Source organism: Falco rusticolus, chromosome 9 (assembly GCF_015220075.1).
Source record: "Falco rusticolus isolate bFalRus1 chromosome 9, bFalRus1.pri, whole genome shotgun sequence".
Taxonomy (NCBI): domain Eukaryota; kingdom Metazoa; phylum Chordata; class Aves; order Falconiformes; family Falconidae; genus Falco; species Falco rusticolus.
Window position 1 is genome coordinate 47,631,026 of NC_051195.1, and position 60,948 is coordinate 47,691,973.

The 60,948-nt window shown below is 50.1% G+C and overlaps 1 protein-coding gene across 2 annotated transcripts; it reads right to left on the reverse strand.

Annotated features, from left to right (window-relative positions):
- Positions 1 to 25,547: 25,547 nt before the first annotated feature.
- Positions 25,548 to 60,649, reverse strand: OLFM1 (olfactomedin 1). 2 transcript variants are annotated; one of them, XM_037400727.1, is made up of 6 exons: positions 60,169 to 60,649; positions 46,330 to 46,479; positions 40,760 to 40,915; positions 38,046 to 38,265; positions 30,541 to 30,647; positions 25,548 to 27,316 (listed from the first exon to the last, which is right to left on the reverse strand). In XM_037400727.1, the coding sequence occupies exons 1-6, from the start codon at positions 60,232 to 60,234 to the stop codon at positions 26,642 to 26,644; spliced, it is 1,374 nt and encodes a 457-aa protein (XP_037256624.1). In that variant the 5' UTR covers positions 60,235 to 60,649; the 3' UTR covers positions 25,548 to 26,641. The 2 variants fall into 2 exon arrangements, with proteins under 2 accessions (XP_037256624.1, XP_037256623.1); XM_037400726.1 differs by lacking the exon at positions 60,169 to 60,649 and adding an exon at positions 48,439 to 48,946.
- Positions 60,650 to 60,948: the final 299 nt, after the last annotated feature.

Consider the following 60,948-nt stretch of genomic DNA (forward strand, 5'->3'; position numbering starts at 1 on the left):
CCATCCCTCCCACCCTGCCCATTTTGTTGTCTCTGAAAGGCTCCCATGTCCCTTCACTGCCCTGGCCCTTCCACCCCACACTTTTCATACTTGTCCCAGCACAGAGAAAATGAAATCCACCATGATCAATGAAATGGCTCTTTGCTGTCCTCCTCCAGCTGGCTCCCCATGTCTGGCCAGCACCAGTACTCACGAATGATGACTTGGAGCTTTCACCTAAGCCCTCCCTGTCTGCACACACCATTTGATCCCTCAGCACTGCAGCGTACCAGGCACGTTTTCAGATGTGCCTCTTCTCCATTGCACCAAGATGATTCACTACCCTGGTCTTTATTTAGGAGCCAGTTATGGCAGTGACTGTATTATATATTTCCCCCCTGCTTCCAGAGGGCTATACCTCTGCTGCCTTCCCTGACAGGGCTATAGCCTTTACTTTCATGAAATAAAGCAGCCTGCTTTCCTGCTCTGAGAAAATGATATTGATGGCACAAGGAAAAGGTGTCAGTAGATCACATCAATCCACAATACGTAGCACTACTTGATATGCCTCTACTTCAAGTTAGAGAAAGTAAACCCAGGAGGTAGCTTACAAAGGGAACCCAATCAGCAAGTTACATTCGCAAATATAAGTTCAGATCTACTAATTCAGCAATTACATTTTCAAATCAGGCAACAGCAGGAGGTAGTGGTTGCATGGGACAAGTGGGTGGGATGGGTCTGTGGGATCTCAGGGAAGTCTTGTAAAAAACCACAGACAACTCCAAACTGAAGCACTGCACTGCTCCACCACAGATCAGAATTGACCCACAAATGCAACGAGCACAGGACAGCGATTGCTGCTGCTATGGCCAGCACAGCGGGGCTGCCTCACCACTCTTCAAAGCATCAGCTTCTGCAGCTGGCAAGACCATAGCACAGGACCAGTATCTATAGCTCAGTAGCTTGCAGGGGAAATATCAGCAAGTGATGAGTTCTGCTCTAGGGTAACCCCATAGCTGGGAGTGCAAGGGGCCGGCCTGACATTACTATGAAATGTCCAGGAAAGTAACACAACTACGAGAACAAATTATGCAAGCCAGGAGAGAGGGGCTGGGAGAAAAATGTGCAGCGAACAGTCTATTAATACCTGCCTGTACTGCCAATGCCTTTAATCAGCACTAATAATCCCTCACTGTCACGAGCATCTCCATTCACCCTCTAATTTTAAGTAATTATTATAATAAGGTTTCTAGTACAAAATGTGAGAAACAACATCCTTGTCACTAAAACCATACCTAGTAATGGGAAAACAAGCAGGCAGAGGATCTATTAACCACACACACAAAAGAAAAAGAGCATTAACTACCATGCTGCAAAGCCCTTTACTTGTCATAATATATTAGGTGTTTCATTACACATCCTGCCGGAGCTGCAAACACATAGTAACCCAGCCAGCGTGTGGGAAGGGGAGACCTAAAGGGCCAACATCTAGGGAAATAAGGTTTGTGTCAGTCTTGTCCTGCTCAAATGAAACAGCTGCCAGAAGGACTAACCTCACCTCCTGCTTGGAAACTTGAGGGTCATTTTTTTGAGGTGTCTGGGATACCACCCACTGAAATGCACGCAGCTTGCAAGGTGCTAAATCCTTGATGCACATCAGCACCATCCGTACCAGAGTTAATTTTGTGCGTGGGTGTCTTTCTCATTACATTAAATCCATCTTATGGAGGGAACTAGAACGTCCTTTTCCTTTGAAGCCATCACCGCTGTGATGCGGCTCTAAAATCCATGGTGCTGGGAACTTTGTGCCAGGACCAGAGTAGCAGTGCAAGTCTAATTAAGACATAGAAGAAGAAAGGCAGTTATCCCCCTGGTCAATTCAAGTAGACAGCACACCGATGGGTGGGCAGTGAGCTGGGGAGTTGGGCAGCCCAGGGGGATGGAGCATGAGCTCAAGACCTGTTTGTTGAGCGAGTTGATCACCCATCCAGCACCAAGCCAGAGCCAGGCACCCAGCAGACCCGGTTTCCCCCAGCTGCCTCACGCAGCCACCACTTCCCCAATGAGCATCTTACGGATGTTTTCCAGCTACTCAGTGGTAATGCAAAGAAAATGAGCACGCAAACAAAGCCTTTCTAGTTGGAGTAGGGGGGAAGAAAGGGCTGGGAGCCCTTCACCATGCCCATCTGAACCCCTGTACCACCTTCCCTCACCCCACCACTGCTCCACTGTTTGATTCTCAGGGCAGGTGCTCCACAGGGATGCTGGCTTATTTGGGAAAGGAAATATTTTAAGATTCTAAAACAGGTAGAGCTGATGTGGAAGGTGTGGTTTGTCTCTACTCCAAACCCCTCCCTGAGAAGCTCAGATAGAAAATGAAAACAATTAATTATGTAAAAACAACACCCCAACAAAATGTAATTATTTAAAAACTGTAAAAATATCAGAGAATAGAGCAGTGGCTGTAAAAGCTGGTCTCTACAGAACAACAAAAATTTGTCATTAAAAAAACCTGCAGGGTCAAATTTTTCACAAGTCCTAAGCCTTGAAGTACTTCTCCACCTAGCACAACAACATTACAACATGGAGAAAGAACATCCTTCTCCTTTCATTCTGGATGGCCGTGAAGCCCAGAGAAGATAACAATTCGCTTCAAAAGAGAAAGAATCTGCAGAAGAACCCAGAAGTCCCAGCTCAGTTTCTCTTTAGCTTTTCCACAGGTTCAGCTCTGTTTCTAAAGAGCTGCCATTTATGTGCCACCAGCTGCTTCTCCTTCGTGTTTTACTGTCCTTGAAAGTGGAGACTCCTTGCTTTGGTTTAAATTTATTATTGATAATAAAATAAATAAGCAATCATTGCAAAAAGCCCTAAAACACTTTCATGCTTAATTTAAATTCACCAGTACAACATTTGGAATAGTCTCATGAATAGATGCAGGAACTAAGATCACGTAAAATAACATCAACAAATTATCTAGTTTCCAATGCAACTTTCTGATAATAAAAGTCAGCTCAGGACAATTTACCATTGTTTAACCTAATTTATTTATCTGCACATAATCGTAGTACAGCCCTAGGGGAAAAACAGAGGGGGAAATAATTGCAGTTGATTTATTTGTATTTGTGTGCTGTAAATTGGAAGAAAAAATAAAAGTGGGCAATGTTTTACAGAAAATCATTCCAGAAAAATTAAATCTCTTTTGAGGGAGCCAGTTTTCAGCTGCAGGTTGCCCACCTGGCTGGTTCTTCTGCAGGCAGAATGCAAAGTGGACAGCAGCCATCCCAGTAGGCACCGGGAAGCTGTCGTTCCCATTCCCCCCAATGGAAAGATCCATTCTTTTCTTCAATAAATCCATTTTTGCTGCTGAGAATTATAATTTTTATGGAAAGGCTATTTTTCTGTTAAAATGCCAAACCGATGTGGAAATAACAGAGCAGGCCCTGCTAGTGAGGAGTTTGAAAAGGTTAAAGAAAGTGTAAAAGCTATTTGGGAACCACGTGGCCTCTTCTGTGGGAAAGAAAATGCATCATTTCAGAGGTGAAACGAGAACACCTGGACTCCACAGCCTGCCAGACTTGTTTTTGGAGGCAAGCAGAGAAAATGCATCCCTTCACCTGTGGCAGGCTCAACAGGAAAACAAAAGGTTTGGGGAGAAGAACGGGAAAGCTCGTAACATATCAAAGATTTGATGCATCCTAGACACCTGCCTGAAAGGGAGGCAGAGAAAAAGCACCTTTGATGTGGGAGCATTCAGCAAAGCCAGTGCAACACAGAGCTTTCCCAGGGAAGGAGAGGACTGTATGCAGGATTTGGCCTTGGTTTAAAGCTTTGTTGTCCCTCACTACCCCCAGATGTTTGCAGGGTGGAAGGTTCCAGATGCGGCAGCTGCCAGCACCAACTCAGCAAGTCACGCACTACAGAGATTCCTGGATCCTAGGAAGTTGCATTTGAACTTGCATTATGTCCTAGGAAGTTGCATTATGGCATTTGAACTGATTTTCCTGGGGAGAGTGCAAGAAAGGATACCCCAAACTGATCAGTTCAGGCTGTACTTGCTTCTAGACTCATACTAACTTTAGACAGAGAAAGGCTGGGACTGTGCAGGAGTCCCAGCAAAGCAGAAGGCAATGCTCCTAATTGCCCAGCTGAAAATGAGGTGACAAAATCAGAAGAATAAAATATGACTTGCAGTTTTGGATTATAACTTCTACTGAGCTCCTTTCTGCAGAAACCTGCCATATGAAAATATTGCATTGCACCTGAGCTGGAAGAGATGCTGCCAAGACCATCACCAGAACCAACAGGAGGATCAGTGCAGGAGAGTGGCTGTCACCTCTCTGGGGACAATTGAGCTCTCCCAAGCCCTCATGGCTCCTGAATTTGATTCCACTGCCACAGTAAAAACTGCATGTGCATAACAAAATAGGACTTCAGGAGAAGCACTTTGCTTTCTACATAGAAATAAGCCATCCTATAAAAAAAATAAAATATTCACACTTGAAAACCTGATGATTTTGCTAAAGCCTTGCCTTACTGCTCCTGTGGAGAAGATTTAAACCCAGAAGCAAGTTTCCTTACTTAATTCGCATGTCACTGCCCATCTCTGCCCCCATCCCAGCAGAGTTGGCTGAGAACCAGAGGGGGTTTGCTCCAGGGGTCCCCACTGATTGCCCCATCCCCTCCCACAGCATGCAGCTTCACCGGAGCTTCACCGATGCTGCTCAGCCCTGCATTTAAGACCTCTGAGCTGCAAATGCTTTCAACGGTGTGTTTGTTGTTTTCCTGCCTTTGTTTGCCATTTAACATCTTTATACATCAAAGCAGCCTATTTATAGTTGCCTTCTCCTGGAGGATCTGAGCAGCCACTTTGGCTGTAGCAGGATCTCTTAGCCACAGGCCACATCAAGCAAACACACAAACTGAAAGAGATCTGCCTTTGTGTTGCAAACAGGCCTGCTCTTTGAACTCTGTCTACAGCTAAAGCTGAGCAGGAACAAGAGCCCAGTTCTCCCAGGGATTCTCCACCTCACATGTGTAAACTGAGAGTGCCTTGCATTTTGCTGGCGCTACACTCGGCTTTTAGTTCTTTCTTTGGTGAGAATGGGAGGAAACATCTCACTGCCAGGCTGCCAAAGCTGAGATTGCAATTAATGGCTTAATTTGTGTATGGCTTCTCAGATTGCTTGGGCCTAATTATTCCACTAGATGGACCCAATAGCATTCCGTGTCATGTGCCCTATGCATGGATGGCTGATGGAGCCTCCCCTGGGAAAGGTCTAGCTGAGCAGAAGGCACCAGTTACACAGCACAGCCCTGAGCAGTCCTGGCACGCAGGATTAGAGCATCCCAAAACGTAAAGCCTTGTTACAACATCGTCTTTCGTCCCACGCTAACATCCAATCTACAGGGAAACAGTTTCCTTTGGTTCTTTAATTGAACATGTGCAACATCAAACTATTTAAGTAAAGTTATAGCAAGAGAACAGAGTCCTGCTCCATGGCAGGCCATGCCAGTATGCTGTCACGGTGGGATATTCCCAGGGCTGCCTCTCACTTGCACAGTATTGAATGTGGTAGTCACAACTACCAGGAAAAAAACGGGATGCAGATCTCTAGCAAACTCTGCCGTCTGTCATCCTGGGCATCAAATGTGTACTTTTCCTGGGAACATCTCCTGTGCTGTAGCGAGGGTGTCCATCCAAGCAGGACAGCAGTCTTTCCTGCTCTTGGCATGTAGGTAAGCTGCCCAGTTGGTATTTCTGTTCTCTGGTCCATCCGGGAGTTACAGATGGCATGCCTCTTCAATATTTTATTAACCTCTGCCACCATCTAAAATCCCCAAGCAGTTTAATTTCTGCTTTCCTAAATCTACTGAAATGGAAAGTTTACTCGGAGTGATTTTCAGCCAAGATGACTCAAGACAGAGTCCTCGACTGAACTCACTTCACTCTCCAATGGTAAAGCCACTCTGAGCTCTTTTTACTTGCAAGTAGAGATGAAACAGAAGGACTGCACTCTCAGACGGTTCAGCTGAGCACATTTGATCACTACCAGCGGGGTGCCCGGCCCCAGCCACGGAGACTGCTGAAGCTTTGTCAAATATTACTACGTGCAAGCATACACCTGGGACTTGTGACATCCCATGGCCCAGCAGAAGAAACCAGTGGTCCAGGGAGGATGTGCAACCTCACTTGCAAGTAAACTTGAAACTGCTTTTGAGTCTTTTAGAGAATCACTGGAAAAATAACAACCTTCTCCCTGAGACGCTTGGAGAAAACAATCCACTCCAGCTAACACCTAATACTATATCCTGGGCAAGAGTTAAAATATTTATATTTAGCCACATTACAATTAAGAGCAGGTTTAATAGCCATGCTTAGCTGAATGCTGCCAAGGGAAGCTGGGTTGGTTTAACACAGGCTGTCACACGTGGGCTCGAAGTGTGGCACTGCCAGGCACAACCTTGCCTTGCTGCTCACATCGCTGGCACTGCTCAGCACTTGGTGGGTTCCTCCTCTAACCACACCAGCGACCATGGCACACCCAAACCCGAGAGAAACCAGCCCACTTTCTCCACTGAAGAGGTGACATTTACCTCTTCCCTTGTCACATTGTCACCAAAAGTAGATGGAAGGACAGGTGACAGAGGCAGCTTCAAAGAGGTCCAGTTTATTCCCTGCAACATCCTCCACAAGCAAACCCTGAACTCAGGCTCCAGAGAGCAGGCGCTGGCCAGGCTGGGCCCTTCAGCCAAGGGTCTCTCCTGTCTCTGAAGCGGGGGCTGCCCAGCCTCCTGCATGGGTGCTCAGAGCTGCTTCAGGGAAACTGAGGAAGGAAAGCAAAGCCACACAGCCAACGTCAGACAGACAGCAAGGATGCTCTGTACTCACTGGGATACAGGGCTCCTCTGGCTGGCTACCAGACAGCAAACACTGCCCTCAGCTTGGTCCCAGGCACAGCTCTAGCTCTCTGGTCAAGGTCAGGCTGTCACCCCAGGGAGCCGTGCTCCTTCAGCTTCGGGGGACTTCATGGCTGTGGGCAGCTGGAAGCTAATTAGCCTTCTTTCTCACCAATTTCATTTTCACCTGTTCAGTTTGCTAATCCCTTGGCCATTCAGCTGGTTCAATTAGCACCCTCTCTGCAGTGGGCAAGAGGGGCAACCCTTGCCAGCAGAGACTTAACCCTTCCCAAGCCAGAAAAGATGGTGTGAGACTGCAGCGAGGGCAATGCTCTTCTCTCCCCATGTCCTCTAACAGTGGTTTTGGCACCAGGTGTACCTCCTTGCTCACGGTGATGGCTTCCTCAGCGACAGAGCGGTCTGAGTAGCTGCACTTTCCCAACTGGCATTTGCTGCTCAAGGCAACCTCATTTTCCTACAGATTCACTCCCCTGTTTAGCTGACAAGAACAATTACCTGCTTTGTCGGGTTTGTATTACAGCAAACAGAAGATTTGATCTAGAAGGAGCTGGGGAATTGCTCGATCACTCAGACCTTCCTGAGGTGACTGGGCAAAGAAAGGAATTGTTTTCTTTCATTTATTTTGTCCCAAACAGATGAAGATTCTGCATAGTGGCTGCTGCTAAGTGGTAATTCATTAAGCCCCCGTAACTCCTGCAACCATCTATCCGTATCTTGAGCACTGCTAACAGGATGAAAGGTTGTCTGTGCAACCATGGTGATTCACAGGAATGCTTTAGGGCACCCCGAACCATCTAATCTTTAGAAGTAATTTATATACACAATTATACATATACCTATAGATAGTATCTTTGTCTCTTCAGCTGGATGTTAAATTGGCATAAACAGAGCACCTAGAATGCAAAGCAGCAGAATTCCCTGGTTCCTCTTGACAGCTTTTGGGTATTGCTGTTTATTGGTATATCTGCAGTGACTCCTGTCTTCAAATTTCCACTGGTTCACAAACGGGTAGATCACAAGGCCACTAATTGGGATTCCCTGTGCAGCACAGCACAACACTCTGACAGGGTGTGCTGAGCCCTTGTGCAAGCACAGCACTCTGCATCAGTATTTCAGAGCAGCTCCACTCATCAAATTTTCCCTGGAATAATTATCTAGAATCTAGAACTGATCAATGAGTGGGTGACATGGCCCAAGAAATCTACACAGTTGGAAAAGTACCAGTATGTCTGATTTCTTCAACTCGCATTATAATCCTACATCTTACTTTATAATGACTACCCCTCCGGCTGTGTTTTCACTCCTGAAATATATTAACATCAGCTGCTTTGCCTGGTTCCAGGCATTAAAAGCACTGCTGGATTTGAACAGTAATCCTTGATGCAGAAGTGTAATCCAAGCAGGACTAGTACATGTGAGTATAACTGGCCAAACCACCAGATTAAAGGAGCAGCATCTGCCTCAAAACAAGCCTTTGGAATTCCTGTGCTGTTCAGTGCAAGGAAATGAAATGACTCACAGGTTTAATTTTCATTTCAAACTAACCCAAATCCCCATTTCTCCTCTTCTCCCTGAAGTTTGAAGGGAATTGCAGGGAACCTTTTGGACATGCTCTCCCTCCCCAGCACACAGATACCCCCACACCTGGGCTTGCTCTGCAGCAGTGGGGCAGGCAGGTTCCCACGCACCCCAGGGACACAAGTCCCCTTCCCCAGCCCTGCTCTCGTGGAGGGTGCCATGCAAGGCACCGAAAATGAGGGGCTGTTTGTTTGGCACTTCACCATTCCTCCCAGGTTTTGGGTTGGCAGGAGGAGGGATGCATGAGAGGCGCCTGGAGTTTGGGGAGGCTGCAGGACCGAGTGGAACAGCTTTCAGTTATCACGAGCCTCAGACACGGTAATGAAAATAGCATCCTGCCGAGCTGCAGCCACTACCAGCAAGGACAGCTTCCTAATGCATGCAGCAGCCTGCGGTTTCTCTCCTCCGTGGCTGTGTCCTGCCTACACCCAAGCCACATTGGGCTGCAAAAAAAACAGATCGGAAAGCCGATAAACTCCTTGAAGCAGAGGGAACGAGATTAATTTGCAGCCGTTGAGGGTCTGGCTGCTGGGCGTCGTCATGCTCTTGCTGGATCTGGACATTGGTGGCTGTTGCCTGGACTTTTAGGACCAGATGCCACCCCACGCTGGAGGCATTCACACACAGCTTGGAAAGCTCGCCTCGGGAAGTGACAGGCATTGCTGCTTCTGCTCCAGGTTTTACTTCTCCCAGCTTGGAGATGGTAAACAGGAGCTAAGCTGCTTGGATGTCTGAGCACACTGTCCCAAACACCGTTCCCTGCCAGAAGGTAGTGGGAGATGGACCCTTTTGCACATTCTTATCATAATCACTTGTCTTCTTGCCTACACTCCTCCCAGTACCCTCATTTGCAATTTTCTCATGTTTCTGCTCTGTCTCCCTGGACCATAAATCATATACCTGAGAAAGGCAAGCTGGGCTGACAGAAGACATCAGCAATAAACCAGACAAGACAAGAGATACCGTGGCAGCAGAAAACAGGGCAGTGTTTTAATAATAGCATCTATTTTATTTATCATGCCATCTAAAAGTTCTCACTGTCTGTGTCTCAATACTCTGTGCCAGGGGACAGAAGGGACAGCTGGAATGTAATAAGAGCTGACCTGAGTTGCTGTGAAGAGCTTAAACAAAAGCCAACTAGAAAAGAACCCGAACATTAAAAAATAGTCTCAATAATCTAGTTCTTCTGTTATTGCCTTGTATTTCTCAACTCTTTCATGGATGACAAACACTGATCCAACACCACTGCTGGATCTGTCTCCCCTTTTGGGATTAACACCTGGGATGGGGTTATGGGGGAGATGACGACCACCTGAAGTGCCATGTGATGACAACCAGACTCCTCAGGCTTATAAACCTTCCTGGAAGGACACACCTAAATGTACTCATCTGAAGTGTTGTCCTTCCTCAAGCTGCACTGCTGCCTAGCACACAGCAAAGTGGAACAGGACCTTCTAAATATGGAGGTTTTTTAATGGTTGCAAGAGGTGAAAATATCCTGGATCCATTTATCTTTGCAAGGGAGCACCATGGGGATTTCATAATTAAACTGTGCACATCCAGTTGCTATGGAGCTTTTACCAATCCCTGTATCCATCATCCAGAGGAAAATGGGTCAGTTGTAGTTTCTGCAGTCACCGGTTCCCAAATCTGGTTCCCCCTTGCAGACCAGCAGTTGTGCTGGTGGAGGTGGCCATGGTTTGCACCAGCAGCCAGGCTCGCTGCTGAGCAGGGACCTCACAGTGGGGATCAGCAGCATTTTCTGCCTCCTGGCCTCACATCTCTAACACAGCCAAGCCCATAGAATTCTCCACTGTGTCACAGCAACATGGTTGCTCTGAACTCAGGCCTTGCAAGGACCCATTAGAAAATCTGGCTTAAGTTTTCCTATTTTCAGCAGTGTTGGTCCCAACTTTCAAAAAAAAAAAAGTAGAAGAAAACTCAGCCTTGCTGAAGGCCACAGAGCAGGCTGGTTGTTGTTTCTTTCCTTTGTTTTCTGGCCATAAAATTCTGATTCCAGTTTTAGAAAGGGATGTTTTTCCTGGAGGTAGCTTTTCTCTACTTATCTTAATTTTCTGTGAAAAGCAGTCAAGAGCCGGGCTGTCCTGTGAGTGATTCTTTGAGAGGGTTGGTATGACAAATAAAACACATCCCGGACACTTCCTTTGAACTGCTTTAGGAAGTGTATATGTGTTTCTTGATCACCTTTAACTAGGTTTACGTGAAAGGTCAGAGCAGCTGTGTCCTCCCTGGATCCAGAAAAGGAAAAGCCAAAATAGACAGCCGAGCAGCTGTCCTCAAGGTGGTTTTGACCTTATCAGATGTAGGCAACGTAGGAAAGCACATTAAAAAAATACTGCTGGTGCAATTAGGCAGATGCCTCTGAGACTGGGACAGTGAAAACTCCTGCACAGCCAGCATGGGCTGGTGACGTGGGCTGGAGCAGCATCACCTCCAAGAAGTGTCACGCAATGGAAAGCAGTGGGGTACATGCATAGATTATGGCTTTAATTACAATCTCCCAGCCCCCTGTTTGGAGCAGTCAGAGGGATATGTTATTATTACACACATTCAATGCAAGAACTTTCAGATCTTCCCTTTTTTAATCAGGCAAACCACTGGAGATAATAAATGCTTTCCGATCCCAAACCCATGGTTCTCGGCAGGGAAAGTCATCCCAGAAGCCAGCTGCACGAGCTTGCTGCCTCTAGCAAGGGACAGTTACCTCCTCCTGGGCACAGCCATGCACATCACAAAGACCAGCTTCTCCAGGGCACCAGGCTGGGAGTAATGTGGTCCCTCTGCAGGAGGGCAGGGGTGGGCAGGGACTCTTTCCATGATTTTACTGCTGGCTGGCATTAGCCTCCGGACACAGGTGGTACTGTAAAAGCCCTAATGAGCACTGTGTGCAGAGAGATGCCAAGGGATTTCTTTTCTCACAAACACCCAAAGCTCCTGCCCAAGGTGGTAATTTATCAACCTCGTTATGCCATCAAAACAAATTGGCTGGATGCTTCAGAGCACTAGAGCTCAACATGCAACAAAAACCTCTTTTGAGATGTTAACAGCAAGAGCTTGAAGAGGAAAAGGACCATAAAAGTAATGATCGATGGTTTTATGGTAAGGAGAGACTTCCACAGGGAAGAGGTGATGCTTGTGCACATCCAGCAACCAAGGAGACTCAACCCACTCTCAGCTGCCTGCTCAGGCTGGAAAAACAAGGTCAATAAACCGTGAGCGGTTTCAAAGCCTGGGAAGGTGCTAGGGAACAGGGCTGAGGGATGTGCATGGGGGAGCCCCCACAGCCCCATCCCAAAACTGTGGCATTTCAGAAAAAAGGCCAAATAATTCCCAACCCCAAATCTGGGCTCCCATTAGCACACTCCTCACTCCTGCTGCAGGACTAAGCTGGGATCTGACCACTTTCTGAGCAAAATGTAAAGTCCACTTAATGAGGCTTAATTAAAACAGAGACTGGTGCCATGTCCTGCAGCTGTAGGCACATCAGCTTTACCATTAGTACCAGAGGGTGCTGGCAATTAAAGCAGCACTGGCAATTACTTGTTTACTGGTTTTGTTGGACTTGCTGTTGTTTTTCACTCTCTCTGAAGAGGGATGCAGACCCCACGCACCCTTTGATAGAGCTGGAAACTGGGCTCCGCTCCGACTTAGATTTGGAGGGTTATCAAAGACTTGGTGTATCTGAGACACAGCTGAACTGCAGGCAAAGAGAAAATTACCTAATTTTAATGTAAAAACTAATACTGCAAGAGAAAAGGAAAAAAAAAAATCCCATTCTTTGATATTTTCTAAACAAAGGGGTAGTCCCAGAGGTGAGCTCCAGCCCTGCCAGAGAGGAGGAAAAGCATATTGTGCATTTCTGAGATTTTTCCAATGCTGTTCTGTGCTGCTGAGGTTATACCTTGTACATTTATTTATACTCGAGTGACTTAATTAGATGTTCTTTTGTCTCAAGTGGCAGCAAGATGAATCAGCACTCTGTACATGTGCAAGGTCTCTGCTCAGGAGTGGCTCCCCAGCACCTCACATCCCCATCCTTCCAAAATGCCATGGCAGGGGAAGATGGGGCTGCACTCGCCCTGGTCCAGGACCGTGACCCAAAGCCTCCAGTGCTGCATTTTCTCAATATGCCTTTGACAGCACTGCCACAAGCAGTTGAAAGCAAGGGCATCCCCATGCTATCAGTTGCGCCTCAGGCTGAAGAAGCCCAAGCCCCAACGTGTGTCTTTGGGCATGATGGGCTCATTCAGTGGCAGAGGGTGGGGGTACGTGTGGAGCTGGTCCTGCCTCTCCCTCCCCTCTCAGATGAGGGACTCACCATAGATCAGCTGGAGCTTATATTGCTATAACTTGTCAGGCAAAAAAGCTAGAGAAAGCAAATGAAAAGGCTTCTTGTGATTAATTTTTATTTTTATTTTTTTTTTTTTTTTTACTCCTTTCTTTCTCCTACCTTTGCTGGTTATCCCAGAAGAGTGCAGTCCCCCTGGTCCTGCATGCTACCCCAACTCCTGATCCCTCCAGGACCTAGGAGATTGCTCTCACCCTTCAGCACAAGCAACATGTCTTCTGAGGCAGCTGCAGAGAATTCACTCTTTGCAGAGCTGAAGTAATTTATCCCATACCCTTAACAAACCCAGACAAGCACCTGCAGATGCAGTGGGATGGTGGAGAGTATCAACACCTTGCTCAGCCCAGCCCAACCCAACCCTACCCTAGCCTCTCCTACCCTACCCAACCCAACCCAACCCAACCTGGCAGGTCACAGCCTGCAAAGCCACCCTAAGGACCTAGGTGACATGGGGACAGGGGACATTTGGGCCCTCAGAGGTGCTGAAGTGCTTTAGGAGCATGGGTGGATGCCCCGTCTCCTCCAGCAGGACGCCAAGGGTGGCTCATCACCCTGTGGTGGGTGGGCGGAGCCCCCCAGCATGTGTTGGTGCAGCTGCTGCAAAGGGACCCTGACCTCTACACTGATTTTTGCTAAACGGATTTTTTTCCAGCAGAAGAACTGGTCTCTTGCTGTTTTATAAGGTGAACCCACATGGTCATGTTCAAAGCCATGCAAGTCTGAATTACAAAGTTTTACACATTTCCCCCAGTATCTGGCTTTGTTTTTCATCAATGTTTTCATATAACATTGCCAATATCATATTATAAAGAAAATGCATGACTCTGCCAGCCAGATGTCTGCACTCCAGCATGTTCATTTGCAACCAGCAGTCCCTCCTGGCTCAGGAGAGACGCTGCCCACCCAATTCCTGCGCTGAGGATGCGATGGGTGTGAAATAAGAAGCAGGTACCAATGCCCAGGATACATTGCAGGATGCAGCGATTCTTCCCAGCTCTCTCTTGCTTTCACTTGGGCAGGATTTTTCACTAGCAGATGGGAGTGGGTTGCAGCATTATTTGATTGCTATCTATTTATGGCAGTCTCACAATATTCTGTTCCACCAGGGCAAGAAGCCATTTGCAGGGGGTTGGACATGTGAGTGGGAAGTCGTTATGAGTCGCTTTTCTTCAGCCCAGTGATTATGCAAGAGAAGATGGGAGTGTCCAACCTGCAGCATTTGGCTGGAGCTCTGTCCTGCAGAGACAGGTCTGTTAGAGGGGCAGGGAGAGCTGTGCCATCCCCCAGCAGTGTCTGGTGGGACGTGCGGTCCTGCCCGAGGACGGAGGCGACAAACCACCCTGCTCCCAGCCAGGTGCCTACATTGCTCCGCGCTTCATGGGAGCTGTAGTCCACTCCCGTCTCCTTGTCAAGCTCAGCTTGCTGTCGGATTTAGCTCCTCCAAATGCAAATTGGGATTAGGGCTTGGAGAAAGCCTTTTTGCATCTGTATTTTCAGTGAGAAATTGTGTTTTAGCAAGTAAAACCATAGAGGAAGAAAAGCCTGGCTAACCTTGCATTGCACGTGCTGCCTGCTGAATTCCCCTTACAAACCAGCCTTCCTCAAGCAAACCACCCCATTACAAAGAGTTAAATCACTCCCCAGGGTAAAACCTCTTAAAATAATAAGAGTTCCCACTCTGGCACAAGAGTGGGAACGGGGCTTCCTGTGGCTTCGCATGGCTCTGGATGTCCCCTGCATGCCCAGCCCAGGGACTGAGCCCCACTGCCCACGAGAGCAGCTCCAGCCCTGCCTGGAGGCAGGTGGAAGGATCTAGCAGGGACTCGCCTGGCTCACAGCCACGACGCCTCGGGAGCGGGTGTCAGAGCAAACGTCTCCTTGTACCTGGGGTTGCTGGCATTATTACTTCCGCGGCAGAGACAATATGATTTATTGGAGCTTTTTTTATTTCCCAGTGGTTCATCCAGTGCTGTATGTGTAAGGAAGATAAACTGTCTCATTATTGCCCTGATCTCTAATCATGTCACATTTTCAGTGGCTCTGCGGTGATGGTGACATGTTGACGTTTTGGTCTGCTCTGATGCAAAGATAAAAACAAAAAGAAGAGAAAGAGGAAGGGGAACAAATGCAAGTGTGATGCTAACGCCAAAATAACATTGTCCTGGCCTTTCCTTCGAGACCAGCACACACATACAGATTCTGCTCAGGTCTGCAGTGTCACTGGAGGCAACGTGATGCAGTGTGTGATGTTATCTGCATACATGTAGGAAATATGGGTGTTTCCAAATGGCACAGGCACCCTCCCAGCTCTGCCTGCCAGGGGCTGTGTGCCCAGAGCCAAGGGAGATTGCTTACACACAACAGAGACCACCTTCTCTCACCCCAGGAGGTCCTGAGCAGGGGCAGTGCAGGCTTGTAAAGGCTCTAGGAATCCCATTTTTCCAGTTTGCAGAGGAAAAATGGGATTTTTTTTTATCCCCCTGCGCAGCAAGGTGACATACAGAAACCAGGGAAACCCCCCTGAAACCAGCTGTCCACCTTGAAGCTAGAAGGGTGCTTGCAGAGAGGTCTTTTATCTGTTCCAGCAATGAATTCCCGCATCTCTCCGTGCACTAACGGCATGCTGCCGTAACACCTCTGTACCTCCCAGCCCCGGCAGGATTCTCCCTTCTGACAGCAGCATCTCCTGCTTGGGCTGGACGCGCTGCGGGGTGCAGCGAGGGGTGCGAGACAGACCACATGCAGCCCCCCACCTCGTGCACAGCCCCAGCGTGCAGGGGCACGGGCGGAGCACCGCTGCAGGCTGCCAGCCTCTGGTTACAGGGCCTCTTCCTTACCTGCCTACAAGATGCCATTCGATATGTAGGGCAAAAGCTCCACAGAAAACGCCTGCGTTTTTTTATGTCGTCATTAAGCAAAGGAATAATATGACCAGATGCTCTGAAAGAGACTGCTGGATTCGTCAGTGAACAACAGAGAAGCCGTAATGATTAAACATATTAGATAGTGAAAGACAACAGAGGATTAATTTCAGCACTTAATTAGAGTACCTCTAATCTTCCCCTTCATCGCTATTTTCCTGCTCTTCCCTTCCCTAGTTTGTCCACATGTGCTTCCAGAGAGCATCCTTCAGGGAAGAGGGAGGTGTGAGATATGCCAATGTTTATTTTAACAGCTCCTTTTTTAGGGCTTTGCTGTGAACATGCTCCTCCTGTTGAATGGGCTTGTTGCTATGGGATAAAGTGATCCAAGTTCCTTGGTTTTGTACTTTTTCTCCCCTCTGCTCACACAGAGCTCTCCTTCCTCACTGAAGGACACCCTTGGGTGCTCCCCAGGCACTGGTGGCCCAGCTGCAGGGGTCCCATGGAGTGTCCCTACCCTGCTGCTCCGTTCCCTTCATTAATGGTTCCAGGGAATTAATTACCTGCCACCAGTTTTACGTCCTCATGGAGTCTGAGCTACAACTGGGCTGAAACCAAAACCAGCCAAACCCACCGGGACGTCTGGGCTTCTGCAGCAGGCAGGCAGAGCCTCGGCAGTTTCTGCGGTGCTTGAGGGCTCCTGCGATGGTTGGGGCGGGTGCTTGACCTGAGTCCTTTCTATGCTGATTTAACCCATGGGAATTACAATATTAATACTGCAAATTTTGCGTTAGAATGCAAAAGGTATTAGAGCATCACCGTGGACCATAGCAGCTCTGGTAGCCTGTTCCCAGAGCAGCAGCAGCTCCTGCAGCACGCTTTCAGCGGAGAGCATTACAACTCCTAACACAGTCCATTAGACAGCATCACCCCTAGGACAAATTTCTTCCTGACCCTTAGCTGACAACCATCGTGTGCCCTGGTGCATGAGGGCTGATTGCCCTTCCGCAGGTTTTATCCCATCTGGTTTAACTGCAGAGGCTATTTTTATGCCAAAGGCTGGAACATTTTACAGCTCTTTATCCCAGCTTTGTGCGCGCCCGGGGCAGCAGGGCTGGGGTTCCTTGCCCTGGCTCCCAGCCGGGGATGGGCAGCACCGTGCTCAGCACTGGCTGCTGTCACGAGCGGGAGGGTGAACATCTGGCAGTCGCAGAGCAGCCTCTATTCACTCGCATTATGATAACACAGTAACGATGGCTGGTAATTAAAAGTCTGACAGTTTTTCCTGTGCAAAACACCGGTTTATTGAGTTTTTGAAAGGAAGTGTTATGGTTAAAATCTGGGCACCGAGCCCTGTTCATTTACAACAGCTTACCCTCCTCTGTCTTTACTGCAGCAAAGGCTGCACTCCAAGCACCTGCACTTGAGCAGCGCATGTGTCAGTAATGTGTTAGGTACTTCGGGATGCTCAGCAGAAATTTGGGATCTCCTTCTGCAGAATGCCCTGTGTTTCCGCAGGCTGGTTTCCTTCCCAGAGATGAGTGAGGTTTTGATCCTAAAATCTGCAAAGGAGAGCCAGTGCCCAGCTCGGAGTTCAGCAAGGAGACAGGCAGGCAGACCTGGCTTGGTATCATCATCATCCTCATCACTGCTGTCACCACAACTGTAGTAGAGGATCACAGCCCTGTTTTGCTCCATTCACTGCAAGTCTTGAATGCCTCTGGCCATGGCTGCATCGCTGATTTGTGCTGATTCTTCCTGCTCTTTTAGGGGAAATGACAAGAAAGAAGAAATGTGGAGGTCTGGATACATTTCTCAGCTCCTGCTGAGCTCTTCAATGTGCCGTGCAGCCTGTGCATCCGCAGCTGAAGGCTGCCAGCTCTCAAGCAGTGTTTGCGAGAGGAAATCTTGCTTGAGAGCACAGATACTTCTGCTCAACGACAGTGGGCCTAACCTAACGCCTTTTCTTCAGGCAAACTCCTCCTGGATTGCAGGACTTGCCTCATTTCTCAAAGTGCTGTCTGAACTCCAGCTCCCAGAGCCACCCCACGTCCCTCAGATGGTCCCTCTCGATGTGGCATGCCAGAGATGCAAAGCCAGATCTGTCCTCTCATCCTTCCATGACATTTGCACCCAGGTGGTCCCACGTTCATGCTTGCCCATGCTGCCAGTCCTGCAAAGCAAAGCCAAGTGCATGGTGCCACCAGTGTATCCTCCCCGGACCTCGCTCCTGCAGCGGAGCACAACTGGCTGCCTAGTGCTCACAGCCAGGATCACTGGCAAATTTGGACTCAGCTGCTAATTTCAAATCCCAGCACAGCTATTGAGACTCACCCTTGCGGCTTCACATTGCAGAATAGCAGTAAAACTTTAATTGAATGCCTCCTTCAAAAGGGGACCTCCCTGAGTTAATGTCAGCCCCCCTGAGTGACCCTCTGCAGCCACAGCGTGTCTATTCTATTATGGCACACTATGGCCAACTTGATGGGAAAAGGAGACTGCTCAGGCCACAGAGAGGAAACGCTTTAACATTCATTCAAAGTGATAGTGCCCTAGTGCAATATGACTGGTAAATGCTAAATTGCCACAGATGGCAGATTTGTATTTCCTTTCCGCAGGGTCCCTTGCCTGTGCTGCTGGGGGCTCGCTGTGCGCGTCTGAGGAAGGACGCACATTGCTGCTGCAGGTGCTGATCTGCCTGTAGACACCTTTTTTTTCGGGTAGCTGGGTGCTCAGAAAGTGCCAAAATAGGAAAGTATGCACAGAAGGGCATGAAAAATTTATCCTGCAAGTGTTGAGGTCTTTAACAGCCAGATCAAAAAGCCAGAAGGAGGGCGAGAAAGAGCTCAGCCCTTGTCTGTCGAGAGGAAGCCGATTCCCTGTGAAGCAGCCCCAGAGCTTGGAGGATGTGGAGGGCCGGGAGGGAAGCAGCAGCCTATGGACAAGCGCAGTAGCACAGCGGCTGGCGATGGCCCTGAGCCCCTGTCTGGATGGCAGCCAGTGGTCTGGGATGCTGCTCTCTGTTCCAGACCCAAAGCTCTTTCCCAGGGTGATTTCCACCTCCTCTTGGAGGACAGCAAAGCCACGAAGCCGACAGTGCCCGGAGTGGCCATGGCTGCCCGTGCAGCCAATTCCTTATGTAATCCCTCCTTTGCGTTCCTCTTTTCATTCTTTTTTTTGTTTTATTTGACAGATTTGCTGAAAAAACAGCGTGGGAATACAAATGACACGTTCAATACAGATCAGCTCGTGGCTTTACAACACCCCAAAGAACAGAAGTACCATATTATCACAAGTCCACGGCACAGGCTCAGAACAAAAGCCCAGCACACATCGCTTCGGCACGGTGCTGTTTGTCATGGCTTGCACAGGTCCCTCCTCACAGCTCTGCCGCACACCAAAGCCGCTTCCCTCAGTCGGCTCCCCTCGGTGATACGTGTCCTCCTACCACGGTCACGCAACAGACTCTTAATGGCCATGAACATATTCAGCCTGGCAGACCTGGGGACTATTTTACAGGAGGAATAAGCTCTTTGAGGTTAGTTAAAGCTCTGTGGGCTGATGCCTGTTCTGCTGCAGACAAGCTGCATCCCTCCTTTATATGCATCAGACGCGATGTGAAGATGGCCATCCCTTCCGAACGGCTTGGGAACCGTTCTGAAGAGGTTTTAAGCAAAACACTTAATCCCTCTTCCAGGTCAGCGGAGCCATTGCTGCTCCCCTTGCTTTGTGTTGGCTCTGCAGATTTCAGGAAGGGCTCAGCCCTGGGCTTGTCAATTGGCCACCCACCTCCTCATTTTTTTGGCCACCACAGTAGATCAGTCCGTAGACTCAGATATCTGAGAAACCCAGGCGAAGCCTGTGCAACTCTGCTTGGTCAGAGAGACCCATTTTTCTTCTGTGTTCGGATCTGGTAGCTGCACTCCTCCAGCTGACAGCTTGTGCAATACAGTGAGTATAACCCATGCCCATCTGGCTTTTATTTATTCATGACGGGCCTGCTCCTGCAATGTGCTGTCGGGAGGAGCTCAGCCTTCCTAACTCCTTTTTCACCTCTGCAGAAATGGAGGGTCTCAGCACCTACTGTCATCTGGTGGGAACATATTCAGGGTAAATGAATATAAAGAGGGATGTGTATATTTGTTTTTACAGTGCTGTAAAACCAGTTATTAGGAAAGCAGCCTATAATTGCCCTCTTAATGACTCTTACACTTCTGCACTCATTCAGAGGGAGTCATGTCTATTGTATCAGGTACAAAAAAGCAGCTTCATTGACATGGTTTATGACTTTATTAGGACCAAGGATTTCATATTAATAACTATCAGCTCCTCAGCTGTATTTCCCCAGTGAAGGAAATGTGTGCATTGGTGTAGGTCCAAGGCAATTTGTAAACACAAAGTATTAAAAGGCTCAACAATTCTAAAAAGTTTTAATTGGAAACTCAACAAATTGCTTTGCAATGTCTTAATGCTTCAATATGGAGCTCTCAGATAATGAGGAGCTAATTAAGGGGCCAGGATTCATTTTTTTATGATAACTGTCTCCATATGGGCTCTGCATTTGGTGCTTGCAGAACTAATGAAGGTCAGAGAAGTAACAGCAAAGGAAGAAAGGAAAATTTTTAGCTCTCTGTTGTGAGGATGCTAAGCAACAGTCAGTTGCTTGGGTTTTAGGCCAGGTGCTGAGCGAGCTTCATTTAGTTCGATGGGACAGCCTGTGTAAGTGCTGTCACAGCTCTAAGCTGCATTTCACAGCCCACTGCTGCTCCCCGTGGGCTCTGCCACTGGTGGGGGAAGGATGAGCTTCAGTTTCCGCATGTCAGCCCCCCAGTCACGCTCTCCCCTGCACACAAAACCGGTTACTGCCATTGCTAGACGTGGCCTGGAGAATGACAGAGGTATCACGGTGATGAGGTGCAGGGAGCTGCTTTGCCTGTGGTCTGAGCTGGCCAGACACAGAGCCGAGCTGGTGGGAGGCACGTCGCTGCATTCACAGTCACACAGAATCACAGCATGGTCAGGGTTGGAAGGCACCTCTGGAGACCATCTAGTCCAACCCTCTGCTAAAGCAGGTTCTCCTAGAGCAGGTTGCACAGGATCATGCCCAGGCAGGTTTTGCATGTCTCCAGAGGAGACTTCACAACCTCTCCAGGCAGCCGGTTCCCATGCTCTGCCACCCTCAAAGTAAGAAGTTCTTTCTCATATTCAAATGGAACTTCTTGTGCTGCAGTTTGTGACAGTTGTCCTGTCTCTGGGCACCACTGAAAAGAGCCCGGCCCCATCCTCTTGGCACTCGCCTTTAAGATATTTATAGACATTAGTAAGATGCCCTCTCAGTATTTGTGTCCTGCTGTGCCCAAAATCTGGGCAGGCATCCTCTGGGATGGGCATGAGGGCTCCAGGGAAGGGGGTTGTCTCAGAGCAAAGGTTAGAAAAGCACCATGGCTTAGTGAACAGCAAGAATGAGAGCATACCCCCTCAGATATCCCATTCATCCCAAGGCACATATGAACCAGATGGAGAGCGTTGGTTCATCTGCCTCAGAGGATGAAGGACAGCAATGTTGTGACATGCCAAATCACATCTGTCCAGTTACTTGCTCAGCTATGGAGCTGGGACTTGGCATGGCTGATGGAGTTGGGAGCAGAACCCGAGTTCTGCATCAAACTGAAACCCTCACAGGTATCTAGTATAGCGCTTTCAAATTAATCCCTTGTAAAATTTTAACAACACATAAACACACATACAAAAGTATGGTCAGATGTTTCTCTCAAGTAACTCACTGACTCCCGTGACTAAATTTGGACCAGCAAGCCTCGTGCACCAAATAATTAAGTCATAGGCTATAGAAAGCAATCCTCTGGGATGTACTTGTCTTTGGCTCATCCACTTGAAAAGTAATACATACCATTAAGTATATGACCATATGGCATCCATTTATAGAATATTGCACTACAGGCAAATAGGACAAAGGTACACCCCTTAAAGCACTCTCCTCATCTCATTAACTTTGGGTACATGTTACAGAAAAGCTTGTCTGTCTTTGTTGCATTCAAGGACATTTTGTGCTGTTGAGTCTTGTCTTAAACAAATTGCACTAGGAAAATGAGAATCTAAATGTAGCTGTGCCCTAAAGCAAACAGCATTATTTTGCCTTTCTGTAATTCAATTTATTTTTGTAGATCAATGTTTTGAAGCAAACACGTTCTTTTGTTCTCAATTCTTGCCTAATGACAAAGCTGACTTTGGGTAACTTGGCAGTGCTTCGGTGTGGCAGTGTGCCTGGCCAGGTTGCTGGCAGATTCGGGTGGCACTCTGGTCTGCCTGAAACTTCTCCCCAGAACTGGACAGATTGGCTGGGAAGATCTCCATGAACACCTGCTGGGGTCTTAGGAACTGTCTGGTGCTCAGGGTGGTTAGCACAGCTCTGTGGTGTGCAGGCGGCTAGGCAACAGAATCTGCAAAGCCCGGCTGCTGGGATGATAATCTGCACCGAAAAGCAATTCAGCCTGTAGTACAGCTGACAACAGCCATGATTCACAACTACAGCAAGGCTGGGCGAGAGGGTCACCCCAGCAGTTCCGGCTGGCTGCAAAAGCCCAGCCCCTCTTGTAGGCATCGGCATCTGTCCCATTGATTGCAGCCGTCGCTGGATGCAGCTCTAAAGCTTACAAAACCCAGAGCTCTCCCCTTAAATGAGTTTGCACTGAAGAAATACATTAATTAAATAGAAATGACTGCAGGTTCCTTAAAGCTTTTTGGTGTACAGATTTCTCTTGTGTATTGAAGATCAATACTGCTGCCAATTACACCTCGAGTCTCTAGCCCCCTTTTTTAGCTTCTTGGAGGGAAAACCACTGCTAAATATCAAAGATCTCCACAAACCTGGCAGTCCAGAGCACTGGAAATATGGTGTGTAGCACAGAAACGAGTCCTCAGAGAGCTGTCCCCATTCTGGATACAGCCAACCTTCCGGCAAGAGGAGTAGTGCTGACACAGGGCAGTATCTCAAACTGGTGTAACTGGCTCAAACAGCCACATGTGGCGGATCGTTCTTCACTTGTGGTTTAATCCAACTCTGGGAAACCACACTACACCATTTTTTCCTTCCCCCCTCCTCCTGCTGAAGAGCCCAGCAGGGACCTTCTGCTAAGGCCATGTCATGGGTTAAACCCAGCCAGCAACTGAGCCATACGCAGCTGCTCGGGAGAGAATTGGAAGAGTCTAAGTGAGAAAGCTCGTGGGTTGAGATGAAGACACTTTAATAGGTAAAGCAAAAGGCAGGCATGCAAGCAAAGCAAAATCAGGAATTCATTCACCACTTAGCATCAGCAGGCAGGCATTCAGTCACCCCCACCTTGGTAGGATGGGAAGGAGAACTGGGAAAAGGTAAAACCTGTAGATTGAGATAAGAACAGTTTAATAATTGAAATAAATTAACATATAATAATAACACTAATGGAACTACTACTATTAATAATAATTGTTATGAAAAGGGAGATAACAAGGAGAGAGAGGAATAAAACCCCAGAAAAAAACCAAGTGATGCACAATACAATTGCTCACCCCCCACTGACCGATGCCCAGCCAGTCCCCCAGCAGGACCGGCCCCTCCCAGCCAGTTCCCCCCAGTTTATATACTGAGCATGACGTTTTATGGTATGGAATAGCCCTTTGGCTAGTTCAGGTCAGCTGTCCTGGCTCTGCTCCCTCCCAGGTTCTTCTCCTCCCTGGCAGAGCACGGGAAACTGAAACATCCCTGACTTAGGGTAGGCACTACTGAGCAACAACTAAACCAGCAGCGTGTTATCAACTTTGTTCTCATACTAACCCCAAACCACAGCACTGTACCAGCTACTGGGAAGAAAATTAACTCTATCCCTGCCAAAGTCAGGACAGGCTACGAGGCTGAGAACCTCATCCACCTTCTGCAGCAATCCCCAGTTGCTTACTGCCAGTTTTCTGACCTCAGTGATCCACACTCCTTCCGAGGGCTGTAATGCATGTGTCTGTAGAAGAATTATAGAGGAATGAAGGCTGGTTAATTAACATTGATAATATACAGCTATAGGCTGGCTTCAGAGGTGGTGGGTTGGCTGATGGGGATAATGTGCAGCTGTGGCTGGTTCCTGCTAAGGAGTTAAATAGCTCTAAGGGGTATGAAAGAGGAGCTCTGGGTGAGAGAGACCCAGAAGAAGCAGAGGGAGGAAAGCAAGCACCCTGGATGTAGGAGAGACCCCAGGAGAAGCAGGGGGACCAGGTGATGAGAGGCTGGCTGGAAGAGGAGCTGGGAGAAAGAAGAATCCAGATGCAGCAGAGGCAAGAAGCAAGGTGGGCTGGCCTGAAAAGGCTGAAGAAACAGCATGGACAGTAGATGAACTTTTGAAACCTAGTGGGGGATTGATGGACGTGCTGGGGCAAGGTGTGGGAACTGCTTATGGAAGTTAACCTGGGATGGTAAAACCCTTGCTGCAGCTGGCTAGTTTGGATAGTGCTGTGACCTCCATCTGTGGAGTTCAAAGGCTGAACCTCATCAGTGAATATAGCTGTTCACATACTGCTTGGCTGAAAAACTGTGATGCCTGGTGGTACTAAACACAGCCACTTGCTTACTCTGTGTGGAAAAGAAGCAACAATGGGCTGATGACACCGGAGTGAGTGCTCTGCAGCTTGCAGAGGTACCAGGCACCCCAACTGCCCATGAGACCCAGCTCAGTGAGCTCCTTGGTCAGGCAACGAAGGCAGGACAGGTCCTGTGCCTCTGTCTGGAGCTGGCTGTGGTGTGGGGATTGCCAAAGAGTGCTCTCCTTGGGGTGGGGGGAAGAGATGGGACCCCAAGTCTCACACCAGACAGTAGCGGCAGAATGAAGCTGCTGGTGGTGCTGGGCTCCCAATTAAATGAGCCTTGCCATGAGGAGAGTATATGGCAGAAGTGTGTAAGGGGAGAGTGGGAAAGCGCAGGATTTATTAAAGGTGGTTGAGAAGAGCATGTTAGCATCCAGTAACTTAAGCCCCAAAATATCAGGAGCTTTAGAAGCGTTCAGCTGGAAAAGTGCCTTGGATCATTTCAAGGTGTGTGCTTCTGTACCACAGTGTTCTGTAACACCGTGGTCCCTGCTTTGGCAAAAGCAAGAGGAATGATTGTGTTGAATGCTCAGGTCCCAACAGTAACAGTGGCTCATTACAATAAGCATTGCAGTGCTAGCTGCATTAAATGCAAGGTGATTTTTGCTGGCCTAAGACCACAGCAAATTCAGGATGAGAAGTACTCTAAGCATCTCGGAAAGAAAATGATCCAATTGCACCTGGCTCTCTGAGGCACCAAGTCTCCAAATCTAATGAATGTGACAGATGACACAATTTCCCCCTGTTGTAGCCCTGATATCAAACACAGTCACCCCCTGACCTGGCGCTGCTGTCAGCTGTGGGATGAGGAGGATGCTGAGCACAGCGCTGCAGGCAGCCAGAGCCCCTGCCCTCATCAACACAGCCTTGCTGCAGCTGCCTTTACTTCTCCTTGCAGTGGAGGGCAGCTGTAGGAGCAGAGGCAGAACTTTATCTCCTCAAAGCAGGATCTGCTCCAAAGACAAACAGGAAGGTAATCCCACTGCATGAGCCCTACAGAGAGCCAAAGCCTCCCTCCCGTCAGCCCCTAGCTCCTTGCTGCCAGCCCCTCTGGCTCACAGAGGCAGCTGTACACCAGGTAAGGATGCATGACTTTCCAGACGTAAGGAAAGTCAGGATGGTTACTCAACAATGACCCCCAAACCCCCCATAATAATTCCTGTTATTCCTCCCCTGCACCTGGCCACTCATACAGAGAAGACCACAAACAAAGTGGGGAAGTCTCCTAATATTTTTATTGTTCCTTAGATAACTGTGGATAGTACAAAGTTTTCCTCTTAAAAAAAAAATTAATTACCTTCACACTTCCATAAACAGGGCTTCCCAGGGGAATCTGACGCCACAGAATTTCCACAGAAGCCATTTCCATCCACCATAATGCTATGTAGATAGTATAACAGTAAGAGAATATTCTTGTAATTATCAACATGAAATTGGTTACCTGTGTATAAGGGTGAACACTGATCTTTTTTTTTTCTTTTTAGAAACAAAGCCATCATTTATTAATCCAAACTACATCATTGCATTTACAACATTCATTGCATAAACTGGACATACAAAGTTTTGCCACCTCTGGTAAATAACAGACATACATTATACAATATATTTGCTGAATACATAAGTTCAAACAATATGGGTACAACAACTTGTTCATAATACATACTTAAACCATCGTGTTTAATAGTTACTAAGACACAGATCCATGAGCTACTTCGGGTCTCAGCACAGTTAATCTAAGTGACAAGAACACAGTTGAGAGACAGTAGCTGCAATGGAAGGCGAGGAAAACTAACCTGTGATAGGTCTTGTTCAGACAGCGAGAGCTCCTCACGGGTCAGCTTTTTCTGCTTAGAAATACAAATCACACATCCATCACAGCTGACCGTGATGTCGGAAAAATGTCCATGCAACCCACACACAGAAGAGAGCGAGTCTCCCAAGGATAAACTTTCAACAGTCATTGCCTTACTTCTTTAGTATGTACTATAGGTTTGCTATCGGAACAGAAACAAAACAAAACCCCAAACTTAAGTGGTTCTTGAAGTGCAGTTCCAGCTGCAAGCACATGGTTATTCGTGAGTCTATAACACAGGGCCAGACTTCTAGAAATGTAGAGGTAATGCTGATCTGTCAGGTTTATGCTGAATAGTCCTCCATGATGTTGGTCTTAATTTTGGCAGCTGTTAATATATTTACTTATTTAAAGTGTGTTTCCTTGATATTAGTTTGTTGGCTGTTTTTTTTAAATTTGTTTCTCCCTTTTTTCCTTTTTTTTTTTTCCCCCCTAAATCAGTTTCTAAACAAGGATGGACTACAACTCATCAGACCTGATGACATGGAAGAGGGTGACATTGTAAAGTATTTGGTGCCCGTTGTTCCAGGCATAGAGGGCCCGATCCTTGGGGTTGTAGTCCAACATGGAAATGTGCGAGTACTTGTTTTGGAAGGGGATGTCGATGTACTCGTAGGTGGAGGCATTGGTCTGGTAGGCGTAGTGCACCTTGGTACCTCCCGAGTAGCCGTTGGTGACATAGAGCGTGCCGCAGATGATGAAGGCTTCCCCGGCACTGCGTTTCGGGTAGCTGGTGTTCCAGGTCTGGAGGCTCTGCAAGGTGTTGGGGTCCAACTTGCTGATGACGATGTTGCCCGCGTTCTGGTTGGTGGCATAGACAGCCCACAGCCCGTTCTCGTCCACCATGAGGTCAATGTCCGAGTGGCCACCCCAGGCGTAGTGGTACATGTTGTTGTAGCCGGCATAATCCAGGCTGCGAGTCTTGAGAATGGTCTCTGTTTTCAAGTCAAACCTGATAATTATGTGGCTTTGGTATTTATTGAAATAGATAGAGCCATTGTAGACCACTTGACCGGTGCCTGACCATGGGTGAGGGAGACGGTGGGAGGTAAAATTGTCGGTATTCATGAAATCTGCCATGGATTTATATTCACGGACAAAGCGATTGTTGTGGTAGCTGTCCATGTACCAGACCTGGGTGAGCAACAGAAACACGAGGGGTTAGAAAACAGCAGAGACCTGGCTGTGAGCCCTTTGCACATCACCCTAGAAATAGGTGTTTTTTAATTCCCAACCTAGAGCGGGGAATAAAATCCAGAGCAAGGAATCTGACCCACTGGGAAATGATGTGTCCAACACATGCCACCCACACCCACAAATAAACTCAATTTTTGGAACCCGAAGTCAGCCAAGGAATCAGCTGAACAGCAAAGCTTTCCTCGGAGGTAACATGGTATCTCCCCAGAAACACGGGATCTGAAGTGGTTCCCTGGGAGTGCAGCATGACTGGCATTACCCTTCCAGAGGGCAATTAACATCTTTTCTCTGGCATATTAAGTTGATGCCGCTTTTGCTTCCCGTAAGCCCCATCATGGTAGCACTCAGTAAATTATACCAGCTGTTGTGCAAAACTCCATTAATTTGGCACGCGGAAGCGACCCATGCAATCGCTCATTGTCAAGGAAATCCAGGCAAAGCCCGTATTGGTTTAAAAATCACACACTTCTGCATCAAAAGCTTAAACCAAGGCCACTAAAATCTAAGAGACAAAGACATCAAAATCTTGCTGTTGGTAGATGGAGGAGAGATTTTAGACCATCATTTAAGTGCCAGTTCCCTAGGGGCAATGTCTAGACTCCTTTAAAAAACCAAGCTTTTGTCATATGAAACCAATTCGGAGGCAAATGACCAAGCTGTGCAGTTAATATCAAGATGGAATATCCAGCCAGTGAGTGACATTCTGTATGCAGTTGCTGCCTAAAAATAGGATAGCTGCTTTCTGTAAAAACTGTTTAGGAAGGAGGAGAGGTAAATTAAATAGCAAGAGGAAAGCCCTTAAGGATGCGGATTTGGGTAATGCTGTAGCACAAACCTCTTTTGCAACCCCCTTGCAAAATCTGCTAGGGTTTTCTCCGCAATGTGGCTGTCTCTGGGGTCCCTTAGAGGAGCAGCCAAACATTTACACACTGTGTGTGAACGTAAACTGCTTTTGGCTGCTGTGTTTGAAAGGCCAAGTGGGGTCTGCAAAAACTTTGTAGGGAACTTCAGCCCTCCACCGTTACCTCCCTGGAAACACTGCAGAGGTGGGGAATGAACATATGGCAGCTGGCTCTGATCTTCACACCTCCGCTGTGGGCTTGAGGAGGGCTGCAAAAGCACCAGAGAAAACCCATGCAAGTCCCTGAGCCCACAGCAGAGAGATGCCTGCAGCCTGGGAGAGCTTCTGCTGTCAGATGTGGTGCTGGAGAACATTCCTCACTTAATGAAATGCCTGCGTTCAACTAAACCAGCTTGGGAAATTAAAAAAAACCCCACAAAACAGAAAACTGATTGTCTCCCTGCTGTTCTCGTTTCATTATTTGGTATTAAAAAAAAATCACACACGCAAATGCATTGTGCTCTGTTTTTAGAGAGGCAAAAAGAAGCCCAGAAGAGCAGAACCCCACGTCATCACGCTGGGGCTGCAAGGCGGCAGGACCCAGCAGCATTTCATGCTTTGGAGAAGCAGGGATTGATGGAGAGCAATATCCCACCGCACCGGCTGGCTTTGAGCAACCTTCTCCTGCCAATACACATCAATCCCGGCACTCAGCATCCACCTGCTGCCTCGCTGCTGGGCTGCTCCTCTGGGACTCGCAATTTTCCCCAGTTGCGTTCAATGATTTCATGACACAAACAAATGACCATACGAGCCACCAAATACCTCCTGGGGCTTGGTGACATAAGATGGATATGATAAACTGCCTATCTCTTCCCAGCCCCGGTTTCCCACTCAGCCAGGCAGCCAATGACGTTCACCTAATTGTGTGTTTCTAATAAAATTCCCAGCAGATTTGTACATTATATACACACACATGCTCCTGAAGCTTGAGCTACAGTTCAGAGAAAACAGCTTGTCTACTCTCACAACAAAAACACGCTGCAAGAAAAGGCACGGGTAAAAAAATATTAAAAAATAGCGGTTTGAGACAAAACTCTCTGAAGACATGGAAAGATTTTTAGCATTTGATCAACCAGCTTCAGCTGCCACAAGCCTGGCTCTCCCTTCACAGATGTATAAATCACGCTAGTGCCGAGGGATGCAGCAAACACAACCCTGAAGGGGACAAGTCTGTCCCCTCTCTTGAGCAAAACAAGATGCGGTGTGGGTAGAGCCTTCCCATCCCACTTCTAATCAGGATCTTATTGGGGCTAAAGCTGAAGTTCTGTTTGATAACTGTAAAATATGGAGGTGTTGTATTAGGGAACCAGTGCCAACCAGTTGGCTGCTGGAGGGAAAGAGCCCGACATCTCAAGTCACTGCTGCTTCATGGCTGCACATCCACAGGCAAATGGAACTGCCCCAGGGGTGGCTTGTCCAGAGCATCCCTCATCCTCTCTTAGCTACAGAAAGTCGATCACAGGGCAGAGCTCTCAAAATAGCTGCCCTGATACAGCCCTTGCCGGTGCCTTCATCCTTTGATGAAGGATGCTGCACGCAGGAGGGAATTACCATGCAGCCAAGCTCTGTGGTTTTTGTTTTGTTTTGCTGCCTGCAAATCCTCAGCAAACACTCGAGATATTTTCCATTCCATCAGTCATGTGAAGCCTGGATTGATTTTCAGCCAGTTATTGGCCTCCTACCTCCCTGGGATCAAAATTGAATGGTCTGAATGGAAAAAAAAAAGACCAAAACAAAGCAAAACAAATCTCCCTCTGGCTGCAGTCAGTTAATTCCTCACAACAATGAAGGTGGAGGATGGAGGACAAATGCAGCCAGACGACATTATCAGAGGCGCTGGCAGCAGATGAACAGCAGCAACCAGAACTACAGGTCCCTCTGCTTGGCCCTAGCTCCCTCCCGGCTGCCAAACCCAGATAAGAAACCCAATATTTGACTTTTCCCTCCCATGGCAGGCACAGACCTCGTGGTGACACTTCTGAGACCATGCACTCTCATCAATGCAGTGAGTTTCACCTGCCCTGGGAAAAGACCACTGCATGGGGCTGCTCAGCCACCTCCTCATCCTCCCTCCCTGTGGGATCCTCAGCCCCCTCCCGCTGCAGAGGCCAGCAGAGCCCTGTGGGATAAATTAGGACCTTGCACAGGTTTCACAGGGGGCAACCTGGGCTTCACTGCTTGGATGTGATGAGTTTTCAATGACCTCAGCCGCATCAGTAGAGGTGGGAACACAGAGGTGAAGCTGTCACAGTCTTACCTTGTTCTCTCCCTCGGGAGCAAGAGGGTCCGTCATCCATGATCCGAACCTGGACCCCGAAGTTTTAATTGTGATTGGGTCACTTATTCCCGTCAGCTTGCCACAAGCTGAAAAAGAGTGCAAGGCTGGTGAGCACTGTGTCAGATCACCACCACGGCTCGTCTGGCTGTGGGTCTTTGCCAGCCAGCCCCAGTGAGGGGCACCAGACCCAGCCACTCCCCCCCCCCCCCCCCCCCGACAGGCAGCTCTGTATTTAATTAGAGGTAATTAGGCCGAGAACAACTGTTGGATGCTTTTGTTTGTTTCATGCCTCTTGATGACAGTTGTTATCACACTGTCCCATGAAAACAAGCTTTCCTGAACCAGCCATGCTGCTAATGTTGCAGAATAGAAAATAGAGAAGAGTTAGCCTGGGTTGAGCAGCCAGGTGGAGAAATTAGTTGAATAACTCTGCTCATTTCTGCTATAATCAAGTGGGTGCAGCCAAGATAAAAAGACAGACGTGTCTATTACAGCCCTGCTGGAAACATGCGTTTGTTACAAGTTATGCAAAGGAGAAAAAAAAAAAAGGAAATTATAGGCAATATAAATATCTTCCCTGCAAAGACCATTTACCGGCTTCTACTAGCCATTCTTTCTGTTCCTATCATGTCTGCACACTTAGGAGCCACTAAGGAATTCACCAGCCTCCTCCTGTCTCCTCTGCCAGCCTGGGCTTTGCCAGCTCTGGGAGAGGAACCCAGACAAAGCAGGATGGAAGGCAGGAGGTGGGGTCCCTCGGGAGCTGCCCAGGAATCCTGCCCTGACTCAGCATCACCATAACAGGGACATGCACCAGCACAGTGCTACGAACCAGGGTTTGAAGCATTCTCAGGTGCTCCACACCGCTGATATTGTGCCATGGAATTCAGTGGGCACGTCAGCACATTTGTAAGCCCAGCTAAGTGCGTGGCTGTGTTTTTAAGCCCTAAGTACCAGCTGAAGCAGCAGCACCTCTCCTCCAGCTTGCCATGCTGGCTGCCCGTGGCAGGTTGTTTCTCTTCTGTGGCTCTGTCCCCTGACACTGAACCCCGTACCCCTCCAGGGATGCCCATGAATAGATGCCTGCCACACTACAGCCTCAGCATCGAAGGTGCAGCCATATGCTGAGCTCCTGTTTCCAATGATATCCCCAAGTTTCAGCAAAGCTGCCATTCTGGTCTCCTGCAACATCAGCATTTTAGCATAAGTGCACCAAGGAACGCCAGGTGAAGAGAGGAAGATGCTGTCGCAGGGACTGGGGACTGGTCTCTTGCTACAGGAGCACTTATTTAAAACCTGGCTGCATTCAGGGCAGAGCTGGTCCTGCAGCAGCATCTCCTGAGCCAGACAAGCTAAGGTCAGCAGCACCAGGGGGACAGCCACACGCCAAAGTTCAGAAGGCGTTTCCCTGACATCTTTTTGCTGTGGAAGCCTCGGGGCAGGCTGGGGAAGGGGGAGGTGGTGGTGCTGGGATGCAGCGGCTGCTCTGGGTGCTGCGGTCACAGGCTGAGCTGCAGCTGCACTGCAGTACAGGTGGCCCTGTGGCTCAGCACGGGGCACCCAGTGCTGGGGCTGCAGGTGTGAAGTTGTGGAGGTACTGCTGAAACATGGGTAGAGCTCTGCCAGCTCAGGACAAGGTCCTTGTGCTCAAAATTACCAAGCAGAATCATAGAATCACAGAATGGGTTGGGTTAGAAAGGAACCATTAAAGGCCATCTAGTCCAACCTCCCTGCAACGAGCTGGGTCATCTACAACTCGACCAGGTTGCTCAAAGCCCCATCCAACCTGACCTTGAATGTTTCCAGTATGTACACTCTTGGCTGCCTCTCTCCTTAGCCTGTTCTCATCTGCCCCTTTATACTCCTGATCACAGTCACATCCACCTGCCTCAGCTCTGAGCTACAGGCGAAGGGGTCACCTTAGCCCAGGGCATAAAACAGATGAAGATATTTTTGATACACACCAACATAACATGGCCAAAGGGACCATCAGTCTTCCCACAGCCTTCAGACACCAGGCAGATAAAGAGAGATTCCACCAAACAGCAGCGAGCTTTCCTGGACTCACTGAGACATGATATATGGGAATTTTCCCTCCTGTCTAATGCATTCAAAACCTCTCAGCTCAGGAGGAGAGCAAAGTATTGACAAAGGGATGCAATGGGTTAAAATAATAAATGCTTACTGTCTTGCAAATTCCCCTTGCAGAGGACCAGCCTTCCTCTAATCACAGATCTGCTCAACGCTGCTTTCCATTATCACAGCCCTACACTGCTGTCACTTTATCTCTTTCCTTCCATTTCCCTGGAGAGAAAGGTTGTATAAAAGCTCACTGATTTTTTTAAAAAAAAAAGGTACAAAAAAAAGAAGAAAAAAAAGAAAAAAAAAAAGAAAAAGCAGCCGCAGCTGATAAGAGTAAACTAGCAGTGTTTGCAGGTAGCGAGGCTACATCTCATACACATTTAGCTGGAGGCACATTTGCAACAGTTCTTCAGCAATGCAAGAGGGTTGCTCTTACACAGGGTGAAGAGTTTTCTTTCTTGGTGTAAATCTATCATAGGCACTCAGATACTAGGGGAAAAGTTTAAAATTAATCCTTCCAGGCCTCTAGTTAGCCAGGTCCCTGCAGCTCTCATGGGCTTACCACCCAGGGATGGGCAACTCCAGCCTTTGTGATCCCCACTCACCCACCTGTGCCTGACGAGATCCACACCACGCTCTGAACACCATCAGCCTTTGCCCCCACCCCCTTCTATGGGTCTAACAAGCATGAAAAGCAGGAAAATTACTTTACTGGGGACAGAGGAGATGCTGTCTTCTACTGCTTCCCTTGGACATGTCGCAGCTTGAATCGGAGCAGTAGCTCACAAGACAGGATTCTTGCATCTTCCCATGCTCTGGCACGAAGCAGCAGCCTGCACAGCCCTGAAGCACCCAGCAGCAGCACCTGCCAGTCTCAGCAGTGCTCTCCTCTGGGGGTGAGGGGCTGATGACAGGGTGCTGGGTTGGGAGCAGAGCTGGGGTGAGATGCCCAGCATCCAAGTCCTTCCTCTATCACACTCCCACAGGAGAGTTTTTAAGCCCTGGCTGGGATTGCCCTGAAGTTGCTGCTTGACTGCCCGGCATGGCCCTGCCCTGGGCAGCCCAGCACCCATGGGTGCTGAGTCTTTTGTAGCAAACCTGCTGTCCTGTTGGGATGGCAAAAGCATGGGATGCTACAGGTGTTTCCAGTCACTCAGGGATGAATGTGCGACAGGAATGCATGACCTGGTGCTCATCCATGAGTTCAGGACACAGGGGAAGCCTGTGAGCAGCAGCTTTCGGGCATGCAGAACGGATCTGTTTTCACTCCAGATTCCCCAGCACTATTCCAGTCCCAGGACCTGTGGTCCATGGGGTCCTGCATGTCCCCGTTCCTGCAAAACAGCACAAACTAACCTGTTCCCGAGTGACCCTCCAGACTGATCCAGCCGACTGCCTCCGACCTGCCCTCCTGCAGCTCAGCAACGACCACCACCTCCACGCACACAGCCCCTTCCTCTAGCTGCACCAGGAATTTTCCAGCAGTAGAAAATCCGCCTTCCTCCAGCCTGTTAAAATGAACACTACCATCCTCCCAGGATAGTTAACACCTCCGCTCCATATTTCTCTGAAGATCCAGCCCACAAGCAATGTTTAGCAGCTCAGCAGCAATTTATCTGCCAATGCAGCCACCGTGCCGACACCAGCACTGTCTCCTTCTGGGCTCCACAGTTCTGCTTGGGCTGCTGCTCCTACAGCTGAGCACCTTCCCTGCTGGGGCTTCCCATGCAGCCGAGGTCTGACCCCCCCCTCCACCCCGGCTTCAGCCCTCTGCAGCAGGGATGGGGCTGCAGCAGTTGGGTCGTGCCCTGCCCTCGCCTCTGTCGCCGGGCTGGGAGCTCCCCCATCCCCAAAAAATGTCTGGGACAGGCTGGCAGGGCTCTGTTCTCATCCCTGCACCAGGATTGTGGGCTGGGATTTTTTGCAAGAGTCAGGGAAAGTTTGTGCTATCAGGCAAATGTGAGCCTGCAGAGCACGGCCGAGCTAAATTCCCCCTTGAATCAAGCAGTCACAACCTCTCCAGTCCTGCAAGGCTCCTCTTAGGAACATTAATGGAAACGTTAAAATCCCTGTATAAATAGTGATCTTTAAGAGTGTAAACAGAATAACAGATTGAACGTGCCAGTATTGATTTTTTTTTTCCCTTCACACACCTGCCAGGGTCAGGAAGTGTTTTCACTATTGATCCATCAATAATACTTAGGAAACCCAAAATGCAAACTAGGACCTTGTCTAAGGAAAATGCTGCTGCACCGTAGAGCATCAGTGCTTCCCAGAGGATGGGGACAGGTGAGCCAGATGGGAACACAGCACATCCCCTCCCCTGCCCCGTGCTTATTGCAGCAGCTCCCTGAACCTGTTCTGGGCACTCCAAGCTGTACCCTGAGCTCTAGGAGGTGAACGTGCACCAGGTGAGCAGCACTCCTGGCCCATGCAGGAGCAAATCTAAGTTAAACCATGCTACTTGAAATGTCAGTGAATCCTTCTGAGCAGGTAATTTGCAGGAAACAGCAATCCTCAACAAACAGGGCCACAGCGTGTGGCAGCAAAGTGTCTGTAAGGTTGTTATCTGAATTTAACTCAATTAACTACCATTTTTACTAGTTTACACTCTGCAGCGATAAACAACATTGGAAATTCAATCTGTGCTGTTTATTGTTAAGTTACCAAATAAATTATGCTCCTGGGTAAGCAACAAACCCTCACGGGTGACCGCTTGCGAGACTCAGCATCGCTCTCCGCAAGCACCCAGGGGTGCTGCAACGCCCCAAGGCAGAAAAGCTGCCTGGACCCCATGGTTACAGATTGAGCAAGTGAAAGAAAGGGCACAACCAAAAAGCCCAAATAAAGCATCAAAAAGACTATAAACGCACCCCTCCCCCGCCCCCCAGTTACTAGAAAAAGTTGCCTGCAAGACTTCTCCATCCTCGTTGCCTCAGCCAGCCTTAGCTGGGCTGCTGCCCTGCGGGGATGTCCCAGCTGGAGGACCTAAGTGTGAGGAGATGTAATGAGCCAGGACACGGCCCAGAGCAGAAGGGGCTAGCGGTCCAAGAGTAAACTCTATTTTTTTGGGAGCCCTGAATGGATTGGGAGCTACTTAAAGCCTGCCTGGGGTCTGTGGGAGGATCATCACAGCTTCCCTGGCTCTGGCAGGGTCAGCCCGGGCTGGGCAGCTCCACTGAGGCTGACTGGAGAGGGGCTGTGGGGTCCAGGATGGTTTTGTTTAAAGAACTGTCCCTGGGAAAGTACTTCTACAGCCCAGACTCAAATCCTTGGTCCTGCTGCTGTTCCCTCTCCTGATCACCCACAGCTCCTCCTCATCTTCAGGAGATGGGCTGAAGGCTATGGATGCAAGTGGATCCCTCCTCGGGCACCATCCCCTCTCATCACACCCAGCTCTGCCTTCGGCAGGAGGAATGAGAAGAGCTGTTTCCAGGGCAGAGCTGCCCTGTGCTGGTGGTGTGGGGCTGCCCGGGGGTTTGCTCCGTGACCTTGGTCACCCAGACACTCCTGGGCCTGCCCTCCATCCTTCATCTCACCTACTGCGGGGCTGTCGTTCCCGAGATGTTTGTGTGGTCTCCACCTGATAAAGCTTCGGGTGTTAGGTACTGCTAACACAGAAAGCGCCAAGTCATTGCCACAAGGGGTAATGGTTTTAAACTAAAAGAGGGCAGATTTGGATTAGATAGTAGGAAGAAATTCTTTTTTCTGCCCAGAGCAGCTGGGAAGCGTTCAAAGCCAGGCTGGACGGGGCTGGGAGCAACCTGGTCTAGTGGCAGGTGACCCTGCCCATGGCAGGGGGGTGGAACTGGGTGATCTTTAAGGTCTCTTCTGACCCAAACCTTTCTAGGATTTCTGTCCCCATTAAGCTTTCAAGGTGAAATTCAAGTGGGCGAGGACATGGTCAGGACTTCCGTGCCACGGGGCCATCCTCGCCATCACGGGTTGAGGAAAAGGACCACAGATGTGGTGCAGAAAGCGACAGAATGGCTCGCCTCTGCCTGTTCTGCCCCCAAACCAGACCTGGGCATATCAGCTCTCCTTAACAAATGAGAACTCAGGCTCTGCCCTCTCACTTAGCCAGGGGGCTATAGCTGCCTGCCGGGCAGCTCCCAGGGGCTATCTCGGCGCATGGCAGGCTGCTTGCTCACAGTTCAAATACCTCCCAGCATCCAGGCTCACGCAGAAATTCGCTTTCCTCTCCGAGATTTCAGGTAAAAGCTAGCTTCCAAGGGATGTACAAGGTATCAGAGGACAGGATGGAAATGCAGGGGGAAATACAGGGGAGATGGCTGCTGACAGAAGTGTGAAGGCATCCAGAAACAAGCAAAAGCAATCCCACCAGCAGAGACAAGAGAGAAACAAAGCGTTACCTTGCAAGGATATAAAGTGTTTGGAAGAGATCTGATCTTCCATGAAGTTACCTGAGAGTGTAATTTCATATGTGCTACCAAAATAGACTGCAGAGCAGTTAATGTGTTTAGATTATCTAAATTGCTTAACAAGAAAGTCAATAATGTAAGTAGAAATTAAATCAAGTCAGACCTAGGCCAACAAACGGTGGGGAGATTTCTTGCAGCTGCAGAAGGCAGCGCCCTTCTCCCCCCACCTTCTCCACCCCCTGTCTGGGGTCAGACACTGGGTTTAGCTATAGCTCTGTCTCCCCACAACAGACCCACAGGCTTCCGTCAATTAATGCTCTCTCAATGAGATTGCAGCTGAATCTCTCACGTTTTAGCATTGCTGGTTACTTGGCCTGATGGAAGGGGCTCCCTGCTCCCTCAGGGAACGGGAGAGACGGGGGCGGGGGATTTATATCCTGCGCAGTGGCACAGTCCGGACCAAGCGGCAAACCCACACCAGCAACACCATGCTCTTCTCAACAGGGATTTGCAAGATGCAAAAGGGAAAAGGGAAACCGAGTCACAGCCTGCACACACACACATACACACACGCACTACTTAAAGCGGTGCGCAGAGACCTTTGCTGATGTGCCAGGTCCAGGTAGCAAAAAAGATCGGACATGGATGCATAAGCAAAATGAGTGCATGTGTCTGCTTTGCATAAGCGTTATTTGCAATAGGCCACGCATTTACCGCATTTCACCGTCCACTTATGCAAATGCTGCAAGATGTCACATGCCTAGTCAAGGGCCCGATCCTGAAGCACTTACACCATGAGCAACATCGCTCGTGCAAGTAATCCTCAGCAGGACTACTCCCAAGATTAATGTTACTTATAGCATAAATATTTACAGGATCAAACCTGGCTGTGCGAGCTCATCCCTTACAGCCAGGCCAGGCACAAGGAGATGTCCAGTCTAGCATCTCCGCCTCCAGACGGGATGCGTGCTTTAACATCGATGGTGTTTAGCCAGTGCCACCATGTCGTTCTGAGCCTACCTAATTTTTGCATGCATGCACGAAGCCTTTCTTCAAGATTTGACACTCTGTTCTGAAGCTCTTCGTAGTCATAGGCGCCAATCTCTTCCTGGAGTTCGTTTAGAACTGACGTCAGATTCTGGACCTCCTCTTTAAACTGCAATACCAATTTTGCATCGGCTTTGTACTCTTCCAACACTGGTATCAAAGGCCTAAGTTCCTCCATTTTCGCTTTTATTGCCTGCAAGGTTAAAATAAGCTTGGTTCAGTGCTATGCGTGCAAAAATCTGCAACACTCTGCCTTGACCTGGTTGCTTCCTACGTGAGTGCAATGTTCATATCCCACAACTATTATCATTAAAATTATTTTAATTATTATTTTGGTCCAAATGATGTATTGGAAAGAACATATTAAACAGGCTGCAGAACACCAAAATATTTGGGAAAGGCCTTTATTTGTCATTTTTAGAATGCAACATCTTAGGGTTACATGCTTCAGATCACATACACAAAGAGGTTGTTTTTTTTTTCTTTCCAAAAAATAAAATGAAATAATATATATATGCATTGACAAGGGTTTCAAACTATTCATGAAATGCATCTACAATTGCATGCAAAGGAAGATCTTGGTTGTGTGGTTCAAGGTTCCTTAGTGAGATATGGTGCTAATTTGGAAAATAATCAAAAAAATAAATGCATGGTGCAAAATGCTCTGTGGCCCTCTTTTCATGGTTACATGGGAGTGAACTGCTTCTTCAGTCACTGCAGCATTGAAAAAACTTGCTTTTAAGTTAGCCCTGTAAGCAAGAAAATGAAATACTGTTGAGGATCTAGCTCACTAACCTGCCTTATATAGATAGCCATTCATAGACAAATACTCTTACGGAACTAAAGAGAAAAAAAAACCAAAAACACAAGAGCTCCAAACCACTCACATTTTAATGCTGGCATTAGCAGAAACAAAATGCTGTGCCTGTTATTTAAAATGGTGCTTTGGCAGCAAATTAGACAAAAAATTCCTTACTGTTTTTAGGCATGCTATAAAGAACATAAAAATCAAAGTCATTATCAAATTTATTTCGCAGAAACGAAGACTTTTTTTTTTAAAAAATGTTAAATGAAGGCCTCGTTTAAAGGCACGGTATGCAGCATTTTGTTGAAGATGCTTTGCTCCAGCAGCTAATGAGTAGACATAAATATGCATGCACCTGCCCGTTAATGAAGCATGTTAGTATACACAGTATACCTGGTGCTGCTTAAGCTGCTGCACAGTGGCCAAGTTCACAGCGCTCAGGGCTGTGACATCTGGCAGTCTGCTGAAGCAGCTCGTGGGTGAACGGGATCAGAAATTGGTCCTCAGCCTAATTTCTTCCCTTCCCAACCCCTCCTATTTAAGTCACGAGGCTCTCCCTCCTGCCGTTTGCATGTGGGGAATATATTTATTTTCTTCCCTACCTGCACTTCCCAGTGCAAGCTCCCTGGCAGGCAATGGGGAGGACTGAACTCATCCGAATGGAGGGGACTGAACTCATCAGAATGGAGGGGACAAAAAAATAAAAAACCAAGCCACAAAACCAAAACCAAAACTCATGCTTAAATCAGAAAGATGCTCCTCACATCCAGACTGCAGAGCTAAATTTAGGGTGCTGTGGTAACTGGAGATGGGGAGTGGAGGAGGAGGAGTTGGTGAAAAGTTTTAAAAACCATCTTCCAAGCTTTTTATGATGTAATCTTGGTATTTCAGTATTTAACATATGATTTTAAAAATTCAGCTTTAAAACACCAGCCAGCTGGGTAGCTACCTGAAAATGAGGATGGGAATCTGCTGGGTGGCTGATCAGAAACCCCCAAATTTCACTAGAAGTCTTCTCAGTTTGTTTTTAATATCTATTAATCTAAAGCACTACTAAAATTTAAGATTCCAAATATTGCTGACAGCCTCTTTTTGGGCAATTTCATTTCTTCTAAATCAAGTTCTCGAAAGTTCAACCATTGCTCGCAATGACAGCTTCATTTAAAAGGCTAATATCTTTACTTCTCGTTTGTACGACACCAGGACACAACACGTATAATCCATCAGAATGTGCTGGCTCTGCTGCCAATATCATTACTTCCAAATTGGACATTCGTGCATCCTTCCAATGTGCCGTTTGCCAGCCCAAGGGCAGCTGCAATTGTTGCACTTTTGGGGTGTTTTTTTGGGGGGGAGGGTTGATTTGTTTGATCGATTGCCCCATCGCTACAACCACCCCAAGGAGGGAAGCAATTTGCTGACACGCGTTGTGGTTTGCCATGTGCTGCAGAAATGGAAATGGAGCCCCAGCTCCTGGCTTTTCCCAAGAAAAGGGACCCAGGCATGGCACGGGGAAGGGCTGCCTGGCCATGGAGGGGAACCCACTGTGCCCTGACCTCAGCCGCCCCAGGGTCTCCCTGCAGACCCCGCTCTCATAGAGCAATCCTCCGCTGCCTTATTTATGGCACCCAGGTGGTTTGTTGGTATGGGAATGCGGAGTTTTATGCTTTTAACCCATTAAAAAAATGTATTGCGGCTGAGGATGCGATGCCGCAGCCTGGATCTGGCCGTGCTTTGGACAGGAGGGAGCTGCATGGGTGGGCGGCCACCAGCGCCACGTGTGACCAGACCAATGGCTGATGGGGACCAGGACCACAGTCCCGCACGCACCCCACTAAATCCCTGGCCACAGCTTTGTTAGCGGTTTGGAAAACAAACATACCTTAAACTGCCTTGCCAGGTGCTGCTTGTGGCTTTCTTCCACTTGCTTAAATTTTGATTCCAGTCCCCTCATCTGGTTTTCCATCTTCTCAACGTACTGTAGGTCTCTTTGAGTCCGCCTGTCCAACACCTCTATCGACTGGGACATGTTTTGCACCTGTCAGAGGAGAAGGGATTCATTAAGAAGGTGCTTCCTCAGCAGCGCGGCAGCTCCACTTGCATCCCAACCCCAAACACTGACCTTTCCCTACACAGTCACCAAAGCTAAAGGGTAATCAGCCTATGCATTATTTACTAGTTAATCAGCAGCATCTCAATAGTATTATGACCCCACGCTCTAAACCAGAGCAAATTGGTTCCACAAGCATTTATTCTGCTGCGCTGTGGAGAGTAATTTACCAATCACACATGCAAACAAGGGTTGTATTCAAGGCTAAAATGCATCACTCGCGACAGCCACTTTGAGAGGCTGGAGCAGCACCCATCATCACGTGAGGAGAGGCTCTTTCTCCTACCACGAGAAATGCTTCTGCCGAGGTGCACATTACCATTTCTCCGTGTACGTAAGCGATGCTGATTGCTTAAGTGCAAACTTTACTCCCAGCTAGTAAAACTTCATTATCCAAACAGCCCTGCTGTTTATACAGCATCTGCCACAACAAATGCAGCTGCAGGTGAGGGCACCCTGAAGCTGGGAAGTACCGCGGGAGCTCCCGCTCCGGTTGGCCCCACTGGTGCCTGCCCACTCGGGTGGTTGTGCTGCGTCGGCATCTTTTCTAGCCGACCGATGCCGCATCCCCGCAGCTCCCCGCGCAGCGCCCATCTGGCCCTGCCGAAGGAATGATGCAAGAAGGTTGGCCAGGCTCATCGTGAGAAAAAGAGCTGAAGGTGTAAGGAGGGGAGGGAAATGATAGCTAGGCTGACCTGATTTTGAAGGCTGGCTGCCATCTGATTTATTAAGATATTCCCTTCGCTCAGTTTTTCAGGCTAGGTGAGGGTAAATGAGGTTCTGACTTAGGCAGGCACCTAAGCACCTATTTAGCATTAAGCAACGAGTGTAATTTAAGGTCTCTGCATCAGGGATGGTTGTGTCTGCACCACGGTTTGTACATTATGAGGCTCAGCCCACGACTGGTGCTCCTGCCACTGCCGCGATACCAGGAATACGACTGTCGGCATCGGTAGCAATGACGCTTGTGCTTCAAATGAATCAGGCATCTGAGCACGCTGCTGCGTCAGGGCCCTCACATTAAAGGCATCCTGATTCAAGTCTCTTTATCTGTGGGCGTCTGAGCAAAACCCAAATGTGAGGCAGTACGGTCCCTGCGGAATCTGCTCCGAGACACCTCCCGGAGCCCCGGCTGCCACATCCACTCCCGCCTCTGTCCTCACCAAAGCCGAGTGCAGACAGGCTGGGATGGGGAAAGAACGGTGCAAGTGCAAGATTTCCTCCAGCAAATCACACTGGGCTGCTGCGACTTACCTCAAGTGACAGAGCAAGGGGACGGCAGGACATTCGCACGCAGCCAGGTCTTGGAGACTACTTGCTGAAACCAGCATAGGTCAAATGCCAACTTTGGCGTCTGCATCTCTGAAGCGATCAAAATGCCCATTGCTCATGCACGATGACAAGAAAACTAGTACAGGGAATTATTAAAAATGTATGGACAACCTGTATTTCAAAGGCCAACAGTGAGGAAACATTTTGTACAACCAGTACAACTGCTCCAGGGGTCTAACAAGTCTTCCTCAGCAAACATCAAGCTATTCTCAGTCTCTGAGTCCCAACGCATCACCCAGAGATGAACCAGCACCCATCCTGACTGTCACAAGGACTTGCTGAGAGAGGCATGAGGAGCAGGGAAGAGCAGAACAAAACCCTCGTGGTTTGAAGAGCAAAACTGAGCTGAGTCCAAACCCATGTAGCTCCTGTTCAGCTCCCTGCCCCAGGGAGTGTGAGCTCCCCGTGGACACAACTGGATGCTGATTTTTCTGGGCTGGATGTGGAGGAGTTTGGAGATCTCTCTCTACTCTGAGGCAGGAGAAGGGAAGCCTTAGACAAGCACGACTGGTCTGCAAATATTTTTATTCTGGTAATCCAGTCTATCCTTCTTTGAGTCGAGCTGTATCTACATAGCCGAATTCTTCCAGTGGGTTGGAATAGGAATGACTGCATAGGGATCATACAAAATTATCTCATTTATTCCACTAATGCCTAACCCCAATGAAAGGCCAAGCTGCAAGTAATCAGAACAGAGCATTTCTGTAACGATACACTGGTACCTGACCCCGCAGGGGCTGAGCAAGGCTATGGGGGGGCTCCTGACACTGCCTCTTGGATGGTGGGGAGGGACAGACAGACCCTGCTAGGAAATGAATCAGAGCATCTCACTCAGGGTTCTGCGCTAAATCACCTCTGGAGGAGTCTGCCTTTCCCCTGACTGCAGAGGAAATCAGCCTCCTCACACATCTCTAAACTGAGAGACCTAAAATTAGCTGCTGTGCTATTTTGGGGATGCGTCTTACAAGTCCAGACTCTTGCCTTGTTGCCCATATTGTTTTCAACCAGGCAAGATTCTGGGCAGACTTGTAGAAAGTCAGTCTCCATCATTCCCGATCTTTGACAGTAACGTGTGCTTCATCAGCTGAAGATCTACTTGTTTTCCTTCATTAGCATATTACGCCCTTGATCCTGCAAAGTACTTTGGCACAGGATTAGATTTCAATGAGACTGTTCATTGCTTAAATTTAAGCTTGTACGTAAGTGCTTTAATGAACAGAGACCCAAGGATACTTTCTCTCAAATTTCCTCAGCTTCATCCATTAACTGCTATCTTCAAGCATCGGATAAAATGCTTTTTGCCTCCGTTGGTGGAGCACGCAGTCTCAACCTGAAACCTCATTTTCCATCAAGCTAATGTGAGAGAGAGACCCGCGATGGCCTTGGGGAAAAGAGTTAATTTTAACATTTGAAATAGAAAATTGATACAAATGGGACTTCCAGTTGTGTTCTTGTCATCTTGTTTGACATCGAGTTGTTTCAGAATGAAACCAGGATAATGGAGAGTCAATACTGGCCTGATGACCCTACTGAGATGTGTATGGTCAAAGCCATGGTTTAGCCCTGCTCAAGCTTCCCTGCAGTTCAGCCTTTTGTGCCAGCTCAGAAAGGGCTGTTCTAAGCCCATCTTCGGGTTTGAACTGGGATGAATTTTTAGTTTTGCGTAGCTGGACAAACCGGTGGAGCAATAGCATGAGGCATCTTGAGGGAGATTTTCATGGTCTACAGGAAGAATGAGCAGAGAGATGGACTCAGCCGATGGACCAGGACACGAAAAGTTCACCTTACAAGGTCTGCAGAAGGCCAAGGGAAGGCTGAGAAGAGGTGTCATTATCCTCCCTAGATACATGTCGGAGTAAATATCAAAGGAACAAAAAGAACTGTTTAATCTGGAAATCAGTGCTGGCAAAGAATAAGAATTGGCAGGGAACCAAAAATGGTTTAACCATCAGAGGAGGAAGTTCTCCCAGATAACAGGGCCAAAAAACCCAAATAAAAATCCGCTTGAAGTTAAAACATAATCTGTTTATGAACAGGATTTAGGTGATGTCTTGGTTTGGATGCAGTCCAAGAACTGGACTCAGCACCTGACACATATAAGGCTGGAAGGACTCCGTGTACTCCAGCCAGGGATGAGCTCAGCCACCTCGGTGTCAAAACAGGGGCTGAACAGTTTGTGCGGTGGCGAGCAGACCTGGCTCACCTCACCTCGCTTAACACCTGCTCTGGACACTGACAGGGTGCCCAGGATTCACTCACAGTTGCTCAGCATACGCCTGTGCCCATGAGTTGAGTGTAGACGGGGTCTCGGCACCTTTGAACCTCAAAGCACACTCAGCTGCGGAAGCCTCCGTGTGCAGATTTTCACTGAAGATGCTATAATTGGTTTGTTACACACACACACACACAAATGCAGCTCATTTCTTGCCTGTAAAAGCAACACCTTATGATTTCCATAAGTGACTGCCAGGTCTCCTCCTTTGAAAATCCAAACACAATTACCTTTTTGACACATTACGCTTCTTCATCTGCTAGCAGAGAGAAATCAGGAGATGCGGGTTTTCCCATCGCAAAGCTAGAGTTAAAATGTCAAATGAGGGAAGGAGTTTTCAGGTTTGAAATCCTTCCTGGGAAGCTGGAAGCTCTTCTCTGCGGTTGCATTTTCCTATAGGGATTATCATTTCAGCCTTCATCAAGCTCAGATGTCTGGCACTAAGAGCCTATTCTTTATTTGGGGGTTTTCATATAGGTTAGCGTAGGAGTGAGATGCAGACAGATTAGCAGGCAGGTAACATATCCCCAGAACACATGCCATGAAATACTGCTCCTCCCTCACTTTATCCATTGGCAGGCAGGGAGCTGAAGGGAAAAATCACGGAGCACTTACACCCTCCGCACAGCAACCGATGTTATCCCAGGCCTCGTACGCCCAACTCGTCTGTCCATTAGCAGAGGGCACTGGGTCAAATCGTGCTGGTTTAATGCCTATGAGCAGTTCTGGGAACACGATGGCTCTCGGATCTATGTCGGCTGCTAATATAACGCCTGCTGCCTCTTAGACAAATGTGCTGTTGGACCGATTGCCGTTATTGCTTAGAGAAATAAAAGCTTGAGTGGGATTATTTTTAGATGCCTCTGACATATCAACAAAGCATTTTAGGGCTAAATGTTTCCTGCCTCACTTTATTGTCCTTATCACATAGGAAAAACAGTTAAGTGTAGGTTTAATATTGTTATGAGTGACTAATACATCAACTTCCCGAAAGCAGCAGGATAAAAATCATTTCATCACGCTCAAAACACGCCAACAGAGCATTAGTGCATGAGGGATAATTACATATCCAGCACAGGAGTCCACTTGTATTGTAAAGAGGAGCACCATTTCACATGAAACAGCATTTCTTCAGTGAAATCTATTATCTGGAAATTTTTTTGTTATCAGGAATGTTTCCCTAATGAGATTCTTTGATCTCCTTGGACAGCAGACTATTAAAAACTAATCAAGTGGATGTCAACATTAGAAAGAAAACCACTAACTGTCATTTCTGTGCTATTTGACGTCGACAGCTTGTACTGTTTTATTCGACCTTTTTAATATCAGCTTGGCTAGGAATGCATGGGCTTTGGATTTTTAATTCTATCTTCTCTCATCTTTTTGAGGCTCATCCTTTGAAACTGCTTGTGTTAATGTAATGAAAAAATCAGTAAATTACATCTTTTTTTATTAGTAGTATTTTAAGTGATACGGTCCAATATCATTGCTTTTATCTCAGCAGTTTTAACCTAACCTCAGGCCAGGGTCCTTTTTCCTCTGTGCTTCAGAAACACTTAAGAGATTTATATTCCCAACTGCGGCTTATTATTTCCCACCACACGCATGGGGACAACTACGGCATGCGAGGGCTGGGTCCATCTTCCCTGGAAACCAAGGAGCACCCCAGCTCGCTCGGGTTTTTACCCCCAATGTCATGCCAAACCAACCACCCTTCCCAGAAGCGGTCAACCGTTACCTTTTCTAATAGTTGTCTCAGCTGCTTTGTCCTGGCATCACGCGAGCACATCGTCTGTTGAGGTGCCACCACTGTGCATATACAACGTCCCTCGCTATCTTGGGCAGAGCTGTAGACCTGCCAGCTTTCCTCTGGGTTGGTAGGCAACACCTAATTAACACAGGGAAAGATGGGTTAAGTAAATGGGGGGAGGCCTGGCAGGGGCACGGGAGGTGAAGGGAGCTGAGCGGCAGCAGGATGGATGTGGCAGATACCGGAGCTGTGCTGGAAGCCGAGGGAGGCTCCTCTGAGGGCCCCAGCTGGCAAAATTCACTTGTAATGCAAAAATATGGATTGGGGACAAATAAAAGAAGGGTCTGAAAAGGAGAGCGAGATCCGAAGCAAGAAGGCAACGCAAGTGGGAAAGCATGAACATAGGGAAAGCCACGATGCTGCAAGGGTTGTAGCATGCTGTACGACACAGAGCGTACTGGGGGGGGGAACCCACTGCCTGGCTGTCGTTATGAGGCACTTGACTTCTCCTTGACACCGTGAGAAGGATGTGCCTGAGCTACCAGTGAGGTTATGGTGTCCTGGCTGAGGGCTGAGCAGTGATCAATGTGCCCCTGCAGAGCTCTCCTGGATCCGGCAGCAGGAAAATCAGCCTTCCTGGGTAAACGGACCTCGAGAGTTACATTTCCCCCCTCCTCTGCCAGACTCTCCTGGGGATGCGGAGGTTCACCAGACAGCCATCCCCTCCCGATGTTCTGTGGGTCCCAGGCAGGGAAAGCCCGGCACCGTTCCTGCAAAGCACGCCAGCAAAGAAGGGATGCGGTCCAGAGGGTACGACTGTCGGAGCTTCCAGGACGCAGCGCAGACAGGGAGCCCAGCCACAACCACTACATTCCCAACCCTCCGCATGCCCCCCATGCTCTCCAGACCCCTCTGATCTCAATTTTCCTTTGATCTCGCAGCACTTTGCAAAATAGAGTATTTAATCACAATTCAGGCTCTGAGCGCTTTGAAGGTACCACCAATGTGTTGCCCACCAGGGAAATATTCTTTCTGCTATTTCAATACATTGCAAATCACCTTGCGAATACCCATCTTGACAGACACGCACCGAGAGAGCCAGCCAAGGCAGACAGACAGCCGATTTGATTCTCTAGCTAAAACAATCAGGGGAAACAAAATAATAAATGGGTATCGTCATCCCTGGTAAGATGGGGGAAAAAAAATCCCAGCTTCATTCACAACCAGCTGAACCACTACACGAAATACTTGTCTGGAGAGAGCGGAACTGTAATACCTTTGCTCGTTTGGAAGGCACAAGCATGCAGCCTGGAGGCGAAAGGTGCCCATTTTATCCTGGGAAGGGAAGGCAGCCAGAAGGATTTTTTTTCCTTAGCCATTTCCAAAGTGGCAGGACCAGGCACTGTCCCAGCCCTCCGGCAAAACAGGGACAGGAACCATACGGCGCGACCAAATTACACCGCAAGTTCTCCGCTGCATTTCCCATTGCATTAACGACTATTGATTAAAGGCAGGGAAGCCACCGGGCTTCGCACCTGCCGTCCCAGCCTGCTTCGCCCCGCCACTACCAAGAGGCGAGGAGGGAAACTTTGCAACCCTTTGGCTGACGGCACGGCGGGTGTTGGGGGGCACCCGGGGCGCCCCCAGCCCAGGGCTAGGGATGGCTAAACTCGAGAGCTGGAGGAGGGATGCTCCCTGCATCGCGACCCCAGTCCTGCCAGCCCCCACCCGCCCCGCACCACCCCGACACTGCCCTCCGTGCCTGCACAGCCTCGGGGGGCACTTTGCAAGCGATGCCCCCGTATCACCCCGAGGGGCGGCAGCCCTGCCTCTCCCCGGGGAGCTGCTCTCTGCAGCCGGGGGGGTCCCGCCGGGGCTGCCGCCGGGAGGGGGGGCGGCAGCGACGGAGTCAGACCGCCGGGGATGCCCCGGGGGTACGGGGCGGGGACGACACCCGGGCAAGGAGGGATTTAGGCAGCCCGGGGGACACCCAGGCGAGGGGGCACCGGGAGGCAGGGATGCTCCGGGCAGCCCCCCCACCCCCCCCCGTGGCTTCACCGACCCCTGCCCGTCCCCCCGTCCCCGCCCCGCACTTACTCCCGTGCTGCGATCCAAGGTGCCGCCCGTGGCCGCCGTGAGTTTGGTGGTGTTGAGCCCCACGAGGGAGGGCAGCGTCTGCGACATCCAGTTGGTGATCATGGCCATGGTGCTGAGGACGACTCCAATCTTGAGTAAAGGCACAGACATGTCTGCGGGGGGGGGCGCCAGGCACCCTTCATTCTGCACCGGCGCCGGGCTCCATGCCGCTGGGGACGGGCTGCGCCAGCCGCCCGGCCGCCGCCGCCGCTCGCCGCCGGCCCATCGTCCGCCGCCGCCCCGCCGCGGCCCTGCCCGGCGCTGGCGATGGTGCTGCCCGTGCCGGTGTAGCCGGTGTGGCCCGTGCCGGTGTGGCCGGTGCCGGAGCGGCGCTGCCTCCCTGCGCCCGCCGCCTCCGGGCGCGCCCCAGCCGGAGCGGAGCGAGGGGCTGCAGGAGGCGGGTCCGGGGCGGGACGGGACCGGGGCGGGGGGGAGGGAGGGGCGAGGGGGGTGCCCAGCCAGCCGGAGCGACTGCGGGTGGGCGGGCGGGGGAGAAGGAGGGGAGAAGGGATTTGGGGTGGGGGGAGCGGAGGGGAGGAGATTTGGGAAGGGAAAAAAATCGGGGGGGGGGGGGGGAGAGGTTTAGGAGAGGGGGAGAGGAGGGAAGAAAAGATTTGGGGAGAGAGAAAAGACTTGGGGAGAAGGAAAGATAATGGGGGGGGGGGCGGCGAGGTATTTGAGAAAGGGGGAGAGAAGGAGGGGGGGAAAAGATTTTGGGAGAGGGGATAAATTTGGGGCAAAGGATATTTGGGGAAGGGGGAGCGGAGGGAAGGAGGGGAGAAAAGATTTGGGGAGAGGGGAAAGACTTGGGGAGAGATTTGGGGAGGGAAAGGGAATTTTTTGGAGGGTGGGGAGGTTTGGGGAAGGGGGAGCGGAGGGAAGGAGAGGAGAAAAGATTGGGGGAGAAGAGATTTGAGGAGAGGCTGAAAGGCTTGGGGAAGGGAGGAGGAAAGATTTGGGAGAGGTGTGAAAAGATTGGGAAGGGAGGGGAAAAAATTGGGGACAGGGAAAAAGATTTGAGGAGACGGGAAAAACTGGTGGGGTGGGGAAAGAAGTCGGGGGAGGCGGCCAAGCCGCGGTGCTGGGGGGGCGGTGCGGACCGGGGCCGGGGGCGGCTCCCCCGCTGCGGCGCGGCACTGCGGCGCCCCCTGGCGGCGGCGGCGGGCGCGGCGCGGTGCGGTGCGGGTCGGGGGGCACACGGCCGCGGGGCAGCGCCGTGCGGGGGGCGCAGCTTCTCCCGGGGACAAAGGGGAGCTGCTGCCAGGCAGGGCAGCCGGGCGCAGCGTTCCCTGCTGGGGGGCACGCAGGGGCTGCACCGCTCCCGCGCAAATCCACGAGGTGTTGGGACCGTGGTGGAGCACCGGGTGGTCCCAGGACCTGTGGGCTTCCCGGGCTGTGGGTGGTCAGAGCATCCCCCACAACCCCGCTGGCCCCCTCGCCACGCTCTGCAACCACAGCCCTCCATCAGCGCCAGGGACCCCCATACGCCTGAGTGCAACCAAAATGCCCTGGCAACTCTGCCTGCCTGCAAGCTGGCAGCCCCCCCCATTCCTGCCCCATTCCTGCCCCTGCCCCATTCCTGCCCCAGCCCTGCTCCTGCCTCATTCCCAGCGGGCAGGGCTGCATGGACAGGAGAGATGGGACAGTGTCAGGTGCTGCCTGAATGTCCCACCCCAGAGTTCGAAGAAGACCCTGGGCTTTCTGTGGCTGCTGTGGCTCTGAAGCAAACCCCGCTGAGGAGCCCTGTGGGCTGTTACACTGCAAACGGCATACAGCCCGTCTGTACGGCCTGGCACATAGTCTGCAGCGAGATGGAGCTTGTTCACAGCTCAGGTTTCCTGAAGGCATTTGCAGAACTGTCCTGATGGCTTCAGAACCAAAGTCTCTGACCAACAGAGGTCTGTAGTTCCTTGCCTGTCCCTTCCTCAGTGAACCTTTAAACACCCTGTGCAAAGCAGATTATGAAATGAATCCCCTGGCCCTCTCCAGAGGATATAAGTGACACCCCTCGCTCTGCTGGCACAACACCAGCCTCAGCACGTTGCAGCAGCCACCACGGCCCTGCTCCAGGAGACCCCGTACTGTTTGGTGGCCCCACCACACCCAGCCTGGCCAGTCCATGGGAGTCACCACATTCCCACTGTAGTCTGACCAGTCCAGCCCCAAACCTGCCCCCTCCAGAGTTGCTCTTCCGATGGCATGGCTCCCTGGGGTCGTGGGTCTCACTGCCCCCGCTCCCCAGAAGCTGGGTGGGCTACAGCTGAGAGGGCGCTGAGGGGTGCCTCAAGGTCTTGACCCACCAGTACTTCCTTGCCATACAGCATCCAGGCTGGTGTTTGGAGCGAGTCCCAACTGGGGAAGCAGGGACCTGTGCCCTGAAATGCAATTGCTGCCAAGCTGGCCTGCCCCACCTTAATGGGACCTTACCCCTAGCTGGGGACCTGGCCCTTGGTGTGGGATCATCCCAGTGCCCCCCAGCACTGCTGCTCTGGGCAAAGGGAGCGGGGACCAGCAACAGCCAAGTGGAGCTGTTTCTGCAGAGAGCGCTGGGGAGTTTCTGCAAAGCACTGAAATGAAAGCACATTTAGCAAGTCCACCAGGTGGAGAAAAAGAGATGAGTTAGAGTAGGAGCGCTGATGCCAGGTTGGATCATGTCCCTCCAACAAGGCGACGGCAGAACCAGGCACTGGCAGCTGGGAGGCAGCGGCTGGTGCATGTTACAGGCTGCAGCAGCTGAAATGCCATTCCCTTCCCTTGCTTGCCAGCACCCTCAGATCGTGTCACCCCTGCTCTTTCCCCCTGCTCAGGACAGATCAGCTCGAATCCGGGTAGATCAGCCAGCTGAAGGTCCATCTCCTGCAAAATCAGTCAGCAAACACTCCTGCCCTCTGAATCAGACGCTCTCCTGCCAAGGGCTCCCAAAGTAGATATACTTTTTCCACCCCATGAAATTGGCTTCACCCAGCCCAGGCACCAAGCTCCTTTCCGTGGCAAAACGGCTGTCAGGTTGTGCCTGAGAAGCTCAGCATCAAGGAGGTGTTTCAGGCTGTGGCTGTAGGAACAGGTTCGTTAGGAAAAAGCCTGGGATGGTTTCCATTTTTTAGAATAAATCAGAGCTCCCCGTTCTGTTCCTGTTCCGCCTGTTCTGCTCTAACAGGTGCTTCTGCTGTGCCCAGCACTGGAGCAGCCGAGACCCCGATTGCTTGTCTGATTTCATATCGTATAAAACACTTGATTGCAACACTTAAATCATCTTCATGTGCATCTTGAAACTGCATTTGTAAGTAAAGTTTCTCTCTTGTATTTGCCTACTTCAAACACATACAAAGGCAATTAGATCTACGGATACTTTATTATTTAAAATGGTATTCAGTGGGGTAAGTAAGGAGCACTCCTTTGCCTTGCTCTGATTCCACCTGGACTAAAGAAAGACTAATTTCCTACCAGTGCACACAGGTAATTTCATTTGTATGCCCTTCAAATGCCTTGCAATGATTAAAGGTTCTTCAGATGGGGACAGCAAGGCACAGAGAGAGGAGCACCAGCCACAAGTCCCAGCTAAGGAGGGGGCCCATTCCCGGGAATCTTTGCAGGGAGGGTCTGTAGGCAGGGGGAGGCTGGGCTCTGGCCACAGCAGTCAGTGGAGCTGCTCCGCTTCCCCGGAGCAAACCCCTTTGTGCCAGCTGAATGAAGGGCTGTGCGTGTAATAACAGAGGAGAAAAAAATCCAGACTATTTTCTTTCTGTCTCTTGCTTCCAGTGTTTGTGAAATAGCCAAAAGCAGCAGTTTTGGGGGAGTCTTTGCTGGTAAGGTAAAGGGAGTTATGACAGGGATATCAAGGGATCGGCTGCTCTTCCAGACATTTTCAGAAAGTTCAGTGACTTGATACATTAATGACCTGTGCCAGGAGCAGGATGGCCCTGAGCCTGCGGGGTAAAGCCCATGCTGGCAGAGGGCCATGTCCATGTCCCCGTCAGCTGGTCCAAAGCAGAGACCTGACAAAGAAGAGGCTCCCAGAAATGCTGCTGTTCCTCTTTTTTAGGGGCGAAGGGAAGAGGCAGTGGCTGCTGCTGTGCAATGAGATGCTGCTGGTCACCCTGTGCTGTGCTGTCATGGGCATCAAGCAAGAAAATTACTTTTGTCATCTCGGTGTCTGAAGCAGGTGATGTGCAATCATGGAAACCTCTTCCCTACCCTAATGATCTCTCTGGTTTTAGAAGGCCAGCACAGCAATGAAAGAAAACATAGCAAAAAACCAGTAAGGACATGAACTTGATGTGGGAGACCTGAAATTGCCTTTACCCATGCTAGAGCGTATCAGAAGAAATGCCAGCGAAAGCAAGGAGAAGACTCAGATGACTCTTTTTGACCCGATGGCATTCACTGATGGGCCTTTCCAGCACCAAGCAGGATCTCGCTCTTGAAGAGCAACTTTCCAGCATAACGTCTGCAGGAGTCTCTTCAGTACCAGTTTTGCTGAACTGGCTGAGTTCATCTGTCTCCTGACCACTTTGGGGTTTTTTTTTGCACAAGGCATTGCCTTGAAAAAAACCCCTCATGATGGCATTGAGTTTTTCTTGTCCTGATGTGCTTGCTACAGCCACCCTCCCCACAAGAGCAGAGGCTGCAGAGACCTCTCGATGCCTCTCCCACTGTAAGCAGAGAGTAAACAGCAGGGAAAGATGTCCAGTGAGAGAACAAAAGATCCTCTTTGCATGCATAAATTCTGAGCAGAGAAAGAGGAGGAATGCTAGATAAAAGCAAAGAACAGGGTCTTCCGAAATAGCTACTTAGTGGAAAATTCCGCTGCTGGGAAGTGGTAATGCAAAATGTGACTGTCTGCCTAAAAGAGATCTGCAAGGGTCAAGGTTTGCAAATAGGGCCAATTCCTCTGTACGCGTGAGTGAGTGTGTAAGCGTGTGAGTGTGCAGGACATGACGGTCATTGTCTCCCTCTCCTGGCTGGTTCAGAGAAGAGGTGCTGAAGTTTCTGGTGCTCGCAAGTTTTCGTGGGGATGGTGCCCATGGACTCCAGTCAGACGGGACTCGTATTGGCTGCATGGTGAGAGGAAGCGAGCTGCTTTAATATACATACACCCGTATTTTAACAGCCTCAACACTTGCTGGTGCTCCAAGCTGGCTCAGTAAATGCTGGAGGCATCTCAGCTAACACCCGACATCTACAGTGAGGAGGATGTGTCTGTCCAGCTGAGCTGCCTGCCCAATGGACTGTCCCAGGCACCTTCCCAGGGCTGGCAGCTCCTGTTCTGGGAGCACAGGACTCAGTAATTTGGCAGGGCTCTCAGGCGTGCCCTAGGATGACTCTCTGGTGCCTGGGACAGCCCATACTCCAGCTCTTTCCAGCTCCTTCTCTCTGCACTGGAGACCCATGAGATGTGCTGTGCCCTCTGGCCAGGGGCTGCAGGAAAAGTCTGCCCTTTCCAGAAGGACCTTACTATGTAACTCCAGGGATCCTCCTTAGATGCTTGGACTAAGTGACTTTTCTCCAGATCTCCCTCCTGTAGTTGATGGAGGGGCTCTGAACCTCTTGGAGGACTCTCTGCCTCCACTGACTCTTTCGCATCCCTCCCGGAGCCCTGGCTGATGCTGGGCTGCCAGAGTCCCTATTGCTGCCCTGCTGCCAGGTGCTGCTGCGCTTGCAAAGGAGCATGGACTGCACGGAGGCAAGCTGCAGGGTGGGAAGGACCACCTCTGTCACGCACAGATGGGACAGCACCCCAGGAACGAGGGTGAGGGGCTGCCCTCCCTGCCACTGCACAGCACATCTGGCAGCCGAAGGCCATGGGGATGCCGAGCAGCTCTGCGTGGGGGTCCCTGCAGCGGGGCTCAAGGCTGAGGGTAAGGAGCTGCCAGTACAGCCCAGCCCTGCCTGCACAGCAGGCTCAGACCAGGGCTTCCAGCCCACCCCAGCACCGCACGGGTGGTCACTGCGCCCCTCAGCTCTCTGCCCAGCACCGCAGACATAGGGAGGGAGAGCCCCGGACTCTGCTTTTAAGAGAAGGACGACATTCCTCATCCCTCTCTCAACTCAGTAGATGTTCCCCCTCTTCCCTCGCATTCCTCGTTACCTGGGCTTGTGGCAGGAGGTATCCGAAATCCCTTTGCACCAGTCTGTGGGCAGCAGGAGGGCTGTGAACAGCGCCAGGCAGGAGAGGCACCCCACCTACCCTGGTACCCACCTACCCTGGCATCCCACCTACCCTGGCAGGCAGCGTGGGCAACTTCATCCTCATTAAGGAACATACACTTTGTACCCTCATCACCTTTGGAGTGTGGGACAATCTTCTGTTGCATTTGCCGTGGGGCATCTGTCCCTCAGCAGGTCACAACTGCCACAGCAATACCAGGTTTCCCTCATTTTTTGCTCTAACTTCCAAATGTCCTTGCTTTTTTCCCTGTTCTTTGTCACTATCTGTGCAACCATCACTCACACAAGCCTCAGTCCTGGAGCTGGACCCTATCACCTCAGCACCGTACCAATGCAAAGCAAACACTTCCCCTCCCACCATGGGGAGGGTATGGATGGACAGACAGGGAAAGTGAAGGAGGGAAAGAAAATGGGAATTAAAGACCCCAAAGCGCTTTGCAAAGAGTGACCACGATGCTGCAGGTCACTGCCAGCTCCCGGTGGGACTTTGTGTGAAACTCCCTGTGCCTGGTGCTGCACTTGGCTCCAGGAGTGGCCGCGTTTTGGGATCAGACAGCCCAACATGCTCCGGAAAATTAACCCCCAGCTACAGACACTGGCACTGCTCGTCCGCACGCCAAACGCTTTGCAACCTTTCCTTTCGTTATCCTCACGGAGAGCAGAAACACCCTGTAGCAGAAAGAACACACTTCTTATGTTACACTGGAACAGAATAACCCCCCTTGCAGGTCTTCACTAAATCTGTGTTTAGCTATAGCTGCTCTTGACATTAAACCCATGCTCCAACAGCCAGTGCCAATACATGTCAGAGCCTCTGGGCTAGAGCAGAGCCCATTAAAGTCGGCGCAGGTTTCGCGGGTGCGTCAGTGGGTTCCTGTTACTCGGATGTTTTGGTTAGGGATGATGATTTTTTTTTGGCATTTTTCCCTGGGTCTGTTGCCCACCTCCAGCCAGAAAGTACCTTTGCACTGAACACTTGTTCTGCATGTTGCTTGCTAGAAAACACAGCGGTGCTCCAGGGTCGCTCACTGCTGCGCACTCCTGGACCGAGGGCTGACGCATGCTATTGCCCCATTATCTTTCCAGGAGGTATTTTGCATTTTGGTTGCTTTGAATGCTGCCTTCTGGCATCCCCACGGGATGGGGACTGAGAACCAGGACCTGGGTCCTGAACAAGGAGAAAGCTTCCCAGGGCCAAAACCCAGGACAAAGCCAGTACAGAGGCTGGGACCAGGGCTCCTGTGCTCAGCTCGGGCAGGGCAGTAGCAAGCAATAGCTACAGTTTACAAAGGAAGGAAAATGAGGATTTTTAGGTGTTCTTCCTCTACAACCAGGATTTGCTGATGCTAAGACATCTCGGGCTTTGTGCCTCAGTTTCCCCAAGTGCATCTTCCCCTTTCTGGAGGAATGCTTGACTGACTCAGCCCTTCAGGTATCCATCCCCCTGCCCATCCCAATGTCCCAAAGAGCCTGGCTGAGGCACCTGCAGGCAACAAATCCCAGAGGTACACTCCTTGAGTGTCCCTGTCCCTGCCTTGTTCCCTTTTGTTCACAGTTTAATCACAGCAGAGCAAAATCAATACTTATCACTCATAACTCAAGAATTAGCTTCTTCCACTGACAACGCAGTCTACAGCCTTCATCTATCTAATTCACTCGGATAGTAATTAGTTTTGTATTACTTTACGTAGTGATGCTAATACTGATTACAAGGCCTGATAACTTGAGTAATAAATATGACCCAGGGCTGAAAATTACCTTTCTTTTTTATTGGTTAAAGCTGAAGTTAGTGAAATGAGACACAAATTGGTTTATGAGATGAGGCAGCTGCTGCCTGTTACAGGCTGCAGATTCGCAGCTTAATCCTACTAGTTTCCATGTGTCTCCCTGACAGGGGAGGGAAGAGCTCAGGCACCAAACTGGGCACTGGTAAGTCCCCCATGGATGGAAGGGAACCAGAACTGGGCTGGGTGCTGCTGGGTGCTGGGGTAGTGGGGCACAGGCAGTGTGCATCCCTGGTAGCTCTCTCCCTTCCCTGAAAATAGCCCCAAAAGGGACCTGACATGCTTTTAGGAAAATCAATGGTGAAATTGGGTTTGTTTCTTTTTTTCCCCTCCCCTTGTAGAAGCCCTAAATGTTTAACAACTGCCTGCTCCAGGAAGGTATTCCTTCCTCTGTGGTTTCAATGATTACCGGGTAAGTGGATGTCAGAGCACTGAGCTGCCCCACTCTGCAATTGCAAAACTTTGAGGAATGCAAAGAGGTTTTCACTGGTAATACCCCAGCAGCTCGCCAGCAAGCACAAGGCATGACAAAGAGATGGGTTGGACAGACAGACAGACAAGCAGGCAGCATCCTAGACCCTTTCTGCCGATACCCCTGGCTTTACTACAGTGTCCCAAATCCTCTGCCCTTCTGGCAGTTCTACCTTTCTGCACATGACAAGCAGATCCTTAGAGAGCGTAAGTTGGCTCTGAGCCTTCATGGCCACCACGAGAGCTGCCCTGAGTTTCACCGAGCAGATGACAAGGAGAGAAAGCCCCGTGCTTTGCCAGGAAACCCCTCTGCCCAGAGCTGCACGCGCAGCCAGAGCCAGGGTGCTGTACCCCAGGGTGCCCGGAGCAGCAGCTCTGCCCCCTACCCCCCCCCCGATCCACACCCAGCCGCTCAACCCAGCCAAATAAGTCGTTTCAGGTTTTGATCACTGACCTGTGCAGAGCCAAGGCAAGGCACAAAACAAATCAGGAGACCTTTGGCAGCTAGAAGAAATGCAAAGCATTGGTGCAGGTCTTGCTCTGCGGCCAGGGCTCCTGTCACCCCCCTTGGCCCTCCCTGCCTGGGGCACACAGGAACCGAGGGGCAGGCAGGGGCTTCTGCAAAGGACTGGGATGTGGGGGGCGCCTGGGGGCAGCTCTCACCTTGTCTCACACACAGAAAACTACCATCCACCTGAGACAGGTCTCAAAGCCCCTACGAAATCAGCCCGCAGTGTGTGCATCACCCGTGTGCTCCTGCTGGGCATGGGCATCCTGCCTCCCACACGGGGGGACTTCAGAGGATGCTGCAGTACCAGTGCCTTGAAGACAACTGCCTTCCCTCCATGAGAAGAGCTTTCCCAGCACCCAGGTGGAAGGACAGCCACGTGCTCGCCCCCTCCAGCCCCATTTAACAGCCATCCGTCTCCCCATTTCTTCCTTTCTTGTGTGCTGGCGTACCAGTGCCACTGCAGAGAGGGAGAGCAGGGGATGGCTGTAGCTTCTGCATTATCAGGGAAAGCTGCCTAAATCAGCAGCTCTCTCCCCTGAACCTCGATCCCTCCGCCCCCAGCAATGGGATCTCTGTAGGGGATGGGAGAGCTTCCACACATGTGATGGAAGGATTATGGATCCGGCACTGAATTAAACGTGGAAGACACTGAGATGGGCGGTGCCTGGGCTGAAAGGCGTATTTGGGGATTGCATCTGGCAGCTGTGCTACAGAAATGAGATGCTAAAACTCCGAAAGGGCTCTGCAGTGCCAAGCAAGTCAGCAGGCACGCTGGCGGGAGAGCTCGGTATGGCCAGTGCGCGGGGCCTGGCAGGACTCAGCTACCTGCAGGCAGCAAAGCCCAGGTAGATGCTGCAAACCAGAACCCAGCCCCGGCGAGGCAGCTCAGCAAAGCCAGGGCTTCAGCAGGGGCTTCTAGCCTCCCACCAGTGGACAGGGATGGGCTGGGAGGAAACTCTGCCAAAGTCAGCCCACAGCGCTCAGCCCCGCAGTCCAGAGCAGATTTGATTCCCCATCCCCACCCCGATTTCAAGTTGGTCAAAAAGTTGGAATGCTGCATTTAACAAGAAAAAAAAAAAAAAAAAGAAAGCAAGCAAGGGAAAAAGTAGCCAGGCACAGCAGCATCCTTGGCACAAGAGGTGATAACTCTGTGTCCTTGAAAAACCCCACCAGTGCAGAGCGATGGGGGCTGACGAGGCTGAAAGGGGATGGTGGCAGCCCCTGGGGAGGGGGGTACCACCCTGGTCCCCAGGCTGTGGGTGCACTCCCCGGGGCTGGGCAGGAGGGGAGGCTGGAAGGGCGGCAGGGCAAGGCAGCCCTGCCACACTGCTTGGCCACCATGCTGCCATGGCCCTGGCTGGCCGGGCCGGGTGCGGAGCCAGGAGCCCCTTTTTGCTGATTCCTGAGCAATGCTGGCTGCTTTGTCCAGCGCGGCGCATGCGCGCTGCCCGAGCATCCTCTCGCACACAATGGGCTTCTCCTGGGCGCTCACTTGCAGCTCTGGTTCCTTCCCACCCTTCCTCATCCACACGGCTCCTGGATTTCTTTGCTTTCCCCCCCCCCCTCAAATTACCACCTTCTCATCCTTTCTCTGGAGGGCTCTGTGCAGTTAAGGCAGCTCTTGACTTTAGCAGTTTCTTCCTGGGGGCAGCAGAAATACTCTGAGGTGCAAAGCCAAAAGGCTTCAGCTGCTGAAACTTCAGCAATAGGGCAGTGACAGGAGAGAGCATTGTCAGCAGGAGAAAGGAAAAAAATAATCTACATAAAGCATCCAGGATGAGAGCCCAGCTGCTAATTGCTCCTACACTAAGAAGCCTCCATTCCCCTCCTATTTATAGCTTCTTTTTCTTTCTTTTTTTGCTCCCAGGCAGCATCACAATTAACCCCACAATCTAGAGCATCCTCTTGCAATTACTTTTCTTCCTTTCCTCAGTGACTGGGAGAAAAAAAAACAACCAAAAGACAACCTTCCTGCCAGTCTCTCACCAATTATCTTAAAGAACTCAAATGGAGTTTTATTTCCACTTGAAAGAGATGGTTTTTGTGCCTCCTTTCCTCCCCCCAGCCCCACTCTCACTCAGACCAGGGGCCGGGACAGCAAAGGCAATTAAAATCCAGTAGGGAAAAAAAAAAAAAAAGGCGAGGGGGAGAGGGAGATAAATAAGATGCTCCTCTCTCCCACAAGCCTGTCACAGATGGAACCATCAAGGGGACGTTTAAATGTCACCTAAAATCAGCAAAGCTACCCCACATGAGGAGCTGGTGTGTGTGGGGGGTGACAGGAGGGACCACCACCCTGCACTCACATCTCGTCCCTGCGGGGACCCGGGACAGGCGCCCCGAAGTTCGCGGAGGCCCGAACCCTGCAGTGCCAGCCCAGCCCGGGGTGGGGGTCCCGCTGCCCGCCCCCCCCCCCCCCCCCCCCGCCCTGCCCGGCAACTTTCCCCGGCCCCCCTCCCCCTCCCCCCCAACTCTCGGGGGTGACCACGCCGGGGCAGCCCCTTCTCTCCCCAGCTGTGGGGTCCGCTCTCAAGCCCCCCAACCTCCCCCCACCCCCACCTCCCCCCAAGCCCGGAGGGTCCCCCTGCACCGCGGGCTGAGCAAAAGGGGGATGCCCAGGATGGAGGGGGGGCGCGAAGGTGCAGCTTCCAAACCCCAGTTTTCTTTGTGGCTCTCGAGGTTTAATAGAAAATGGCGTTGGGGAGAAAGGGAGAGAAGGGGGCGGGGGGGTGGGGGGGGAAGCAGAGAGAAACCTACTTGGGTGAGTTCTGTGCCCATCAGGATGAGGAAGCAGAGGGTCAGGAGCTTGCTTGCCGGTTGCATGTCTCGCACCCCGTTCTAGGCACCTTGCATACAGATCACCTCCCGGGCGAGCCTCCCGAGCCGGTCACCGAGCGCCTCGCTGCCTCCTCGGTCCTTTAGTCTTATTATGATTTTAATTTAAAAAAAAAATAAATAAATACCACCCAGGAAAAAAAAAAAAAAGACAAGCAAATGCACTTAAAAAAAAAATATCAGAATGATTTTCCGGGCGGTTCTCAGCACCCCCAGGAAGCAATGCAAGAATCTGCTCAGCAGAGCCTTCACTTTGCATATTATTGGGATCCCAGTGGTCTCTCCTCTGCTCCCGGTGCTGGCTCTCTGGTAATCTTTTTTTTTTTTTTTTTTTTTAATGGCTCCCCTGCTCGAAAGACATTTGCGAGGAGAAATTCAACGGAGCACGAAACGAATTATCTCTGCTATTGCCAAAAAGTTTGCCTTGAAAAGGGGGGGTTTATGGGGAGAGGACAGTGATTTAAAAAAAAACAAAAAAAAAAAAAAAAAGGAATTGTAGGGCTGGCTACTAGCAGGGGATGGCTGTGAACAGGATGTGACATCAACATAAGGCGGGGGGAAATTTAACTAAACACGGGCAAAAGGAGGAGAGGGGGAAAAGCAGCCTCGGAGCGGAGCTGGGGGCGAGCCGGTGTTAACCCCCTCCCCGCCGCTGGGGAGCCGGCCGAGCTGCCCCACCCGGGGGCGTCTGGATGGGGGGTG

Excerpts from the sequence above, each read along its gene's own strand:
- OLFM1 (XM_037400726.1), bottom strand. The coding sequence starts at position 48,588 with ATGTCTGTGCCTTTACTCAAGATTGGAGTCGTCCTCAGCACCATGGCC. Across the intron at positions 46,480-48,438 it reads CCTTGGATCGCAGCACGGGA|GTGTTGCCTACCAACCCAGA; the intron begins GTAAGTGCGGGG and ends TGTGTTAATTAG. Across the intron at positions 30,648-38,045 it reads TGCATGCATGCAAAAATTAG|CTTGTGGCAAGCTGACGGGA; the intron begins GTAGGCTCAGAA and ends ACTCTTTTTCAG.